Raw genomic sequence first — 72089 nt, forward strand, 5'->3', positions numbered from 1 at the left:
GACAAATATTATAATATTATATATATATTATATTTTAATATTACATATAATCTAAAGAAGTGCGAAATTAGTTTCCCGTAATACTTTATTACAGATCTACTAAGAGCAAAATAATGCGTTTCAGGCACGGACGGGGTTCGAACCCGTGATCTTCGGTTTACGAGACCGACGCCTTACCACTTGGCCACCGCGCCTGCGTCTAAACGAGCGCCGCAAACTCTACATCACTTCGTCTGTAATGCTTCGTTACGTCGCTTTCACCGAAGACTGAGCTCCGGTTCCGTATCGTTCATTAATCGGCATTATCTACCTGAGATGTATGTTTTTTCCAGTATTATTATCATGTCATTATTAAAAAACATATAGTAGTAAGTCTACTGTTAACGTTAGTTGCGTGTTGTCGCTACAACCAGCAGGGAAAAACCCGATGTACCCGGAAACACGCGGTCATTTTTTTTTCTTTTCTTAAGTGTACCGTTTAGTATAATTGATTAAAATCCAGCATGTTTGTGTGACTCGGTAATAGTAATTCTATCACTTTTTGTGGTATTTACCTATTTTAAAACCTCGCGTCTCGCGCTGGGGTTACGTCACACTGGTGTCACATATTACTTAATCGCTTCGATTCGCTTGTAGCCGGTAAATGAGGGAGCTGCTTTTCCCGCGCATTTACCTCATATACGATAATGTTTAATCCCAGTTCAATCGTTAACGGTAACTCTTAATCATTGCACGGTGTTAACTATGATTTTTCCCTAATATTGATTCTGGGAATACGCTCCCCGCACAGTATACATGAATATAATATATAACATGTACATAATAATCAGGGCATACGCGTATGTATAAACTTATAATTTATTATGGAAATATATTTAAAAAAATCTTAATTTCGCTCATTATAATTATACATATGAATTCGTTTATGTTTTGCTTGGACCTCTCAAGAACAAAATGTCCAAAACTTAGCATTTGCAATTGTAGCAATTAATTACATAATGCTATGTGCCTTAGGTGTGCTGCCATTTTTTTGTACCTCCAAAATAGTAATTATTAGATATGGCTGTACAAACTGCAAAATTAACCCCCTCCATCCAGTCCACTTTGTATAGGGCTAGGGAGATTACTTGAAGAACATTAGACATTTATATGAAATTCATTTATTTGGATCTGGAAATCTAAAACAGACTCACTACAAAGTTCACAAGAAGGGCTTTTTTAGTAATCTAAAGACATTGCTACCTACCAAATCTACAGTTGGCGCCCAAGGACTATCTGCTCAATGACATGAACCTGCGTCTTGATGAGATCACTGACGTTTCAAAGGTGGGCATCCAGTATATCCCACATTCTGAATGGGGGCAAGTGTCGCTTAGTAACATGAGGTATGTGTCCTGGAAAACATGGCCAATGTGATTACTTAAAGAACGCTTGAGGCTCCAGCCCCTGGCAATGCCCATGCTTGCATGGGATACAACACATATGGTCTAGACGCGTGATCCCTCAAGTTTTTCTGTTTCTGGATTAATAAAACTGGGGAGTTTCGTTGCCCATCACTGTCTCTCTGTATATATACTTTGGGCATCAGCAGCCTCTGTAGCCTAGGACTAAACGCAACTGCACAGTGCATGTGGGGCTGGTGGACACAATGGTGTTCCGGAATTTAGTGCGCTTTTTTAAAAATATTTTTTTTTTATAAACTGGAGTGGCTATGATTTTAATTTTTTTATAATAAAGGTTAACATTTGGCAATATTAATATTTTATGCTTGTGGTTGTGCAGTACTTTTTGCATGTTTTGCAGTGTGACTTACGATATCTTTCTTGCATGTTTTTTTTTGCTTGCGAGCCACCATATTTGTTATTTCTATAACACATAAAGGGCACATGCCTCGGCTGGCCTTGGATGAAAAGACCAATTTTATTTCCCAGTCCATCCCGGATCATATTGCACAAACACAAGGTAAACTTGGCAAAAAAGTGAAATGCGGCTTTTCCTACAATAAAAACCTTGTTCAAATTTTCTTATGATGATTTTTTTGGCAAACATGAACATTTTGTCATCGCATTGTATCATATTTATACATGAAGCAAATCCTGTTTTCAATTTGTGTTTCAGGATAAACTAATAAAATGGATTCATATTGGAAAGAAGGTAAGATGAAATGCAGCCTGTACTTTTTCAGCTGTCCAGAGACTACTTTATAAAATATATGTGAAGTCTTATATTTCCCTGTGAAGCGATAACTTTCAGTGTTGATTGATTTTCAGCCATGATATATATTCTTGTAGAATAGTTAATTTAATTAACATAAGGATTTTTTAAAGCGGAACTGCAATCCACACATTTAATTTAAAGGGACACTTTAGCCATCATAGGCACATTAGTATGTGTGGACACTCCAGCTATTATATGGAGTTTAATGCATTCTCCATAATCCCACTATTTGCCGTGCCGGAGATGTGTTCGGCTGTGCATATCTCCTAACGTGGTATACTCACTGACAATCTGTTCTAGCTTTGGCTCAGCAAACATAGCGTAGAGGGAAGTCTAAACAGACCACTGAGCGCATGTGTAGAAAGTGCTTCCATTGATTTCAATAAGAGTGCTTTTCTGCCACTAATTTGCTGGTTCAAAAAGTCAGCGTTGATAATCATCAAGCCATGATGGAGATGGGAGCTGCAGCTTCTCCCTAAGATAAATCAATTATTCTGTAACTGTTCTATAATTATTTTTGCCATTTGTTCCCCATCTAACTTCAAAAGTGTTATTGTATTTTAATGTAAAATAAGAAATCTGGAAAAATATGTATAAAAGGTGTAGTATTGAGAAAGAAAGAATATATCTGAGGGAATATAATGTGCTCTTTATTTAGAAGCATGGTCTTCACACAAGCGAGCTGCTAGTGGAGAGCTACAAATTAGTTTTACAACTCATTCTAAGGGAGAAGAGAAGTGTTAATGGGATAGAAGGAAGTGTAAATCATTCTATTACCAAACATAAGACATGGACTTAATTGTATTGTGAACGTTAAAGGGGCATTCTGGTCTCCAAACATCTATTTAAATGCACATTGGAGAAGCTTTATACAATCTCTGCTAGATTTTGCAACATACAACTACTGCATGCATTCCTTTTAACATGACTTTAAGACTTCTACTGACATGCGAAGGAGGCAGGGAATGAGGACAAATCAGACGTGTTTCATGTTTTATCTAAAACCAAAAAGTGCAAAATGCGCTGGAACCCATGCAAAATTGACTCCAACATGCTTTTTACATGTAATATTGAAATGTTTATGCAACATTTAATTCAAATGTATTTGTTTAAATGTCCAACTGGTATATTTAACATATGCTGTGCGGCATAGAGTGGTATAGTGAGCGCAGTTTGCTTCCCAGTATTCATCCCGTAGAACATTTGTGAGGTCAGGGACTGAAGTTGTATGAGAAGGCCTGGCTCTCAATCTCCGTTCTGGCTCATTCCAAAAGTGTTCGATGGGGTTGATGTCAGGGCTCTGTGTTGGCAGTCAAGTTCTTCCCCACCAAACTCATATCATTTTGTTAATTTTCCTTATATGAATGAAACAGATGTTGCAATGCCTATTTTACAGTACATGATTTGTACATGTTCAGTGGCCAGGCTTAGAGTGGGTGGGATGTAATGTGATGCCAACACTTAATATGAACAGGTTGTAACACGGCTCTCTGATGAGAATGTAGGAAAGTCTTCAATACATTTTTTTTTTTAAATGTAATTTTGTGTGTGGTGACATGGACAACTATTTGGGCACAGGAAAAGAGGGCCCCTGTATGTATAAATGCTCTAGGGCCCCACATTTTTTAATCTGTCTTTGCATACATAGCTTTCACACCCGGGGCTAAAATAATGATTATACGAGATATAGAGAATAGATATAGAGACTAGCTGAAGAGAAAGATGGTATGGTGGAAAACTCCCAACAGTTATAGTCAGTTTAGGTTGGTGAGACTGTTGTAGGTCAGTAGCTAACCTTTAAATTGTGGCGAATGAGAGGTCAGAATCAATAATGACACAAAGGCAATGACCATGTGAGGTAGGGATGATGAATGCAACATTGACATTAAGTGAAACTCTCAACGGAACGTCCACATTGAAGGGAGGGGATATAAAGTAGAGGACTGCATTGGGACGCGGGCGGTCTTGCTGGGGCTGCGGGCGGGCGGTCAGGCACTGTATCTGAGGGTCCCGGTAATCCCGCGCAGTCCCGCAAGGCTGCCTTCTCGCTGCTCCATTACAGTGTCTCTTATCTTGCTCTGCCCAGGAACAAAACGGAGTCACGTGATGGGACATCACTTCCTGTGACTCCGCCTTGTTCCTGGGCGGAGCAAGAGAAGAGACGCTGTGAGGGAGCAACTCGAGGGCAGCCTTGCGGGACTGCGCGGCAAATCAGGTAAGGAGGCGGGCGTGATTGGCCACAAATGTGGCGGGAGCAGGCGGGATTGGCCACAAATGTGGCGGGAGCGGAACACCCACATTGCGGGATTAAAAACAGCGGGATTAAAAAAGCAGTCCCGCGCAGGCTCTAATATAAAGGTTCAGAAGAGAGATTAAGTTTTCGGAACCAGTCAGACATGCTGCTTCCTAATGCAGCATAACACATGAGAAAGCTGACGGCAATAGAAGGCTGACTTTTAGATTGATCTCTCCTACATTTGAAAGCAAAAACACAGGCATAAATACTTTAATAATATGTTTTAGTTTTAAATTTAAAAAGAGAAACAAATCACACAGGAGGGAGCGTTCAAATAGAAAAAAGAGATATACAATGAGAAAGAAAAGAGAGGGCTGCTGAGGGGAGAAATAAGAGAGACAAGAGGACTGTGTGCTTTTCCCTTATTAGCCCAGTTGTTGTCAGAACTACTATGTTTCTACTCATGTGTGTGCATAGGAACTGGAAACATGCATTAAAACTCTCTTAGTACTCTTCCGGTTTGGAGCTGCATTTAGTAATAAACTCAATGGCACCCCATTCATGTCATTGGGTAAGTGTCCCCCCCCCTAGGTTTGCATGTGGCCTACAGTGTACCTCCCCTAACTATGATGAAGATACCACCTTTGAAGAGATATTGTTTTTTTCATGTATTTTTAAACTGCTTTTAAGTTTAGAAAATATTAGATTTTTTTTTATAGGAGCAATTTTTAACCGTATTCTGTTCTGCACAATACAAAATGTGGTTCCCAATTGAATATTAAACTCTAATTTATACACTATTTTCTACATAATTTAAGATGTCGCAGGAGCAGCTTGTTTAAATTAAAATCGTCTTCTTGTTTCCGTAGCAGGCAAGGAATACATTCCTTTGTGTGTGATTTTATATTCTGTCTACAGACCTTCCGAGTTTTGTGGTCATTTCATCACATTTATTGTATATTAATACATTCCACATTATTTACTTAATCTGTTCGTTTAAGATACAGTAAACGATAAAATGATTCTTATTTTTTAAAATTATTATAATTGCACATCTGCTGTTTTTCAGTTTTAAATGAGTAGAATAACATCATACCCGGTGCTGGACAAATCACTGGAGCCAGGTAGCCACTGTGTCTAGATCTTTACATTTGGCACCAACATTTCTGCGGTATTGAGTCTCTTTGCTCTTAAATTAATCTGTCTCGCTTGTGAATTCTGTATAAATTCATCCAGCCCTGTCCATCTAGCTAAGAGCTGACACACGCAGTACGAGCGCTGGTACACCAACACGTTTAGAATGCCAAAATAGAATATCAGGCGTAGCTTTTCACCAATGTAAATGGTAACACCACCAGAAGCATCAGTTGCTATAGTAGAGGCCCTGTTGGGGTCTCTTATAACCATTCCTAGGAAATGGAGGTTACAGGCTGTTGGAAATAAGGGATTCCAGGTGCTGACATCTTCGGATAAATTCTTTTTGCTCGTGTTAGTGTAGATTTTGCCAATGTCATTAATAGTTGAAGATGGGTTTATTTCAGTGAAAAAACATGCATGTCATATTCACAGGGTTACACGCACCAGGATCCAAACAAAATGTAACACCCTGTGAGAAAAACAGGGCAGTCTTAGAGATTTCACACAAGGTTAAAAAGACTTCCACACAGGCTACCTGGAGCTTTCTATTTTTTTGAGGGAGCCGCTTTAAGAGGGGTAGTCATGCACAAGGGCCAGCCTAGCTCTGGGGGTGGGTGGCTAGCCCAAAGTACCATTAAATGGGTCGATAGTGGGAGAATTGGGCAGGGAGTTGGCATACTCTCCCTGACCACTTCCTTGGAGACCCACAGAAACAATACTAAAATCAGCGACTTCCGGTCAAACGTAGAGCATTTGCTGGTATGCTGATGACCCCTTGCACACAAGCATTATGACTCTGGAAAAAATAGTGAAATTTCTACTAGGTGCAGTCTTTTACAGTGATGTACATGGCATCTCCGTTATAATTAACATTGAGCTGCATCATAAGAGAGCACTTTTTGTCTCCACCTCCCTCAAACCTTCCAACCTTATACTTTTTATACTGTTTAAACTGTTCCTGGAAGTAATACATTTTAGTTCCCAAGATTGTCAAAAAGTGTCTTTAGATAAATATTTCTTATGAGGGAAATAAGAATATGTACAAAAAATGCTAGTGATCCTAACTTTTAAAGCAGAGGATATAATAGCTCCTAGTTATAAGAGAAATATTACATTAAATCAGAGACTCCTTATGCCAACAAACTTTCCTACAGGACACATTCAAGGAAATTATCCCTAAACCTAGTTAAACAAAAACACACTGTTCGATTTCCAGCAAAATCCATTTTCTCGTTGCTTTAGCCAAATAAAGACCGATTTCATTAACTTGTGAAAGGAGCAGTCAGTTTGTACTCTGCCACTTGGAATGACAAAATTTCAAAACAGAGGCATGACACAAATCCAATGTGGGAAGCAAAGCAGCGTTTTCAAGGGTTTCTCTCGCCCTCTTCTACAAACAACTTCACGCTTTCTAAGCTGGCCATTAATGCAGTATGCATCTCGCACACCAAAACCATTTCATGGTTACATGATGACGTTTATGGACAAAGGTTCCAACACATTTGCACACAGCCAGGATTTCCTTCTCACTTGGGTATTGTGTAACAGTGTTTTGGCACCAACTTTTTTGGTCTTAAAAGTCGGGTACATTATTGCATTGTAATTATGACATCTGAAACATGGCAGCAAAAACTTAAAGGGAAACTGCAGCAAATATAGTATCTTATCTGACAAAATCATAGTCATGTATTTATACATTCATGTATGCTTATAAATGCAACCAAATTATTAACCATTTTTAGTAGTTCATTTTTTTCACTTTTAGGTCATTTACAGTACCTTTAGTAAGCTGAATCCATGAGTTCTTCAAATAAGTCTTTAAAGTGGAAACTTCATTTGCATATCGGCTTTACGTACGTGCTTTGTCTCGGATATCATAGCCCAGTTTAGTTATCATATTGCCCGATGTTAAACAATAGAATATCTTCAACCCAGTGGGACTTTGCATTTGAGAAAGCTTATTGTGGAGAGGACTTCATAGAATAAGTTAGAGTTCATTAACACAGTCATACGCAATCCGTTTAATGTGGTGTTCAAGTGGAGAATGGCACCAAAATATCATGATTACCAACAATAATTACCAGATCTACAGGTAAAGCAAGTTCCGAAAAACAAAACGTAACAGAGCCAACTCTTTTTAAGCGCTACACTACTGTATACGGCAGGACATTTATTGCTCAAAGAAATAGGTTTATTTTCCACAGGACTTGCCTTTTAAAACTCACAATTGACTACATTAATTATGCCTCTCCAGGTGTCATTACTATGGGCATAATAATGCACACTATGTGTAGTCTAGTGGTGCTTGGTCAATTATATTGCTTTTAAATATGTCATTTAATCTGTTCATTCCTCTTCTTCATTTCTTGAGAAACACTTGACCAGCTGTGATAACTCTACCTTTCACCTTCATGTTGCAGGAATTCAATCTAGGCAACATCCCTTACAAAAAAAATTACTGCAGTTTTTCTGAAGTAATACTGCAGTTTTTTGGACATGAAAAAACTGCAATACTGCACTTTTACTGCAGTATTACTTCACATTTACTGCATTTGTACTTCACTGTACTGCAGTATTACTGCACATTTACTGCATTTGTACTTCACTGTACTGCAGTATTACTGCACATTTAGTGCACTTTTTTTATATTGCAAACCTACAGTTGTACTTCAATGTACCGCAGCTTTATTGCATTTGTTAAACTGCAGTAATTTTTTTGTAAGGGATGTTGCCTACATTGAATTCCTGCAACATGAAAAACTGCAGTAATTTTTTTGTAAGGGATGTTGCCTAGATTGAATTCCTGCAACGTGAAAAACTGCAGTAATTTTTTCGTAAGGGATTTCCTCTCGGACTTCCATCACCATGGGTCCAGACTGGTTCCTAAAAAAAGGCTCGTGCAAGGACATGTAACAATCATCCATTTATTAAAATGGGTACACAGGTTCTAATGTGTTATTTAACCCATTGACGGCTACAATCTCTGTCTTCACTCAAACTGTGTTGCTTTAATTGTTCAATGTCGAGGCATTCAGCAACATCGAGATCGACAGAGGGGACCCCGTGTGGCCCCTCCCCCAGACATCAACATCCGCCCTATATTGTATGGTGACAGATGCCTCATTTAAAAGAGCTTAGGAGGTGATCAACGATTGCGACACTGAAATCCCAGGAAGCACTGTGACTGTAACAAGAGAGGGCAGAGACAGGCAGTTAGAACCAGTGGTGTATTTAGCCTCGACGTGGTCCACACCCCTTGCCCTACCATGCCGAGGGGTTCCATCTCCTCTGCTAGGCTTCCTTGTCATGCAGATTGTCAGGATATTAATTTACATCCACGTACTTTGCCTTAGCTGTCACAGAAAATACATAGAGGCCTGCACAGACCTCTACAGTATAAATGGGCCAGTTTTGAGGCAAATCTCTGATGTCACCAAAGGCCAGATGACAGCCCCTCACCCCTGATCTGCCACCCTATGCCTATGCTAGAATACACCACTGATACAACTGTGTAAACAGTATTAACCTGAACTCATGTAAAACATCTCAGGCTAGGGTAGTGCAGCCTATCAAGAGAACTACAGGCCAATGTCCTCAAAGTCAAATTAAATGTTGTTAGTGCTATATGGTAAAGTCTCTAAAACATAGTTTTAAGTTGCATGTCTTGAGAAATTCATAGCTCGTCTGTTGCAATTACAAAAACTAAAACTTATTGTCTAAAGTTAGATGTTGTAAATTTAATTTTATTGAAAAAAATTATTTATAAAAAATGATGGATGACACCATATAACATTAAGATTGTGAAAATTGTAGCCGAAGTGAATGCAGTACATAAATTGGGAACAACTCCTTGATGTGCATGACACAAATGTAAATAAACGATTAAGTGAAAATACCTTGATGCTTCACGTAGAACCATACAATATCTTAACAGGAAAATAATTTCAACCAAGACACCAGTTCAAAAAGTAATTGATATTTATTTATATATCTTTTTTTTTTTTGGAACACAAAAAATGCAGGAAAAAAAATGATGCTTCTATTTAACAATTTATCAGTAGCTACAACATTGCCACTATGTACAAAATATCCAATGATAGATGTGCTACAGATATAAAAATACAGTATGCATTACATATATACAATGTGCAAAACATATGGCATTCGAACATCATGATATGGAATCGATTGCAAGGGTGCAAACTGCAAATACAAAAGGCATCCAAACTTCTCATAGAAAGGCAATGCAAGAATTAACCCCTGAATGTATTCACGTTTGCAATCCCATTTTCTTGCCTTCTCCAATTGCATGAAGGCTAATCCTTGCAGCCTTAACAGTGAAGAAGAAGGCAACAAGCTAGTGCTATATTGTTCAGACTGATACACACTCGGGTACTTTTTTGTCCTCTTAACGCGAGATGATAATACACCATTTAACTATTAACATAACTAGAAAGAACCACTGACATCACAGCATCTGTTCTGCAAGCAATACACGAGAATGATGCGTTCGTCAAAGTCATTTTGGGTGCCAGATTGTCATAAAAATATAAAAACAACAATGGACAATCAACACCCTACTGCATAAAACTATAACCCTTTTAGAATCTTTTAAGAATATTTAATTTCCTTTCAGAGTGCCTTCTTTGGCAACGTATCTAGCAATGCGTTTGGTTGTTGGGAGAAGTATTTCCTGCTACCTTCTGTGCAGCTTGGGAGTTTCTACTGTCGCCAATAGTTTAAAAGGAATTTATCAACTCATTGCAAATTAAGTTAAAGGCCCTGCAGGAAAAAAGGATGGGATGCTTTGAAACTTAGAGTGAATTTAAAATGTGCATAAGCAGTCATGTCAGTGTAGGCATGATCACTAATGCCAATAGTTTTAGCTGCTTCCATACAGATTACAAAAGAAGAACCATAAAAGTTCTCTTAACAGTTTATCAAGGATTATATCACTTTGGCCTTGCAATCTAGTACTCAAAGCGGAAAGCAGAAAATCACATGGCAGAGTGGTGATAGATAAAGATTCAAACAGCCAAACATGCTTAAGAATAAACAGTGCCACGTCACTGTCAAGATTATCAGTACAGGTCCAAAAATAACCCTCTTGTGAGATTTTTTTTTTTTTTTTAACTTTCTTTTCAAAGATAGCTTCCCTTTAAAACTTCTCACACCTTATTTACAAACTGAGTTCGTGATCTCAAAGAAAAAAAATATTCTGGGTCATTACTGGAACATATGTGTCTTTCCAGCCAACGGAAAAGCACTTTCACCCCGACCCCTGCCTAAACGGTCTGAAATATATGCTACTACACGTTAGTACTGACACCTCCTGTAAAAAAGACACTTTAGATAAGGTGGCACTTGTACCCTACTTATTTTTTGTTTTAAATAGTCTGCTCATATTCTTAAGAAATGTCTTGAAAACTTTTTTTTCCATTTATTCTCTCCATTTCATGATTTTATATACTACCAAGAGATGACAAGCCTAGGATGACAGATGACAAAGAGCACAACTGAAGAGTAATTTTATCCCAACAAACCAGCATTAGAAGCAATGCGTAGTGACATCACAACTCAATATGAAGCTATAATTAGTCAAAACAAGCTTGCTTTATAAATGTATTTTCAGTAAACCACAGATACAGTATATGCTGCAAGTGGCTATTAGTTCTACCTTGCCCATGTCAAAATAATATGGCTGGTCGAACACTATAATTACAACTTTATTAATATATATATATATATATATATATGTATTTTTAAATTACAGTTTATCGTTTTCCTGGGGCACACAGTGCCTGCACACTGGGTTTTTTTAATTTAATATTTTCTTTATATTTCTTTATTTTTTTTAATTTGGGTATATCTTTTTCAGAAATGACATTGCTTTGTACTCAGAGATTACTAATCCAGTTTAGGTCAAGAAAATAATTGGGAGAAACTTTTCAGATGCTACTATCCAAAAATGCATGATAAAAAAAATAACCTGGGTTTAACTGATTAGAAATTGTGAAAATTTGAGGAAAGGCCAAATCATTAAAATGATCTAAATTGCACATGACCAATCCTTTTATATTATACATATATATTTACAAAACCCCTTGTTTTTACATGCACGAGGAAAAAGAGCAATAAAAGGATTTAAAAAACAGAACCCCCTGGCCATTGAAATGTACATGTTGATGCAATGTGCAAGTTCTTAAAACATAGATTTAAACTGGATAATAATCTCTTGTGTGCTGAAACATTTATAATTTGCCCATTAGCTAAGTGAACCAAATTCCTCTCCAAGTTCTGTCAGGCTACAAAAGTATTTAACAAATTTATCTACAGTGCTAAAAAAAAGTTAATCAAGACACAAAATAACTATTGTTAACCCAATCCCTAAAGTCAAAATGAAACCGGTGACAATTTTGGTTCCACACGAGCCTGTGAAACATTAAAGCTGACGCTTGGTATTTAAGAAACTGTTTAAATTGGAAAGTCTTGCCTCACAGTCTCCCGCTGGTTTTAAGTTTACGGAGACATTCCCGTATAATACAAATGGCTTTATATTAGTAATCAACATTAAAGACGGTACAGAAAACCTAGATTTCGGCAATTGTTGATGACTTGATCATCCTCACTTGGGTGAAGATGATGGAAGTTACAGCCCCTGGATAGGTTTCCTAAAGCCGCATTAAAGCAGTACTTTGTTAATGGATTAGGTGAACAAAGCAGGGTTGAATAGCAGAGCCTGGTGTAAAAAGGATCAAGTATATATATGAATAGTTATGTTTCTAGCATATGAATAAACACATTTTAATGGCTGGCTCTCCAGTGGGATAACCTGAACATCTGTGAGCGAAAGCACTGAATTCTCTGACGCCTAGAGAACATTATAGACGTGCACAGCCCATAACTGCTAGTTATATTTATATTTTATCTATAAATCTGCTAGTAACCTGGCTAGAAACAAAGAATTGGTGAAACTTGCTCTACAAAATGTGCCACCTTATCAGAAATTTAAAAAAAGGAATTATTTTTATTTAGTTTAAATAATTTTTTTGACTAAAGGATTAGCCAATCAGACAAATAGGCATGGCTATGAAAACCTGACTTCAAAATTATATTTTAGGGTCTATTTCAAGAGCAGACATCATAGAATCTTCTTAGTATTAGTGGTATGTGTTTTACCTATTTACATTACTTGGAGTACTGCTGTCGCGTAGCTTCTCTCAGGGGTGTCTACATTTTTTTTTGTTGTTTTGCAAAATGTTTTTAGAAATTTTTTTTAAAACTTATGTTCAGTTCTATTACCAAGTTGTGGTTCAATAATATGATTTCAATGGGGGGAAAAAATCTTTGTTTTGGTGTGTTCATGCATTGGGTTTACAGAGTTAAAAAAGTCCCCCTTATAAACAAATGTAATCATTTTTTTACAATATATTACAGCACGGACTGGGGAGATTGCTGTGAGAATTCTTTAGTGGCATTTGTTCCAGAAACAAAAGAAAAAAACAAAAACCAATGCACTTCTGTTTCTAAAAATTAAAACAATCAGTGAAAACAATACTTTTAAAGATATTGCCTGCTATCACTTAAAGATCTACAATATAATTGCCAAGTATAACACATGCTCTGAGCTGCGTGCTAGTGAATTTTTATACCAAGTTTAAGTCTACACTGAACCAGTCAGCGATGTTTGTCATGAATTGCAGAATGCACATTGGCTCAGCCTGTTCACAGGAACAGTCAAGTGCAGTTTTGTCAAAAAAATGTACAAAAAACGAAAAAAAATAAAAACTTAAAAAGGTCTATTCCCTTCCCTATATTTCAGAACAGGTATTCTCCAAATTGTCTGTACAAATAATACACTCACTAATCCCGTTGCCCATTCACTTTTTTAGATGATCTGTCATTTCATTTTCCTGATTTCTAACATGTCATCAGTTACCTGTTTTGATATACAATGTAGTGTCTCTCTCCAGGAGCCCAAAGATTTGGAAATCCAATGCAGTGAAATAGCTGCAGACCTATCTCTTTTATGTTCTATGGTGTAATTAGTTAAATTACAACCATACTTCCAGCCTAGGTTATTATAATGAAGCTCCATTGTCAAAGCTTACTCCCACTGCAAATCATTAGAGTCCAAAAAGTCAGTTGAAAACATACTTGGGAGAGTAGAGCTTAGAGGGGTAAGAGAAGATGCAGAGTTGGGCATAGTGATATCCAGCCATTCCATGTTGTCCAGACTTGTGTCATGAATATCTAGCGATAAGCAACTGGTTGCTGTAAAGGGTGTTTCAGTGGTATCCATGGGTGTAGAGTCCTGATCCAGTATGCTATGGTGTTGAAGGAGATCATTGTTTAGGTCATCAATTAGAGAAAAAGTATCTCTGTCATCACCTTGGCTTTCCAGATGAGGAATGTTGTTTCCTGCTGGTAATGTTCCATCCAAAAATGCTTCTAATTGACTTTCTAAGCTTACCGACAAGCTATATGTTGGTTCCAAACACAGAGGCGGCGCTACGTGTACCTGCGGCGGTGGCCTTGACACAGCAGTGTTCACCGGCATGGTGGTAACATTGGCAGTAACGGGTCTCCGCTTTGATATAGGAGAAGGTTCTTCTTTTATCAGCGGGGAGATTTCTGAATAACAAAGAATATTCAAACATGTAAAACATCAATATTACTAATAAATTGACCGTTAATTAGTGAATTCCTGTCTTTATGTCTTGTATGTCTCATACACAGTCACCAGTCTGGTAGTTTTTCAATGACAGGCAACATAAACAATATAGATTTTTTATGTTAAGACTGGAGTTTTCATTAGCCAATGCATGCAATGCATCAGAATCAAACCTGCACTCTAAAAATTAAACATTGTTACAAGGAAGCAGGTATTCTACTGGTTTCTACTAAGCTGACAAAACTCCTTCCACAGCTGACTTGACAAATCTGAGTTAAATATAAAACGTAAACCAATGTACCTGTTGGCCTAATTTGTGCCCATTTCCTATTTCCCATTTCACATAATTTAATTTAAAGCAACCTGGAAAGTTACCAAAGTCACCATGTTTTTTAGATTTCCTGCAAACATCTTTGAAATGTTCTGCAAAATCTTTCCTTACTTTACAGAAAAAAAAACAAATATGGCACCAAATATAAGGTAAACCCATGTAAGCCAAATACAAGGTCTTTGCACAGTGGCAAGAAAGATAATAAACATAATCAATGCATTCTTAAAAAGCATATGTATAGAAGGCATTTTAAATGCTCATTAAGGTTCCAAACACATAGTAATAGGTTCTACAGTATTGCATTTCATGAATAACTTATATGAATTACATTATTTTTAATTATAAAGGAATTTATGACAAAGTAAAACACATGTTTGCCACTTTATCTATCTATCTATCTATATATATAGTGGCAAAAGGATTCAAGAGACATTTGCCTCTTACTTTTTCATTAAAGATGATCTGTTATATATATATATATATATATATAATCTTTAAAGAATGTCTCTTGAATCCTAATTGGGTTTTTGCCAGCGAGTGGAGCTGTATAACTTCTATGGTTGATGGACATTTGGAAGGAGGGAATCATCTTGTTTACCTCTTCTAATGGCCAAATGAGCACAACACGATAACATCGATAATAAAAAGACGACAACATTTAGAGTCAACTCTCGTTCTCCTAAATGAGCCGCCATCTTTGCAAAAAATTAAATATAACGGAAAAATGTTTCAATAAAGCTTGACTCAATGAAGCTGTTTTGCGCACCTCTTAGATCACGTATTTATTATGGTAATGCTGTCTCGATGTCTGATATTTATTACATTTTACAGTTACAAGTGTTTGAAGTTTGATCATTTCTCTTTAGCTGTGGTTATTTTCTCCGTGACTTTATTTTGAAAGTCAAAAACATGTAATACTAAAGGATGTGGTTGAAACTCAAACTCGGCAGCCAGCTATGAAATGTTTAAATCTTAACACTGTCATTAACGTCATTATTCTTTGACAGCAAAATGAAACAGAGCCCTGACCATCTGCCATAAAACTAATCAGCCTGTACTTTCCCTACCAAGTATTCTGATGGGTGTTCTTGATGCAGGTCTTACGTGTTTTTTTATGAATGATTTTAATCAAAATTTCATAAAATATTTTTTATTAACAGATGGCAAACTTTAGCCGATCATTGCATTATTTCTGGTGATGCTGGATATAAAGCTAGGCAACAGTTGCTCCAGCCACACCTGGACAGTAACACCTGTAAAGCTTCGGTTTCTTTACAAAATATTTTATAAACCTTTTATACAGGTTAAGGTTATTCTCGGCATTGTAGCTTTGCATATTCATTTATTGGTTTTGTAATGTTTATCATAGGTAGTGGTGTAGCCTGTGTCATTTTTTTTAATGCATCGTATTGTCATGTCCAAACCAGAACTCAATGTAGGTATTCACCAAATATTGTAATTTTAGAGGAATGAACTGTTTTTATCATACAAACTGTAAACTGACACTGTCATTAAGGGGTTAAACCTAAAAGGACAAAGCCCGTACATGCACGGGCTCAAAATGCATTGTTTTTAATGGGTTTACGGACCACCCATTGTCCTTAAGGGGTTAACATGTCCTAGTCGTAGAAAAATAAATATTACCGATTTAGAAAATCTGATTAAAATAAGTATAACATTCCTGTTCACATGTGTATTAAACCTTTTTAAAAAACAAACAAAACATTTTTATCTTTAAAGTAAAAAGGAAAGTCAGAAATCCCACATTAGACCTTCTGAGGCAAATACTTTTTTTATTTACTCTACTATAAACTAGAGTTAAGGTGCATAAAATATGTTGTAGGCCTCTAAAAATAAAGAAAAGGGTTAACAAGAGAGTTATAATGATCGGGTTTATACATAGGAGAGAAGGCTGCGCTTGCCTACTCAATTCATGGTTTAATTTTCCTTCAGCTGTTGTTTATTTAAATTTGGCTTTGGACTCCTAGTCAGCGGCCAAATGCCTGTAACATAAGTCTGTCATTCTCCTATCAACAATGTTACTTCATGAGAATGATTGCAGAGAAGTAAAGGTTCCAGGCTTTCACTATGCATTTTCTTCACTGCATAGTAAGGAATAGTCAGCTCTGCACAAACGCAGTTCAAGCAAAAGTTCATTTATTGTTTGAGAATAAACTCAAAGTATCGGTGAAAAAAAGATCCGACTGAGATCAGCTAGAAAATCAGAATGTAACGGTGGGATGAGAGATGCTGTGCACATTCATCCAGAGAGTGGCTTATTACTACCGTAACATTATCTGATAACTGCACCATTTACATTATATAGTCTCAAATACAAGTAATTCAAGTGAAATTGGTATAAATAAAAAGTGAAAGAGTTGTCTCTGAAAGTCTGCAGGTTATGACACAGCACAATTTTGAGCTAAGTAACTTTGGTGGATTTACCAACAGCCAGTGTGGGGACAATATAAAATATAGGTATAGATAATGGCATTAAGTTTAGGTTCAGTTGCTGGCTCATGTGAGGTTTCCAGGGAGTCTAATAAGACCCCCCCCCCCCCATGTCCTAGCACAGAAAGCACCCCCACTGATTTCAGGGAGTCCTTCTAGCAGCTACAAGGGGTGCAGAGGAAGAATACTTTGCAATAGGTAAGCTTTTGTTGTTTATATCAAACATGCTTTAACATATATTCATTGTGGATGCTGCTGACTGGGGCAATATAGTCTCCCTTTAAATACCACCAAAATAAATATACTGAGCAAACAACGAAAAGCACAAGGTATCCCTGATCTTAATTAAGGAGTTCATTTATATAAAAAGCTGTGTATTTCATGCCTATTCACAAAAGAAATTAAAGATGATCACAATAATAAATGTGAAATATTCCTTAAGTCACAAAGGAAAAACAAACAAAAACAAATCTTACCTCCACTTTTAATTAGGATATCAAACAGATCATCCATCTGCTGGCTGTGTGCATTGGGAACCTAAAGAGATGTAAAAACAATTACCTTATAGAAGATTTGGCACAGACAATAGTACCGCTGCTCATAACCTGCTGATGATGACCAGCTTTATATTTAACAGAGTTAAGTCATTGCTTGATAAATGAAATACAAAAATACTATGTATGTAAAATTGATTTATATTTTAACAGCTCTAAAGCACTATGATAGACAAAGAAAATGTAGAGCTACTAGAGAAGAATGGCAGAGAGGTCGAGAACTGCGCTTACAGTTACATTGATAGATTGTGTAAATCTTAAAACAAAACAAAAAAAAAGAAACCTGTGCATTTCCATTTATAAAATATGGTGGTAAATACTTGTGTTTTCCTTGAAATATCGTCCTTTCACACATTTTTGAAGACCATCAGCCAAGATAAACCACACAGATGCTGGTGGGCTATCTTTCTGAAGCTCTTCAGAGCGAAAGCCACATTCTGCCCTGTTGGGAATCTCTGTGTGAAGGCAAAGGCAGACTTCACCTAGTAGCTTTACAGAATAGCACTGACTCGAATGATCTAACACTTAACAAGACCTAGTGTGTACTGCCGCTACGCCAGGCTAGGCTTTAAGTGTTTATGACTGCTTTCCTTTTATAGACCACACAGGCCCCCAGCCAAATAAATGGTTATATAGAGCTAACAACAGGATGGTGGACATCATCCCGCTGCTCTTGGTGGCTTTTTGAGCATCTTGGAAATTCACAGTCATGTTACCGCAAAGAGAGCTAGTATTTGCTCTGGCATGTTCGTGGTCTGTAAATCAACTTTTTTTTTTTTTTTTTTTTTTTTTAAGTTTCTCCATCCCACTGGCACTCAGTGTGTTTAAATGCCAACGTTACTACATGTAGGGGCTATGAAAACTATTTTATTAAGCTGTTTGCTTCACTAAAATTTCCTCCTTTTTTAGTCTAATAACAGAAAAGATTTCTCTGTCGCTGATCAGGCAGTTAGCTTAAGCTTCTGTAAGATACAAAAGACTCATTTTACAAATATTAAAAGTGTCTTTAATAGGTTACTTTTAGTTGCAAATCCCTGTTCCTCCCCTTTTCTAGGACCTCAGACTCTATGCTTGGTATGAGTGAATCACTATGTTCTTCAGCCTTAAAAGTCACAATACTACTTATAGAAATAGCGGAAACTGCATTTACAAACTCATCCTGCTTATTTGCTATTCAGGGTCACTGTCATACACGCTCCTCACTGATTCTATGATATAAATGTTTGAATTTCATCATTAAAAAAAAAAACAACCCAAGGTGGAAAGTAATTGATTAAAATAGTCTAGAAACCACTATATTCTGAAGACATGCTTCTGAAATCTTTACATAAGGGAAATAAAGCATTAAATAATAAGTGTCCATATAACATAATAGACGGTTACAAGCAATGACAACAGTCCTAATCCTAGTAAGGTCCTAAGCAGTATTCTCATAAATCTATCGTACCCTTTATAATATATGCTCTCACAAGTTAAGTGGATGGACCCATTCCATTTTGTTGAGCAAGGTCTTGTGTGTACAAGCACCCGTAAATATTTACTCTCCAAAGCACCTATCACCTGATGGCTGGTACAGCTGGCTCAGTCTGGCTCGTCAGCGGAGTGTTACTGTATGGTGGTAGAGTGTGCAATACTTAGTAGATGTTGTACGCATGTGTATTTGTGAGCATAGTTGTGTTTGAGCATATGGTATTAGCGTGTGTGAGTATATGCAGTCAAAATGTCTGCGTCGGCATATGGAGTTAAGGGTGTGTATGTATGTTAGTATATAATGTTGGCATGAGTGTGCATGTGCTTGTGTTTGGAATGGGCGTGTGTTAGCATTTGGTGTTTGTGTATGGTGTTAGCATGAGTATGTGTGTAAGTATCTTGTGTCAGTGTGGGTGCTAGTGTATGCTACTAGCATGAGCCAGCATCAGGGGTGAAACTAGTGTTAGTGGTGCAAGGGAAGGGAAGGAGAGGGATAGTGTGTGTATATGTGTAAACCTGTGTTGTTATGTGTGTGTTTTAGTTGCAGGGATGCTAATCTTACCCCCTGACTGCAACACTCCCATTTCTGTCACAATGACTTAATAGAAAATAACTGGCGCAACATTCTACGGCATCCATGCTTATTCCTTGGTGAGGATATGACCACAGTATCTACTTGGTGGAACAGAACATTAGTATGAATGAGCGCACGCACAAGGATCCCATTTGGCAATTATAAAAAAAAAATAAATGCATAATTTGTTTCCATCGTGGCACCATTAAAACCCCTCATTTACAAAAATACTCTATAATGTGGAAAGTAAAACCCACCTCGCTATTGGATCCCTGGATGTTACGGGCTTGTTTTATGGCCTCTTCATACCGCGGAGGATCTTTAGCTTTGGTTGTGGAGTTGTTGAACAATGGTTGCCGTACAATATATGTTTGGGGAGGGGAGGACGCGTTGGACTGCTGAAAAGAGAAAAAGAGTGTTTTTGGTGCACAGTTTGTTGGTTACGGTTTTGTGTGTTCACTATAAGTGCAACGCAACGCCATCAAATAACATCGACAGGAAAATATTTTTTTGGCTTATCTTTGGTTCTCTTGGTTCAAATAATGTAACATGGAGTAAAAATACAGTTTAACAAGTGGGTTTCTGTATAGCCCCCGGCCTGTCTACAAAACATATAAAACATATACTGTATTAGTTAATTTGGTATCTGGCCCATCCCAGCCTATGCCTCCCGGCGTGTTGTTACTTTTACATAAGGCCCTGCCGTTATATGGAACAATGCCTGGTATTTGCACACAAATGGCCAATGACAACTAAATCCCCTTCAGGAAACAAAGCATTCCTAATCATTTCCAAAGGGAAAAAAAAACATTTCTTTTACAATAAATCCTTAGAAAATATGGAATCTGGCTGCCCTTTAACGTTAATGTAGCTTCTCTAAACCACCAAATTGCCAGCAAGGGATAGAGCCTTGCTCTCTAATAAATTTTGTTGTAATGTTTTCCTTAACAAATGTTTCATGCTTTAAATTGAAAAAAAAGAACGGAAAATAAAGAAAAGTATTGAAATATAACACACACTCAGCAGAAAGAAAGACATTGCAAAAAATATTTAATAAACATTGCAATCGATGTGCCTCAACACCCCGAGAGATGGGGTGCTGGTGCTATAAGCAGATCCCAGGGACCCAGGGGCCCGTTACAGGTTGACCAAAGGACGCTTGTATAAAAGCGATACAGAATCCTTTAAAGTAACATCTATGTAATTTAGTTTTATAAAAAAAAAAAAATTACATTTGTTGTCAGAAATATTGTCTATTATATAATTATTATTATTTTTACTTCCTATATTATAGATGGGGCCCAGTAAAATTGTATTGGCCTAGGGCCTCCAAATACCTCAAAGGCAAGTAATCTTCAGACATGCAGGTATTTGTCTTTAATGTATATGCTAACATTCAGGCTTGGCTATTAGTATAAAAAAGACAAGATATTTACAGTAAAGTCATGAATGCCGTATAGCCCTTTCTAGGACTCCAGGCAATACAATACTATTTTACAAGAAAAAAAGTCTGACCTCCGGCAAAGCAGCGGGTCCATTCTGCACTGGGGCAGACTGCTTCGTTCTTGGTTGCTGGGAACTAGGTGATGCAGCGTTGCTGAATGGTTGGGGAGCAGCAGTGACTGGGGTTTGTGGGTAGGAAAAAATATTGTTTGATGTAGCAGGATGGCAAACCTGTGAAACATAGATCAGGAACAATTTCACATATATACATAGAGGGATAACATTAGATTTTTACACATATATATAATATTCTCATGTATGTATAGGTCTGTGTATTCATTATGTGAATCAAACACAAACATAAAAATAATGTAACCATTACATGTAGTGCAACAATTACACACACACACAATATTCTCATTTAAAAAACGAAATATACTTTGAATTCCAATGATCAATGCAAAGTTAAATACACCATCGCCCTCTACTGGCCAAATTATTACATTACAGCACTCTGGAGGTGGCTGTTTCTGTGGGACCTGAAGGGCTTGTTAGTATTCTGATTTACAGTTCCTTCTTTTCTGTCAAGAGGTGTAGCAGATAACACAGTCGCCCACAAGATTAAATATCAGGATCTCTTGTGTGTTATGCAAGTGTATAAATTTAACTGGCCATAAATTAGACTGGACATTTACAGTGATTTTTCCACTATTATATGTAATTGTATGACAATACATACAGGTGTAAACACACCTGAAAGCCTTACTCACAAAATAATGTGTATGTTTCCTTCTGGCAAGTTGTTAATGTTAAACCAGAATATAAGACCGTATGGAAAGCATCATTGGGTTTAGCCCATCTTTAAGAATTATTACCCATTTCAGGAACCTCCAATACTTCACTGAATGAATACTAAGAATGTTGTGGTGGTGGCCGTTTTAATTTGCAATCGTTGCACCCTAAAATATACATTATAGAGGGACTAAGCGTAGCTTCACAAAGCACATGGTTTTATCTACACATAAAGCTTGCCAAAAATGAAAAATGTCAACATATTCCAGGTTAACCTTTCCACGGAAAGTATATTTGGATATTTATAAATAATAGCTATATTTTAAATGAAAAAATACATATTTTTTATCTGTTTGAATAAAAAAAAAATCAAAACAAAACAAAAAAGAAAGGATGGCAACCCAGAAGATCATCATGACACCAGAGTTACTCACCATTACCAACAGGATGCCAAGTCTACCTGATTCAGGATATCCAGAAACCAAAATAACGGAGGAGTGTATGCGAGATTCAAAGACGAAATTGTTTATAATGTGAACAATGAGCACGGCCGATTTATGCAAAAATTATGTTACTCAAAATCACTTTACATACAAATACAAGTATATCCAGCTTTTCAAATTACAAACCTTTCTCGTTTGCTGGTTTTGGTTCAGTGTCTGTGTTGTAAATATGTCTTGTTTCAATGAAACTGGCTGCTTCTGAACAGTTGGAGCCTGGACGACAGCTGACGAAACTGCAGAGACCTGTGTCTTTGCAGGACTAGGTGCAGCTGCTGTAGCCTTAATGTACATAAATACACACAATCAACCAACATTTTCCATCAGTGGAAGAAACAGTAGATATGCACGAGTAAATTAGTCTAAAATATATAATAGTATGTATATATAAGTGTGTGTGTGTGTGTATGTGTGATTATGGATGTTTTATGTATAAGTATGTAAGGATGAATGTGTATGTGGTTTGAGTGTGTGTTAGCACAGGTGGTGTGAGAGGGAGTATGTGTTAGGATGAGTGTGTGCCTGAGTGCTAGAGTATGAGTAAGTGTGTGATTCCATGTGTCAATTTGTGTAAGTGTGCTTACATATGTATGCCACAGTGTGTCGGAGGGGGGCAAGGGTGACACAATCTGTTTGGGGGCAAAGATTGCACTGATAAGCTGTTTGGGGGGCACTGACAAGCTAAGAGCAAAGATTGGAGAGGCAGGCTATTTGGGGGTTAGCATGGCACCAATACATTGCTGGCCTGTGTTATAAAGGATGCTTCAGTTTTATTTACGGTCTCTATGTTATGTGGTCAAGGAGACTTTTCCTACAACCCATATAGAGTAGAGAGGTGTTTGATACATGACACCCGCTATATTCCATATCTGCTGGTGAACACTGGATTAAACCAAGCTCATATATGTATTTTTCCCATTTTTGATTCACGAATATGATTATATGGACTAAGGTAACTCTGATTCTGCACACATTCATTGTGTATGCGTAGTAAGGATGCTGAACTGTACAATGTAAGACATGCAAAAGTAGGAGTTCTACCGCTATATGCTCATAGTTTTTAGACTGATATAACATTACACACCTGAACCATAGACAGTTGCATCCCATTGGTAGTTTTGATTGAAACTGGGAGCAGGATCTGAGCTGTTGATGTGGTTAGCAATGCCTGCGACTGGGCCATCACCGCAGTTTGAGACTGCCTCGGAGAGGCAACATAAAACTGTTGGATAATGTTCTGATGCTCAGGTTTGGCTAAAGGTACTTCTTGCTTGATGACTACAGCATTATTGGCAATGATGCTTGGGCCACTGGAAGATACGGTCGTATGTCCCAGTAGATGACCACTTGTTACAACTGATGGTTTAGAATTCTGACAGTCTAGCACATTGTTCTCTTGTTTAATATTAGCAGTAAAATTCTTCTGATCCACATTCAGCATAAGATTAGAACAAGATTGTCCTCGTTTCTCCACCTCCAGCTGCATCTTAAGCACTTCAACAAGTTTTTGCTCCTGTTCTAACTTTCTCTTCAGCTCTTCAATTTGCTTTTCCTTTTCCTGGAGCTTACGGTCTTTTTCAGCAGAATCTAAATCCATGCTTGCTGTAGTTCCACTTTCCTCATTTACACCAACTTTAATGGGGGATGTATTCATAAACTGGGATGGTGACATCATGGTCATGATTTCTGCAAAGGTGTCTGTCATATTAGTGTCTTCTGTGCTAAAGTTGGATTGTTCTGAAGGGGCAGGCGACATGGGCAATGGAGAGTTCATGCCATCCGTGTGTGCTTGGGTACTACCAGCTGTGGTGGAAGAAACATCAGGAGAGAAACTGGATGTTGTGCTGACGGAGTTACTTAATGTAGTCGTAACCTCTTCTGTAGTACTAGTGACAGCAGTGGTGATGGAGGCCACAGTTATATTGTTTGTTACCACTCCATTGTTGTTAAAATCCTGATATGGTTTCAGACGCTCAATAAGATCGGTTTTTGTTCCAGATACTGGTAAACCTCTCAGCTTCAATTCCATTTTAAGTTCTGCAACCTGCAAAGTTCAGTTAAACATAATGAGTATACAAAGCTATGAGTGTATTTGGTTATTTCCAATAATCATGTATCATTTTTATATTAAAATATATTATATTAAAATATATTATCTTTCATACAGTGAAAAGATGTCAACGGGAGATGGAAAAGAAAGGATGCATCTCCGAATGCATCGCCTGTAGGGCACTTAAATGGGGAGGGGAAAGGGGCAAATGCATTTGGGGGATTCTCTAGAATCCCCCCATATATTTGCAAAACGGACCATGCGAAAATTTAAAGGGACCACACACATATCATATGCATTAAAGTCCATATGATAGTTGGAGTGTCCCTTCAAGTGAATAAAGCCTACAAATTGATTTTAACTGGCTAAACAGAGATTAAGATATAAACTACAGATTAAAATATTGAAGTGTTAAAACATTATAACAGAACATATCTACAAACTTTAAAAAGAACGGTTCAGGGACTGAGAAACCAACTAATGAAAAGGGACACATTACATTTCTACAAAAAATAAGAAAAGGTATAATAGTATAATACAAGGTGAGGAATTACCGGGAATGAAACCTAGAATATCAACTTTTTTACCCCAAGTCTACTCCTCTTAAATATAGCTTATTCACAAGCAATAGAAACAGCAAAAACAACAACATACCTGGAGTGATCATTTGCTTCTATGCTGCGCTTTCTTAAAGCGGTAACCACAACAGTAATAGGAAGGTAAACTATTACTCTTATCTCACCTTCATATCATCCAAGTTAGACGGCAACGGACCCGCTTTTTTAAATGGGATACTGTTCTGTCTGTTCATGATGGGGGTAACTGAGGTCACGCTGTTATTCATATTGTTGGTGATTGCACTGCTGCTGGTTTGCTTGTCATTACGCGACCTTAAAAATGGAATAAAAAATACAACATAACTAATCAGCATTTATATTATTATATAAAAGGGAAACCTCCAAATGTCAATGTGTATTTAGAAATAGAGAAATATATACTTAAGTCAAACCAAACCAATAGAGAAAAATATTACTGTGAATTAAATGGTATTAAGTACAGAGAGAGATTGATTAAATATTTATGCGGCAATAGTAGTTTTAATGTAAAAGGTAACTAAGGGGAATGTGTGTCTAAACTAAATATCAATTTTTCTTCTAATTATTTCGTAATATTTGAAGAATTTAATGTTAATTTAATGTTGCCGAAAGTCACCACTAATACCTTCAATGTCTTTTGTAAAAATGTTTTTGGAAACAGAGTATGTAACTAAATGTGTATGGCACATGAATAAACAAAAAGGCGACATTCCACATCCCATAAAGAGGTCCTTTTCTATGCAAACTGAAGGTGGCATAACTGGCCCTACCCCATAGGTAATCTAGACAGGCATAGGATGTTGCTACCCGTAGCCCGTTCCAATTAAAAAACATGCAAACAAACATTAAACTATGTTAAGAAGTCAAAGAGCACAGGGGAGGGAGTATAATTTAACATGCACCTGAAAAGAATGGTTAGGAAAAGGTTGGAGCTAATCATTTGACCACACAAATTTACATGAGGTGCCCAAATATCCTGCACCCAGGCTTCCATGACCCTAAACTAACCCTTGATTAGTATCTATTGTGTCCATATTTTATTGGCGAGCTATGACTCCTTTAATTTCTGTACACAGTGATATGTGTCTGCATCTTCGTACAAGAATGTTCCAGGAAAACACAAAAAACACAGCTCCATGTCTCGAAGTTGGCTATGCCTTATGATGGTGAACCCTATTCTAGAAATGCATAAAAGACTGCAGTCAGCACAAATCATGACGTACTTGAGCGGTGCAGGCAGGATCGTATGGTAGTTGTAGTGTTGTTGCTGTTGGCTCAGGATCTGCAGCTGAAGGAATAGTTGCTGTTGTTGCAGGAGACGGGCATAATTGGAGTCCATCTCTGGCTCGATCTTCTCTCCTTTCTGGTCTGGTGGTATATACTGGTGGTATTTTAACTTTTTTACCCGTGGTTTTGGTTCTTTGGACTTTTTACGAGGCTTGTCGCTTGTACTCTTCGGCTGGCTTTGCTATTTAGAGAGAGGACAAAAACCCCAAAAGGTATATAAAGGGTTTCCATTTATGGCCAAGCAATGTTTGTAGAACCCTCAGATTTATAAACCAACAAATATAAACGCACAGGTGGCATGTACTCCACTAAGGTCCATGGGTTCCCATTTAGAATATGGATGATTTTGGCAAGCATATGTTTGGCACAATAGTTAAGGCAGGTACAGGTTTCTGTTCCCATCAGATGCTGCAGGTCACATGTAAGCTTAGAAGTGAAATCTAGCTCAATAAATCCAGTTTATTATTACGAAATTCATTGTTTTCACACCAGACTTGCTTTATTGGTGTACAAAGTGCTCAACCTTATCTCAGCCCAATCCCGTATGCATTTAATGCTAATATAAAAAGGTGAGGTTCCTCTTCCGATTTCCAGATTCAAACCTCTAGTTTATAAGGCCATCTGATAGATTCCAGTTACCGTTTTAACCAAAAGCAACAAAAATTATAACTTCAAAACATAAATCCTTATGTAATGCTTCTTTACATTTAGAAGACCAGGTTCCCTATTAACATGAATACAGTGCCAACTGGAAATAAGAGATCTTGCTTTTTTGCAAGCTCACCTGGGCATACATCTGGAATAATCAATGTTTAGTTGAGCCAACATATCCAATTTCCCCCCAAAAAAGAAAACACTATTGTTTTAATGACTAAACATTTTTATCTGCTTAATCCAAAATGCTGGGGATAGAATAAATATATACTTCCCATTCTAATCATACGTTTGTTCTGCTGAAATGCTGCTACTTCCTGTCTAGCACAAAGTCAGCTTTTACTTCTGTTCTCTGTAATTTAAATTCAAGGACATTTTCAAAAGCACAGGAAGTAGCATGGAGCTCAGCAGACACGTCTTCATCCACCAAGTCTATAACAATAGCCATTCCAAACTACTTGCGAAAATATAATAAAAGGTATGAAGGACTGCTGTGGCGTCCATTTCCAGGACCGATCCTGACGATCATGTTTAACACAATAAACGGCAGAGGAGGCCTTTCATGGTTAAACTACTCTATTATATTTGCAATCATAGAGCTGCCTACATATCCACGGAAATGATACATTTGACAAAATACAGAAGCCAGTTTGATTCATAAAACCCATTCGCCCCATCTGAAAACCCATCCTTTAATGCTTAACTATTTCCAGAATCACCACTTTACTAGACTTCTTTACTTCTGCCCATGCACCACCCAAGCACAATACTTATATTTTCACCGATACGAACCAGCGTTACGGCAAAAGCCGTGACGACTCCTCTTAACAGCTCAACATTTTTTTGGCATGTTTTTTCACCGCCATAACCCATTAATTACAGCTTAACACAGTGCCTGACCTTTTTAACCAAGCCGAGATGTTGCTTTCCAGTAATTTGAAACATGCTACACAGTCATGTAATCTGCGCCACGGGGTGGCATATTAATATAATAAAAAACACACACTTTACATTTACATGTGAGCTGCGAACCTGTATAAATTAATTGCGATGATAGGGTTGTGTTAACGAACAGATGTTTTGAACAACTTTGCTCACAATTTATTTAAAATAAATCAATAAAGCAAAATGATCAAGCCTTACAGGCACATGAAAGTGTTAAAGCAACCATGATGATCCAATCATATCATTTATTGTACCCTCATACATTCTTTTAAGAGGGTCTTTCCAGACTATAACTGATTCTATAGAGGAAGCGCTAAAAAGCCCCCTCAGTTCATATAGTGACGATAATACACGGTTAATCTCCCCCATCAACAGCAACTAAGAGAGCGCGGGTTGTTAACATTTTACTGTTAGGAAATAATAAGAACAGCGTCTCTGACAGCGACTACTCTAATACGAACGGGCCAGTAATATAATATATTTACATAACATGAAAAATAAATGACTCTCCTTCAATGCTCTATGAAGATTAAGACCCCCCAACTAGTCCTACCATCTATAATGTTCCATCTCTATAATGTATCTTTTAAACACATGTTAAGCTTTGTATTGCATCAGGTTACACACACACACACATACACACACACGTCAGTAATGGCCCCACTAAACCTTTTTGTTGAGGGCTCCAAAAACCAATCCTGCCTGGCTGACTAAATGTTCTCCACACTGCAACATCACACGGCTCTACAAACAAAGCGTGAACACAAGAAGCCCGGTGGCGTGATTGTGTATTTACCTTTACCAGAGTCGGCCCCGGCTTTGGGAATGTGGTGGTAACCGGTGAACGAAGACAAAGTTCAGGAGCGGGAGTTGGTGGTGGTTTAAAGAACTCCGGGAGAGGCGAGTGAACTGTTTGGCACTGCAAAGAACAACGCGACATTCACAATGAGAATGCAACAATAATAATAATGATGAAAAATAACACACACTTATGCACATTATTTTATAACCATGACCCCCAACCTCCCTTGTAGTCACTTAGAGGACCCAGATTGGTGTATCTCGTGTAATTTCAGTATGCCTGTCCTGATAAATGCAGGTATTAAAAGAAATCGGCAGATACAAGAAATGGGTTTCTACAGCAAGTGCTCCAAATACAGCACTTTGCCCCAGTATGGCTCCAGTTTCACTGTAATAACCGGGGCGGGAGATTCAATAAACAAAATGGCTGGCTGACCCCTCCAGGATGCTTTTTGTTTATAAATTAAAGTGGTAATTCTAGTGACACTAAGTTTAGTAACACCTCCATGTCTCGCATCTGAGGACTGATGAAGTCAGACAGGAGACACTAGGGGCATACCCTGAAATTACACATTTAGGTGAAGAGAAATCAAACATATAAAAAAATATACTTGAAACGTATATATGAAATAGCTGATTGCAACTAACGCCTGGCATTTGATGTACATCTTTAACACACACAGCTCTTCCAGTTTAAGATCAATACACGCAGTGGATAAATTTCAAGTATTCATTGTACGATAAAATTGCTTACGGCATCACATTTGACCACAGAAGCGGTAAGCATATAGGCAACGCATATTCACATATGTTAGCTGTGGCAGGGATATGGAACAGATAGGTTTAACAGTCGTCAGTGTAGAGCATTAATTAAGACCACATCTTTTTAATGTTCCTGCACTAATCCTCAAATGAAAACAAAAGGATCTGGTATCAGGTTGTCAACGCAGTGTTCCAAGCATGAAAAGAGATCTTTTGGAAGCACCAGGGGGTTCTAGAAGCTGGAAGAATAAACTCTCCTGGCGAACTGGCTGCAGGCCATCTTTTTGTTGAAGGAAAGTCGGAATCTTTGCCAGAAATTCACAGAACTAATGGAGGTCTGCCAGGAGCGTGCGCTGCAGCAAGACGCACATGATAGGAACATCACAGTCTCCTCTGAATGCACAGAACCATGCCTTGTACGTTTACGTCACTGGGCATCTTGTGCCAGTCACTTGTCATTCATCCATCAATCACCACACCTTGGTTTTTACATTTTAAGACATGGTATATTGGCTTTGGACAAAATGGCTGCCTGTTTGGACAGAGTACTGTTAACCCATTCCTGTCTTGCAATCCTCAGTCTTATGCACAGGATTAAATAAAGTATTTTTGTGCTTCTTATCACCATTATTGAAAAAAAAGGACACTGCCCAAGTTAGACTAGGAGACAGATAAACGCGACTACTTTGTATTGTATCTGCTCACGTCCACTTAATTTGTAGAAATGTCTGCATCCAGATACAGAATTCAAATGAAATAAAAACATTTGTTATTGGCTTATTTTACTCAAAACAAAAAGGGGGCCTTCCGGCGGCTACTTTACTAGCTCAAGGAGTCGTGACCCATTGCTTTTGCGTGTTTTGCCATACACTCATCTCTATTGTTTGCGGTCGCTGGGGTGAGATACTGGGATAAATAGAGTTGTGCTGTAAATGCAGAGTTTATTTTAAAGACATTCCAAAATATAATTACAGATTAGGCTGTATTGCTTCATTACTTTCGTAATTAATCCCTCAGAGCTCACCGCTACCTATTAATTTCTAAAGGCAAGGAAAGCACAAAAAGTGGCTTGTTGAAGATTCCCTCGTTGATTGAAGATTCCCTTAAAGTAAGCACAGATGATTTTAAGTATTTGTTAATGTAATTGGCTGTGATGGGAAAATGAAAGACTCCTAATCGCAGGCTGGCGATCGTTTAGTAACAGGGCTAGCTTCCCGCGACACGATCACTGACTGCAACATGAAAGCAATGAAGCACATGGCTGCCATTACTAGACGTAAGAACGTTCAGATGTTCAGAACTGCAGTTAATGTTATATTCTAAGTTGTGATAACACGGAGAATGTGCCTACTCTGTGTACGCAGGAAAGCGGGGGAGGGCTGGTAAAACACTTGAAAAACAGCAGACACTCGAAAGAAGATGAGTAGTCGCAACTATGACGTCTTGATCGCTTCATACAGCGTTAAAAAAAAGGCTTAATCTTTCCAAGGAAAAACAAGGTCAATTGTTTTAAGTTATGAATGGTAAGCTAGCGCTTTCAATCAATGCTCTTTCCTGGAACTCTTTGTGTATCCATATAAGTATTGGTATTTGGAGTTGTATACTTATTAATGTGTCTGGAGTTTTTCTTGTCCTCTGTCTCAGCAATATAAGAGTGCTAAAAGGTATGCTATTATATTTCTTCTTTGTCAACCCAGCAAACGCATTGTTTTAATTACATTAGGGGGGGGGGGGTTATAATATCTATAAGCAGTAGTTTAGTACGGGTCATATTAACAAGAATGTGATGAGGTAACTCGGATGTTCACAGTCTTTCCAGAAGTGTTAAGTGCTACCCTGCCTGCTTTATTACTAACTTGCTGCCAGGAGAGACTTTTTACAGTATCCAAAGAAAAAAACATGCGTAACACACTTAAATGCTACACTTTTATACCATAAGACTGTTCCTTAATACTATATCTCCTTCAATGTGAGGTTTGACTTAATGCAGTTATTGTCTCTGCCTGTATGCAAAGGAAAATGTCACCACTGACTGCATGGGGAGGAATAAGAGTCCCATTTTGGGATTGAATGTATATCTGGTGCTGTTTTGCCTCACAGAGTCTCTTACTTACTCACAAACTGTCCTGTGATATTATTTTATTCCAGGCATGATGATTCCAATTTGTTTAACCCTAACTCTTCTAAATCCTTTGGAATATCATTTGCCATCCGTATTATAAGATAAAAAACACTTCCGTGCCCCCAATGTGTACCTGAATGGTAGTGTTCGACATCGGAGAAGAGGAGTCACTGGCTTTAATCTCTCCTGGAGATGCTGCGGAGCTTTGAGATTCTTGGCTTGCCGGCTGCTCTGGGGATAACGCATCGCTGCTGTCTTCATCAAATGAGAACGCATCCGGAGTTTCTGGGTACGTTTCATCTGAGGACAAGAGGGCAAAAGAAGTCAGGCTGACATATAGAGGGCCACCCCTTCCATAAAGCGGAATTAATGTATTTCCTTAAATCCCAAGCTATATGATTCACTATAGATATGGAGGGGGCTCCAAATCACAATTGGCTAACAACACGTTATCTGGCTTTGTAAATGTAGACCAACATAGTGCACCACATTGAAAAGGTTTGTATCTGAATGAAACAATCCCCTGTCTCAACTATTACTACCATCTCTGAAGAGCTATTAGTTATTAGTTCATCGGGATAACATTATGCAGATTCCCAGCACTTTCAATGCACTTCATGCTTTTAACATAAAGCTACTGGTGTAGTTGTCACTTGGCAAAGAATTGGGAGGCACAGCAGCCTGATCTTATTCTTATGCACGTCTGCAATACGTATTTTCTATATGCTTAAAGGAGGCGCACAGCCACCATACTGTAGGATCTACATTTTTTTCACCGTCCAGCAACATCCTTCAAACCATAACCCCTTTGTTCACAATCCCTGCAGATCAGAGTTCAAATGAATATCGTACAAATCTCATTTGCCTTAAGCCATGTGAAATCTGATGCACTTGCCTGTAATGGCTTCTTTAACACTCGAATCAACTGGAAGGATGTTCTTTTGTACCAGCTCCATCGGACCAGGCCTCTGGGCGATCTTTTCATTGAGGTCATCTGCTAGTCTCGCTCGCTTAAGTTTCATCTGTGTAGCCTGCAAAGAGGGCTCAGCCAATGTCTCTGCAGAGAAGGAGGAAAAAACTCAGCACCAAAAACATGGAAGTTTTATTATCATATGCCATCATATAAACTTGTGCAAATGGACCAAAAATGATTGACAATTGTCCACTGACAGTTTCCTTTTTGGTCCATTCTTTCTCGGGCTACGGAATTTATTTCCTAGTGTTTCTGTTTGGACGAAAATCGGAGGGCATTTTACATTCGGAAACGATATTCATTGTCACTCAGCCGGTGGGCGCCTGTGCGATGGATGCAGACAACCTCCGCTACTGCCCTCCACTTCCGCTGGGGTGTCTATGATGGAGCGCCGGCGTCACATGACCTTCTGGTGCTCAGTGCTCTCCAGCAGCAGAGGTTTGTCTACGCGCATCAAGCAGACGTCCACCGGCTGCCCCCACTAGACACAGGGAGTCTGGAGGATGGGGGGGGGGCACAGTGGCATATCAGGGGGGCATGTGGCATACCTGGGGTATAAGGCATATAATAGGGCACAGTGGCATTTAGGGAGATATAAGGCATTTAGGGGGATATAGAGGCATATCTGAGAAAGGGCAGCAGAGTGGCATACAGGGGGTATAAGGCATTTATGGCAGGGAAGAGTGGCAAGCCTGGTTTTTTTTATTCTGCTGTTTTTAACACCCAGTTTGTTAATTCAATTTTTTTAAATCTGATTAATCGAAAAAATAATCAGCCAATTAATCGATTATGAAAATAATAGTCAGGTGCAGCCCTAGTTGGGGCCACATGAGACATGAAATTTCACAATCTGCAAGATTAAAACCAAAGAAGGTTTACGAGTGGATGTGATAAAGACAAATCCTTTCTGACAGCGTCAGACCATGAGGTTATGCAAGATACTGTGTTGGGATCATTGGGTTTGCAGATATCGCTCATTCAACCCCAGATTATTCAGACTAAAAATGCGTTAGACACTATAGAGGGTAGAGAATATTTAATAACGTCAACCAACTAACCTATATATAGACATATACTATCTCTATATTTTATTGGTGAGATCAACGCCTTTGACACACATTTGTTAAAACTAAAACATGCTGTATTTGCAATCTGAATTAACAATGCTCCATAGTGTTTCGGGCTGTCAAACAACAATTTGGCAATTTTGTGTATGGCGTTATTGTTGTAGCATCTGTAATTTTTGTACCGAACTCATCTGACCTGATATTCTGGTTCATGAGAAATGTGCGTTATACCACTCGACACAACATGAAATAACCGAGGGCCAGGGATATAATTAATGGCGCGTTTTCTCCCATGCTGTAATGCTAGAAACTTTGTAATGAATATGTCCGCTCAAATATTGTACGATTTTGTAAACTCAGATTTAAAAAAAAAATCAACATATTCCAAGATCTGAGACAAAATTTATTTTTCCCATTCATTTCTAAGCTGAGGTAAACCATTTTTTTAGGTCTTTTTGAGTAAATGTAACAGTTTTTCACCTACTCCTTTCCTTAAGGCGGTATGCGACATACCATGAACGATATTTGGAGTTAATGAAATTATGAAGTATTTGTCAAAAACAAAGTTGGCAAAAAGGGCTGAAAAAACATTACTATTTTCAAACTGAGATTGAGGAAGTTTGGCTTCTCTGCACTTCCTGTAAAGCAAATAAACTTCCTGTGTATTTATCGTCAAGAGGCCAGCGTGCAATGGAAAATGCGCCTCATCGCCAGCTAAAAAATGGCGCGTTCTATTTTGAGTACCTGTCAGGGTGTTTACAATTGCATACAATGATACAAAAACGGTAAGTATGAATATTTACAAGTTTTCCCCACAAACTCTCTACTATGTTATGCATCTGAACGTTTATAGACACTTTGACAAAGCTTTTTCAGTAACGACCTATCAGTGCCTGCTGTTGTGTCACATGACAATTAAGTGTTCCTGGCAAATACTTACGTTTGCAGTATTGCATTCAGTTACAAAATGGCTAAATTCAGAAGGTTAGGTGCAAAAGCACCTGTTTCTGTAATCTGTTATAAAGTTATTCTTCATGGTTAGTTACGTTCTAAGTGCACATTGAACTTACCATTCCTGGCATTAATCAATTAAAAAAAAAACCCAACAAAACACTGAAATAGAAAAAAATGGCTGTTTTGCAGGCGGAATTCACTCGCGTTCCAGGAACGAATTATAGGATTAATAGTTAAAACACTCATGTTCCTGCTAACCCCATTACTTCTATACAATATATACAAACTGAAAAAAAAAAGCTTTCTGTACAAGAATTTCACAAAAAAAGAGTAGGTGAAAAAAAACATTGAAGAAACATTAATTTCAGTCTGGTTGGTTATTATTATTATTAAATGTTCTTGTCAAGCATTATAAACGAGGCAAACTTTTCCACGGTTAACCGATTATTTGCAGGAAGGGATTGGGCATTTAACAGTACTGCTGCATCCATCTCTTATTCACTCTCATTCAGAAGTTTAAAGATGTCCAGACTACTCTTGGATTAAAATAATTCAGAGCAGGTAGATCAGCAAAATGAATGAGCTGTGTTAAGGGTATACTCTGTCACTTCACAGCTGGACAAAAGTAGGTTTAGATTATAGCTACAGGTGGGACTCTTCAATTAGACACCACATGCTTGCTTTAAAAGCACGAAAATACTTGCTTTTTACATAATATAATCTCTTTGCATAATGCATTCACACAATATCGACAGCGCTGCTTACCTTCTAAAATATGCATCCTTACAAGCTCTGAGCGTTCTGGCCGACTGCGAATCTTGTGTTTCAGGAAATTTTCAGTCTATAGAAAAACAAAATAATTATAATGTGCTAATATTTGCCTGGGTAACATTTATATATATATATATATATATATATATATATATGCATATAAAAAGGGGACGTATCTATGTCAACATTAAGCTTGTTCTGACTGCTGGTATCTGTAATATATTAGAAGTATTTTGTGCTTATAGACAATGCATTCCAGTTTATGTATTTTTTGTATTTTTGTTGTACCAGATGCATTCTTCCCTTACCCTGGCACGCTCCAAGCTTTTAATCTGCTCGTGAAATGCAGCAGGGCTTTTTAATGCTGAAAATAAAGAAACAATACAGTTAATTTCCAGAACATTTTACATTTACAGATGGCAATTCCAATGACATCATCAATTAAAGTTTGTACTGAAGACTCAAATCCATAAATATTGTATACTTTATCCGTGTCTCTTCAAGCACCATGTATGGCGGTAGAAAACAATCTGCCTGCTATCTTTTCAGACAGAAGTGTGACCCTTTAAAAATAATCACTGATTGCTTGGGTAAAGCGATACACAATTCATATGCACTAAGCTTCAAAGGAAAAAATGGGGGTTATTCAGTGAACTTTGAGCTGTGATTCAGCATGCATTATGAATGGCCTAACTCTGGAGAGATTACCTGCAGTACCATGGGAGCTGGTACGACATAATACCTATGAGATATGCATTCTACAGAGACAGCGCTGCCCTTTTCACAGGAATGCTCTTGATGATGTGTGATATATATATATATATAGATATATATATATATATATGAATGATGAAATGTTTCACATCATCTCAACTCATAGTTTAGAGCGTGAACCCTGCTGCTGCCCCAAAAAAGTAGAAACAATCAACAACTGAACTAAAATATGGAAATATATATATATATATCGTGTGTAATCTCAGGAACTATCATGGCTAATGCGTTTGCACCTTTTGGGTCCATACAGATGAAAGGGGCACAGAGTTTTTTGTCTTGCTTTCCCTAAAATATCATGATGAAAAGCTGAGTTTTTGAGGTCACTAGAAGTCATATTTTCCACATGGAATGCGTATAACGTGCTTCACTAATTCAGCGTGTTGGAAAGGTCACAATTAGGTATCAACAAAAGCCTGTCTAGTCATGAATGGTGGATTGGAATGTCTAGACATTTTAGAACAAAGGCCTGTAATTGATTCAGAAGAATACATCTAGATTATGCAAAATTAACAAATAAAAGGTGGAACAAACCAATGCTTTTTATATTTACAGACTTGGCCCTGATTTGCATGACAAACTGCGGATTCATCACTCATCGCTCATCAATTGTCTTTCTCTAGAACTTCCATTACGATTCACAGAATTAAAAGAGCGTGTGTGTTTAAATAGGAAAATACACATTTTAGTGTTTGTCACCAATATATTTCACTTCACCTGTAAGACCAGCAGGGAACCATTTCAGTGACTTCACCAAAGTGAAAAGGCTGTAAAGCCAAATTAGAACTTTTGTTTTAAAATAGGGACTGTTCCTCCAAATTTCAATAAATAATAAAGCAACCATCCAAATGGTAGAGCCATGCGTAGACGGGTTTGAGTGACTTACGTGGCATGATGCCTTGATCCACAAGTTGTTCTCTTGTGCGCCTCTGCTGCAGACGTAGCTGAAGTACTAAAGGAGGAAGAGAAAAACAGATATTATAAACAGTTTGCCGTACAGCCATTCTGTAATTTAGAAATGCATTACTGAAGATATAGAACGCCACATGTTTTCAACACACAGTGAAACAATACGTTTTGAGAACCGCAAGGAGAGAGAACATCACCAACATCTCACAAAAGCTTTCCCGTCATCTCCTAGTAACACCAGATGGATTGTTACACCTTTATCAAACGTAAAAGGTATCAAAGGGGACACGATCCATGTGGCACTCATGGTATCACATCCTAGTCCACATCCAGTCTGCTGATCTGATCTTTAATTACATGGTGGGGTTTACCAAGCACCAAAATATCATTAAACACAAGAATAAAACAGTTGAGTTTATTCATCAAGGCTATGGACAAAAGACTTAGTTTAAAGGAACAGTCACTGAAATAAAACTATACCTGAATCCTGCATGAAAATCTGTAACAACACTTTGTTATTTTTATGTTTAACATCCTATTTTTAAGTTTAGACAACTAATTTGTTTTCTTTTTTCAGGAATAGAGATCGTTTTCTCTTCTCCTTGTAATGTGCACCTCTATAGGGGCTTAGATTTCCCAGAATGTCACTTCATTCAAAAGCTGGCAACGACAGAATTAAGATACAAACTGAGCTCTGTGCTGTTGGAGGTTATTGAGGGGTGAGGTTTACAATATTTCCATGGATACGACTTGTGAAGGTTTATAACCAATATAAAGGAGAGAAAAAACAGACATCACTGAGAAGAACCCCTAGATAGGGTCTATCTGCAGTGAAAATACATACACTAGAATACACCATAGAGAGGATGTATCTCCATGGTAACCCGACAATGACATTCCTACAGGACACAAGCCGTGGGATGCCTTGGCCTGCCAGTCAGCGTGTCTCTGATATTGGGAGGCAAAAGATGATTAAGAGTTTCATGAACTGCTAGAACTATTAGACTGTATGTTCATTGGGTACACTAAAAGTATTTTACCATTTAACATCTAGTATTACTCTGTAAACCACAACACAGCCATATTGATTTCCCTTACCGGACATACTGAAAGAACCTAACCTAATATTCCTACTGCCAAAATAAATGAATGAATATAATATATTTATTTCAGAGTGAAATATATGACATGATGGAGTACCGCAAAACGAATTAGAACACGAGCGTGAAGTAATAGTGGAATCAAAACAAATACTAGCAGAAGGTGATTAGCATACCTGGGAACTTTTGTGCTCCAGCTAGCCTTCCCCTGCGGGACGCGGCCAGGACTGCCCACTGACGCCGGGGGCGTTCCTGCTGATGTCAGCGGGAAAACCTCTAATTTAAAGGGAAAATGGGCGGGGAGCAGTGCGTGTCAAGACCCTGCTCCCGCGACCCGGGGATTTGGGTCTTGACCCGGAGAACCTGTGCTTCACCTGGCAATCTCTGATTTGACCCAGGTATGGAGATTAGATAGGTAATCACTGCAATGTTTTGCTTGGAATTGCCATTTGTCAAGTTTTTCATTAATCTTGTCTTCAGACTATGCATTATCCGGCATTGTACTTCTATGTAGTTTAGGAATACTACATATTATATGATTTGTCTGTTATGGTGATCAAGATATTTCCTCTGTGATGGCATAAATACGCTAAAATGTGAGATCTTCCCAAGAGGGTATTCACCAGAGGGCAGGTCACATAAGTGCTGAGGTAGACTGATCTCTTTGTGTATCTGTAGATACTCACATCTTCTGGGCTTATGTCCCGGTTAATGCCCAGAGATTCTTGAGACTCCTACATAGGTAGCATGTGCAAAGCCCAATTCAAACATTGTACATCCCGAGACAGGGCATCCTTTAGGTGGAATCTCTCAATATTTCCAAAAGGTTAAGGAAAAAGTGCCAAATGAGTAGGCCAGTTAGGAAGATGAGATCAGGTGTGTGGTTGGAAACGGTATGTTCTAACCTTGAGGCAGGTAATGGGGCCAACCTGTTTTAACAAATATATTGAAAACAGCTGAATCACTTTATCAGGTGTTTACACAATATATCACCTGTGTTTTTGTTCAACAGATTAAATGCCGCAGAGATGACACATACTCCTCCTATCCAACGCCATGTCTTAAAAAAAAATTTAAAAAAATCTATTGCACAGCACCTGGCATATTTAGTTACCACGGTGATACCGGTCATTACTTCATTAACCATGATTCATCGACTCATCATTCAGTATGTCATTATTACTTAACATACATTACTAGCACAAAACCTCTTATAGGCCACTGATGGAAAATTATATTTTGTAGATCCCAAATAATAAAAATGAGAATGACAGACCTACACTGCATTTAAAATCATTTAAACTGTAAAGTACCCCGGTGGGTGTTGTGTATTTGGCAGCCTTTACAGCTTGTAGTGTATGGTTGTTGGATCATGTACACAACAAGTGACACCAACGCAAACAAGGCCTCATAATTCATCATGATCAACAGATGTATATTTATCTTTTACTACAGGAAAACAACCATGAGATATCCTAAAAAGCTGCCATTTGCTCTGGTGGGATACTTTGATGCTTCAGCATACCTCCCAACACTTGAAATTGTCTAAATGGGATGTTTTGTTTTTACAGGCTCTCTGAGGCATGACTAGTGAGCAGAGCTTTCACAAGGCCTTTTATGTGACTTTGTGGCATTTTGATAGCTGGGTAACAGAGGAAGCTACTTAGAAGAATATATTTTTATCTACGTAACTTCATTTCTAAGCACATTTTCTGCTGTTTACATTATAGTGACGTTTAGGGCTGTAGAACACTGGGATGCAAACATTCTGAGCTAGAAAAGAGGGACATCAGGGGGGAAAGACAAAAGCTTTTGGGCCTCATATTATCTTTCTAAATCTACATATCTAGTTTAACATTATTTATGAGGTTAACAATTTTCTTTAAAAAAACTAAATTAATATCAAAAAGTAAATATTTCACTGTGCAGACGAGATTGCACCATCACTGAAATGCCTGCAGTTGGAGAATCCTTAAATCCATGTATTTGTGTTTGCTTTCTCTTATATTTACTGTCTGTCTGTACACTTTACTGGAATTGCTTCCTTACGCAGAGTCACTTGAGCGACATCCTGGTTTCGCAGAGCGCAGCCTCCTCTCCGACTCCTTGGGAGAGATGAAAAGAAAGGGAGGCCTGACACAAGAATGTGCTAAGTGGGAGGGAGGAAGGAAGGAAAAGTGTCACCGCTATAGGGAACACAGAAGGATTTCTTTTACCCAATTGTTTTTTTCCTAATTATTGTGCATTTAGTTCCTGGCAAATATGTTGTTAATGTGAAACAGGAAGTGCAAAACAAGAGGATTGTTTTTAAAAAAAATCATATGAGCGTTTGTGTGTGTGTGTGTGTGTGTGTGTGTACATGTAAATATGTACAGTGCATAAGAAAATCAAAAAGTTGCATACCTTGTGTCTATATCTGCATGTCCCTGCCAGGAATCCTTAAAGTGCCCTGCAAACTTTGCACTTGGTTGCATTCTTAGCATGGTTGTTTTTAGACACCCGTATTGACTCAAGTGCTTGATATGTCTGCCCCTCTGTTCTGCTTCACAGCAGTTAGCATAACTAAAACGCATTTAATAACAAACTACTACCAAAAACGTGCTTTTTTCTGGTCGAGGCATGGCAAAATGTGGCATAACCAGCATTTAATTTTCCTGTGGCTATGTCCTCTGCTTACAATAGCTGTTCCCACACAATACAACATGATAGATAGATGGATAGTGTCTTGCAAAAGTATTCAGGCCTCTACCTGAATGAGGAAAATGAGGACCACAGAGCATTCTTCAGAAGTTATAGTTAAAGGAATACAAATAATATTCATGTGTTTTGATGACTAGCATGCCTAATTAATAATCAGTGGTGTCATTTGGGAAATATTTTTGTGGTCACATGAGACCAGGTCAGAGTTTACTGACCAAAAGTTAAAGCGCGGCACCAACCAGCACTGCCCATGCCTCAGCACCCCACCTCTACAGGGAAGCGTGGTGGTGGTAGCATCATGCCGTAGGGGTGCTTCTCATCTGCAAAGCCTGAAGGCCTGGACAAAACTAGTCCCATAGACATTATTCCCACCCACAAGTCTAAAGCAAGACTGGAGTAGCTCAAGATCAAAAGCGTTGTGTCCTGGACACCTGTCCAGCTACACGTCCAACATTAAGAACCTGGAGCAAATCTGCTGAAGGGAACTGGACAAAATCACCCCGACAATGCATATATTACTGGTATTTTTAAACATGAGTTTAAGATTTAACATAAAACAAACAGAATTAAATTATAATGTGCCATTTTGTATTCAGTAATATAAGGGAATTGGGGTCTGAATAGTTTTGCAATGCTACTATTTAAACTACAGTGTATACTCATGGTATCCTTTTTGCAAACATGTTGTCGCTTCTAAAGGAATAAAAAAAAAAAAAAAAACGTTCTTTGATTCTCTTTCAGATCTCTAAATCTATTTGAAGGACAGCGGGAATAAACCTACTCGCTTCTATTTCAACAATACCGAGATAAACAGGAAGTACTGCCTGAAAACAGGAAGCGCGGCGGCCCAGGTGAGTCACCACATGCCGAAAAACAATCGTACGTTTCGCAACCAACCCCTTCCTCGGAGTCCCTCTGAGCCCTTTATCCATTAGATCATAAGCTGTAGATAAATTGATGCAAAATGAAACACAGAATCTGACCGCAGATCAGAACCACTTGGCCATCTCATCTGCCCATTTTCCTGACGTAAACACTCGGCTGGCCTTCGATTCCGGATAGCTTTATACCCATGCCATGCATGTTTAAATACTCCCAGCATAAGTGGAATAGGCCGACCACGGGGAGATCTCTAATGTAAGTAGGGCTGACTGACCAGCATTGTGTATAGTAAACGGACTAGATCATCTTACATATAAACTACACAGGGTCAACTTGGTTATTCCCACAGGAGGAACTCGCTAGTCAATGATAATCTCACTTCAATTCATGTTTTAGCGAGTGAAGGCCATGTGAAATGTTAGCATTGTAAGACTGCAATAAAAACTGCCATTGGTCTACCTACATATTGATAATTAATCAATTCATTAACTGGAGAAATGTAAAGAAAATTAATGTCTACTTTGCTATTCACATTCAAGAGGTATCACAAGTATTACCTCGTAAACAGGAGCAGCAAGAATTCCCAAGAAAAAGTGAACGTACATGAAATAGAAGGCATTTCTTTGAGGGCTAAAAAACAGATGTTACTCCCTTGTAACTTTGCTGAAAATGCCTTTTTTATGCACCCGATTTGCAGGGTCAGCATTTTTTTAACAGTGGCTCAGTTTTTGAGCACTTGGCAATCGTTCGATAGGTGCTGTAAGCCAACAGAGGTTGCAGTATGATTTAGCTAAGGTTACTTGGGGTTCAGCACGAGTGTAAAATAATGGATTTTAAGAGATTTAACTAATAATGATGTTGACGGGTGCAGCGAAGGAGCAGAGCTAGGGGTAGGGGAGAGGATGTCCTGATTCCTGTGATTTTCGCCTTTGCCATGGAAACATTTCTGCGGATAACCACGTGTAACAAACTGTGATTGTGTGTTCAGAAAATGGAATGGTGGATTGTACTCGCTGCCGGTTCTGCTCAGTGTCAAATGCAGGGACAATGCTATCTGAACAGATTGGAGATACAATACTTTTCAACATGATTTCCTGCCTGGAATGAAACCAGAACATGGCAAACTTTGGCACAGTACAGCACATCCAGTAACAATGGTTGCACTCAGCACACAGGATCTAAACATTCTGGGCTAACAATAAGAAATACTGGCCAACTTCATGATCCAACATAAAGCGTACACAGCTCTCGCTGTTATAGTACGCATTCAATCTCAATGTTAGAGCCGGTTTTGGCTCCAATTGCTGAGAGAATGTGAAGCGTATTTTAGCATTTAAAAAGAAAATTAAACATTATGGCATCTCCGCTCTCTAGCATAGTTCAAATACCCACTTAAAGAAATCCAACACTATGTTGTCATGGAGAGCATGAAATAAAATAAAAAAAGATGACTTACAATATAAGACTGCAATGGCCAGATGTCCAATTCGTGAAATTATATATTTATCATAAATACGTATGCATATGTGCTATAAACGTAATTGTGATAAAGGTCACAAGGAAGGAGAAGATACAATGGGAGATATAAGACAATTAAAAAAATTATTATCACTCCAAATTACCCCTCTTTTCTGCTCAAACCATCTACCTGTCAACTCAGTCTGGACTATTCTTGAGAGAACAGAATAGACCACAAGAAGCTATGAACACCGTATTGGCAACACAGCTTAGGGGAAATCGGCTTTGATACAGTACTGAGAGGTCCACAGAGAGTGGAGTACAAAAAAATAATGACTGTTTGAGCAATACCATGTGGGACTGGCTACGTAGGTGATAAGAGAGAAAAACTTATTACATTTTACTTATACAGCACTATTGCAATCGGGGAAAATACAAGAATTACCAGCATCGATAAACATGGGCGGCTAAGGTAGATACATTGAATAGCTTCCAGCAGATGAGGTAGGAGGCTGTTAAGTATGTAGAGATGGAATTTACCTAGAACAAAACTGGCTTTTTCACCTCTTCTTGTTAGAACTCCAAAGTGAGCACTGACTGGCGCAACATGGGCCAGTTCCCACGTGTCGCGATACCACTAATGAGCATTTCATATATAAAAGGATTTCCCAGCACTTCTGGTGGATGCAAATATCACTTTCAGATGGACAAAAAAAAGTGTTATACTGTTTTTATACCAGGTACGAAAAGGCTGTCGCGGTCTACGACAAACGTGCACACGGCAGCAGATCACCGGCCGACTATTGTCTCAACATAACGGGAATTTCTTCAAATCTGAAGTATTGTAATATAAAACATGAGTTCATGCATTCCACTGTACAACCCGTACTTCATGTAGGAGAATCATAGCCACACTAATTGTGTTCTACCCCAAACCACTAAACAATTCTCAGTGTTCAGGATAAAGGACATAGCTCCTGGCAGCAGACAATGGCATCGCTCTTACCCGTTTCCAGATTATGGCTGTTACTGACTTTACTGCATTTTCTAAGCACAAGAACACGGTCTGAGTTGCCCGGTATAAAGTCCTGCAATGTCACTATGTGCCAGTATTTTAATAGGGATCATCGGTGTTCGCACAGAACCACTAAACAGATAATATGACTGCATTGTACATAGCAATTAGTATCACCCACCATGCCGCAGACAAGCGCGTGTCCTCACACTCGGACCACACCATGGTCACCCTGGTTGGCTAGCTCCATGAATCAAGTACCAACGTAGGTCTGCGCAGTTTGTAAAGGCATGGCACTGCCCGATAAATGGAATCTCTAAACCTACAACACTGCGGTAATAATACGTTATGGCCTTGAATTAAGCTTAATAATACACCACATATTGAAAATAAAAAGGAGGACCCACATTCTTTTTAACCCTCTCAGTGCAACATCAATGCACATTATTTTATACACCTCACAGCTTTAGCGTTATGAGTTAATACGCTGCAGCAAACTTCCATATATTGTAAAATAAAACAATACACCCTTATAAACCCAAAGAGTCGCAGACAGAGCAAAATGTAAAGGTGCGATAAACTGAAATATGAGATTTAAGTAGAATTGTTTTATTGTCTCTTCCGCTGCAGGCAAAAGGTAATGATTTACGCTTTAAACCTTGAGCCGCAGTATGTGTGAGATCATACATTCCCGTCGGCACAAGACAAATTGAAGATGATGTAATCCAGGAGTATTGTTTAGTAAAAAGGATGGGGTGCATGCGCTTCTTTCTCAAATTCTTATGGAAAATATCCCTACTTAATCAGAATATTTAAATTCCCCCGAGACGTGCTATAGAATTAACCCTTAGAACATGACACACAAGTGGGTTAAGTTCCTGTTTCCTTCTTGTTAACGATAGGCAGTGCTTGCATATGTATATACAAATAATAGCAAATTAATCTGGGTACATTACGTCTATTCTTTATTAAATCGCGCGGACACGATACATTTTAAAGAGATGGCCACGTTTCGACACATTGTTTTGCTTGGCGTACCTGGGAGCTACAAATTGAAACTAATGAAAGAGTGCTGAAGTTGGTGAATGTAAAATGCTGATGAGGGGAAGCTTTCCTTTGTCAGCGGCAGAAAAGGCTGTGTCTGAGACTAACGGAGGGGCTGGCGCTGGGAGCAGCAACAGCATGGCCAAAATGCGAATCAATTCAAACTCCTTGTGCATCCATTACAACACATCAAAGGAAAATCCTTAATCATCTTAAGTACGCATGCTATTTCTCTGGGTGTGTGCAGGTCCTGTGATACTGTACAGCGACAGGAGGCCGGAGATATATGCACAGACGGGCCGGTCAATTTAACACGCTTAATGCAGAAAACAGATGTACGGTGTTGTGAATGCAGATACTGCAGACACATTGGGACTGCACTCATCTGAACATGCTGAGATCATGTCTGCATCGCAACGCATTTCCCCCACACCGCAAGCCTACTGACCTTCCTTCAGACTTTTCTGGTTGTTTGGATCGAGACATTCCTTGTCTTTCAGCGGATCAAAATCCCCGGCAGGTATAATCTCAGCAAAGCACTGCTGCTGTTTCTTGCTGCTATCAATCATGGTGAGATTCCTTTACAAATATCCAACACGGACAAAAGGTTTTGGGAGGCAAACGAACAGCAAGAAGCCCGGCACAAATCCTTCTCCGGTACACCGACAATTACACATCTGAGCCGGTGAGAAAAGCCATGATGAGCGCTCCCTTTCAAATCAGGCTTGTTCATACACTAGATTCCCCCAGACAGGGAAGCAGATCCAGCCGAGCCGAAGCCAACCCCTTTCTACAGCAGATCTCCACCCACCCGCAGCCCTGACTTCCTTTGAGTTTTGTGTTACTGTGTTCACAGAATAATGATCACATCTGACCAGCACGGACTCCCGAGTTAATCAGAAGCCCAGCAGCCTCCGCTGGGTCTAAACACATAGGAAGTGCTGCTTGCGGTATGATTAGCAAAGCGACAAACATGTTGCATTATATCGCTAAACACAACTTCCTGTGTAATAAAAATAAAAGCCCAACATGTTAACTCTTACACAGAACACACCCGCAATATGCAGCGCTTAAAGAAAAAAAAAAAAGATAAAAAATATTAAAATCTCTACATCTAACGCACTTCCAAAAATGCATTAACATGAATATTTATTTTTATTCTTCTTCAGTGCATTTATTCAAAGTATAATTTGGAATTAAAAGCATGTATTAAAAAGGTATGGAATCATTTAGAAATACTGATAGCTAAAACAATGCATTTTGTTTCCTTCAAGATTCTATTCAAAGCTTAAAGGGACAGTTTAATGTACCTGAACCCCTGCTATAGAAGAATACATATTAAAGCACCCCATGCACTGATGTATGAATATACGTGGAATATAGCAAATGCATATGTGGGGATTCTGCATAATGTTTTATTTGCAAAACACAAAACATTTAAAGGGCTCGCACAGTACTAAGGTGCCTGTGATGGCTACAGTGTCCCTTTAAGTGCATCTCATGTCATTTTAAGGCACATGGAGATAAAGTGTCTGGCCTAAAGTTACAAAAATAGAACACCGGAATCAAACTAGATTTACCTGCTTTGGCCTAGCAGTGACGGCTAGTGGAATCTCAGCCACTACCTATGCAAGAATTTAACATTATACATAATTATATCTATATAAAAAGAATGCACAAAATGATACAAAGCAGCTGTGCGTGAAATTTTGGCCCCAAATCACCAATTTATCTAGTTAGCAATCTTGGCAGAAAAAGGAATAAATGGCTACTTCTGATCATCTAGATCCTATCTATGAAATCCTTCAACCAGAACGAAATCCATACATTAGTTTTATTCTGTAAGTGAAGACGGGCTGCTTGCAACACAGCAAATTCACAGACAATGCATAAACTCAACACAACGTGTACGTTAAAAAATCACTTAGTATTTAAATTGACAAGTAAGTACTTTGGGTGTTTTGCATCATGGAATCCAGTTACGAAGCGTCCCTCTGCGATTATCTTGTCCTCGAGGAATATTAAAAGGACCGTCTACTGCCCCAAAGAGCCTTGCCAGCAATGAATGGCTGCTACAGAACTTAGTAAATATATTATTTCTTAGCTCGGGGAGAGGCCAACCTACCCCTCCGCCGTTTGCAATCGCCCCCAAGCAATTTCACTGAAATAAATAAGAACTTGAGCAGGCTGGCAGAGAGTACTTGCGCATGTACACTGCTAAGTCCAAGATACATTTAATGGAATGTATCTCCTGCAAAGCAAATAGTAGAAGGATTTTCTTGAATCCTTCTATGCATTTACACACAAAAAACACCTTTAAAGGGATACTCCAGCCATCATACGCAATTTAATGCATGGGGGGGGTATTCTGCAGAACTTCACATATGCTTTTGCCCCTTTGCCAACCCCCAGCTATCTGTACTGCAGGAGATGTGTTCAGCTGAACGATTTACCGACTCCCAGCCCTGGCTCCGGGCACGGATCTGTCCAGTACTCACAGAGAGCTTTCATATGTATTCTCCTGCGGAGGGAGTGTCACTCAGACATCATATACATTAAAGTGCTCGACTGCACCTTTAACGCAAAGCATTCAAACTCTTTTTTTTCCTGTAACTTTTCAGTGAAAACTTTTTAAACATACATTTAGACAATTTATGCAATATACAGAAGTTTGTGTATAGAGAGCAAACCTACAGTACGACGGTGCACCACTACACACAGGCACATATTATATTATATATATAGCGCCATCATACTCCGCAGTGCTGTACAATGGGTACACATATGTATTACCTGCCAATATAACCCAGGGAAACAAAGGTAACACCCGGATCAAAGTCTTACAAATAAATTGCAAGTGTAAACAAAAGTAAAACAGAACAACAAATTTGACACAAATTAGGTGAAAAAAGAAACATCATGTACGCTGAGCACTTACCGCACACGACAGGAAGACAAAAAAAAAGAAGCTGATGCAGAGACATCAACTAATCATGAAAGTGTTTTGGCAGCACAGTCTTGCGTAAAACTTTACAGAAAGGAAGTGTATTGCAACATACGCCCCTTTAGAATGAATTAAACAGAAGAACCGAGCCTCCACTGTCAAATTCTGAAACCCCCCAGAACTCCTATTAATTAACCATTTGAATGCAAGGAGCCATCTGCATCACACAGCTACTAAAGGGTTAATAAATATAGGGCCTTAATAAGCAAGCTTCTTAAAAACTGTGACTCAAGAGGGCCACGCCAAGGTTAGCAGTTGTTAAAACAAATAAAACGTCGGTCTAACACAGATTTCAGTTGTTGATTCCAAATAAAAAGTCTTTTATGTTCCCCATCTGAGTTCTACGACATCAGGAAGAGGTTCCTCTCAGAAAAGGTACATCAAATAGAAACACCAGTGTCTTCAGAATGAAAGGGTTATTTTGTAACATTTAGAAATGCACCACGGTTCACACGCAGGCAGAACGTATGATGTGTTGATGAGCTGTGTGTTTACAAAAGGCTGTTTTCTTTGCTTGCGTCCATGCTTGTTGTATCTTCCTAAAGAAGCCTCAGCCCTATTTTTATATTAAATGTTTATTAGAGACCATAGCACATCGACTCCGGTGCATCCTTTTGCATGCACATAGACGCCAGCACTCTTTAGTTATTCTGTCTCGTTTAACTCCTCCCCCAATTGCCGCTACTGAAAGCAGGGAGCATACTGCAGTATGCTTCTTGCACATGCTCAGTGGAACTCCCATTCTTGTCAATGGGATAAGCAGAGGAGAAGCCTATCACATGTATTCTAGATAAACAGTGATGTTTTGCTAGCATAATTGTCATTGGCTACTGCGCCAGTGACTTCAACGTGAGTTCTACTGAGCATGTGCACGATACTAATGCTTCCAGGTTTCAATAGAGGAAGCCAGGTGAAGACTAACGAGATATCTCATTATTAATAACAAGAATGATCATTGCACTGATCTGCATTAAACAAAAATACAATCTCTGGGACTAAACTGTTCCTTTAAGAGAGGGAACTCCATGACGCCCAAATACAGTCAAAATGGGAGTACATTATCTGAGTTGCCATTATCATTTGTTTTTATTATTGTTGTATATTTGGCTTCATTGTTATGTAAAAGTCTTATGCTTTTGTTTATTTACATTGGGAGACACCACAGGCTTAACACGACCCACTGAAACAGATACCGGGCTTCTCCCAGACCTTGTGAGAAATTAGCTTTGCCAACATTTTTATCTACTAAAGGTTTATTGCTAAACAAAGATCACCATGAATTCCACTTTACTTTCCACCGTCAATTAGCTTATTTTAACATAGTGACTCATGGTGAGGTCGTAAATACGGGCAAAAACAAATTCAAAACTCTCTCATAAACATACACCCATTATATATATATATTACACACACATACATATATATATATACAGACACACACACATATATATATATATATATATACTGTATATACACACACTCGCTGTAAGCGGACTGTGACAGAGTCCCTTTAAGAGTCTATAAGGGCATAATATACAACTTCCTGTTGTAAGAGGATATGAGGGAGGATGATAACGTAAAACTATATGAGATAGAAACACAGAATTTGGTTGGGGATAAGAACCATCAAGTCCCCCCTTTTTTTTCCTGCAAACCTTCATCAGTCCCCCGTCTTGTCTTACATTGCCTATGCAATGAATGTCTACATTGGTTATCTGTATTAGCATCTACCACTTCTACAGTGGAGCTGTTCCACTTAAATACCACCTTCTCAGTAACCCAAAACTTCCTTACATTACATTTAAGCTTCTGACGCTCTAGTTTTAGGTTATGATCACCGTGGGTAAAAAATGGGCACCATTTTCCTTAGTACCGGTCCAGGTTTATTTATTTTTTGATGGAAGGATGGATGACAGTAAATGGACAGGACAGGCTGATAACGCCCAAGTTCTCAGTACATATCTGGTGATGGATGTTCCAAGAGGGTACGATCATGGAACAGTCTGCTACTGTTATTATAAACGGTTTTATCTGATGCGTTTCTTTTTTTCTACTCGTTTGCTTATACACACCCCCACATTCTCTTCTTCGTGGGAAAATATTTTCTAAGATGGGAAATAAAATTAAAAAAAAAACCCAGAATGAATAATACAAAAACCTGAAGAAGATTATGTAACATTACAGAGAGGCTAATACAGTATTTTGGGTGATTATACGTGTTATTCTGTAATGTTACACACGGGCGCTGATGGATCGGCAAGTCTTTTTTTGTGTCCGAAATGAATGGACTCAGGACTCACCTTTCATCCTATTTTATATTGTATATATAAATATATAAATGTGGATATAATCTTAAATCTTGATTACCTGGGACACTTTATGTATGTATGTATATATATATATATATATATATATATATATATATACACACACACACATATACATACATACATACACACACATATACACACACATATTCAGGAGAAGGAACAAATACTGGAAATATAACTCGCCCGAGTATTGCTTTAGCATTGATAAAGGGACACATCAGTGGCTATAATGAAATAGGCATCAATAGTGATACAGAATGGACACCTTATATGTCTTGGTTTCAGTTGAGGCAACCAGGGAAGTCCCTAAACCAGAGAAAAATCAAATTTTTTATGAAAATATATATATATTTTTAAATGCATGCACCAGGTTGATACCAGGTAAAAATACACTGGAGTGCAAAATGGACGCCAACTTGCATTAAAAAAAAAAAAAGACAAATTTTCATTAAAATAAATTATATAAAAAACAAAACAAATAAAACGTTCTCCCTAAAATGTGGACCCGGCCTCAGTTACAGTACACAGTCCTGTTAATGTGGGTGTTTTCGTTATATCGCTGTTACTCTATTATCTTTGTTTTGTTCAGGATATTGATATGTTTTTAAGTTATTTGGTATTCATCTAGTTGGTTATACTTATAATGTTAGTTCCCTGTTTTGAGATTATTATCAGGACTGCAATATATTGAGTTGTAGTATAAATACTTTTTTTGTTCCTAAAATAGGGGTCCAGGATCAGGTACAATTGGGCACCCATCCAAATAAAACATTGTTTTATTCACCTTATTTATACATTTAAGCCATCATTTAGTATAAAAAATATTGTAAGAAAAGGAGATCAAAACAAATGATATATACATACACAGAATATAGTAGAGATAAAGATCAGACCGGAACCAGAACCCCGCCGTTTACAAGACGTCCCATGATGTCAGAAGGATGTAATGCAACATGAAACGAATGACAGCACAAAGCATCCTGATGTGTCCGAACGGGTTTAATCAAATATCTCTACGTGAACTACGCTGGCTGCAAAACAAAAAGCACCTGGTGCGGTATCCGGTTCCTACATCCGCGGTACCGAGCAGGAGCCTCTGTGCTTTCTGTCCGCCTATCGCCGGAACCCATAATATAACTTACTGTACTGCTCTACAGAATCAGCTGGTGCTATATGAGTAAAAGTATAGACGGTAGCCTGGAAATAACGGCTAATTATGAAAGTAACATTTCAAGGCGTATATATCCATAACATAATACTATGGCTTCCAGGCCACCGCGCTGCAGGGAAGGGCTGCAATGTTTACATTCACAGACCCTGGTGTTCCTTTTCACAAAGTCTCCAGCATTGCCACAAGTGACAATTATCAGCGCAAGGCATCTAAGACTTTGGGTAATTAAAACATCTAAACAAAGCACGGCCCTTCTGCAAGTCTCTGCAGCCCGGGAATGCGAAGCATGTTCCCTTATCAATGCTGTCAGCAGGAGCCCAAATCTAAGGAACAACAAGGAATCACGCTTTAAACTGAAAGGCAATTGTAAACACATGCGCACAATGCTTCTTACAGATGGCACATTCATGTACGCAACATACAAATAAAAAAATGAAACGTTCTGCGGAAAAGCACATGTTGAAAAAATCAAGTTGGGAAAAAACAAGATACAAGTCCTATATATATACATAACAAGAATAAACAGACACACATACTTATATACAAGTATAACATACATACGAAAATGCAAACCTTTGAGAAAGGTGATCTGGGTATAAGGATAAGACATAACAACAAAAACAAGCACTGTCAACGCATACTTCAAATATCTGAGCAAAAAAACCCAGTTTTCTGAAAATATAGAACGCAGATTACTTAAAAAGTTAAATATTTACAGGAACAAAGTGGTTCACGAAAAAAACAAAACAAACTAAAGTATTTAAGAAATGTGGATGATATATATATATATATATAACACATAGGCTGTTCCCTTGCCGGCGGGTGCACAGCGATCTCCCTTTCGCGTAACGTGCCTACATTTAAATGGATTTACTATACTTGTAGGTGTGTTCTCACGAACGTTCTGTGGCTGAAGGCATGTATAAAAAGTAAGATCTTACTGTACATATAGTCCGTGTCTCCCTCTATGCAGCAAAGACGACTTCTTTCATTTCCCATAGCACTTCAGTCTAAATCCAAACAAACACTGCTCGATCTTACTAGCCCCAGACAGCTCGTGGAGCGAGAACCCCAAGCAGTCCCGCCTACTGTAGGGTAAAAACTATGCCTGAGGATACACAATTCTTGAACGCTCAAACCATGTGAAACAGGCACAGTTTATCACAACAGGCTGTTCTTTACAAGACTTCATAACTTTATTGTGAGTTTAGTCTTGGATCTAGCGTTTTAAACATTTGTGACACACGTTAAATTCACATACACACTATAACCTACAAGAGAATCAAAGCGCTGATGGGGGTATTGATGTAAGATTCCCTCTTTTCTTAGCCCCGGCACTTTATGGAATGGGCCACCAGCATTCAGCTCTAACATCAAACAACTTTACAGAAGTGGTACGAGCATATAATGGAAGGGTCCCAGGCAGATAATGGGGCGGAAAATGGCAAAGCTTGCGAACAGTGGGCAATGCTAATGTCTAGACCCTCTTTTTACACCTCAGCAACCCCAAAGAACCACTGAGCCTTGGGCACATACCTAGTTTGTCGGGCCCTGATTTTTTGGGGCACTTTCACAAGGAGGGCTGTAGGGATTGTGGGCTGGTTGGGGAGATCAGAGTATCTCCTCTGATGACTCTTTAGCGAGTACCTGAATTGCGTATGGGTCACCTGCGCCCGGTAATGGGGGGCACAAAACTGTAAGTAAAGACTGCCCAGGCAAACAGGAGCCGCATGACAGATGGGATTAATAATTCATTGATGTGGCCATATGGCACTTTTTATAACGCAGATACATCTGTAGTAAACTATGTGTACATGAAAGAGATAAATGCACATGCTAAGGGAAAAATTAAAAATAACTTTTAGAAAATAAATAGGACATTCCTGGAAATCCCAACTCCTTCAATTAAGGGATTATTGTGATCTGTAGCCGGAAGGGTAACTTTAGAATATATCGTATATGTGCAGATCATATATACTGTATACATCACACCGCCTTGCCCCTTTTATCTTTCTGTTACCATAATTACACATAATCCGACGGTACCTATGCAAGTGTATAAATGATAATATGCCCATCATCATCAGACGCTGCATTCTCTGTAAGGCAGGTGTATTCAGCACTTCTATTCTAGGACCACTATGGATGACAGAGGGTGAAGGGTCTGTTGATGCCCCCCGTCTTGTATATGTTCCCACAGCTTCCGCCAATTTCCTTCTATTTTTAGGGGAGAAGAGGCGGAAGTCACTAGTCTTATGCTGCCTGTGATGTAAATCCAGCCCTGTCCATAATAATTCTACCCAATTATTAAGTCAGACTTTTCCTTTTACAAGAGGAAAAAATAAGAGGTGGGATGGGATACACATATGCAAACAGTTAACAAAATACAAAAGCTTACTTAACAGGAACAGAAGTACAAGAACAAGAAGACTTATTTAAACTTGAAGGGAATGGACTCTCGGCGCTGGTGATAGAAGACAATAGTTGTTATAGAGCTGTAGAGTACCGCTCCCTCCTCTCTAACCCAGAAGCAGGTAATCACTGAAAATGAAATCAACGGAACACCAACCGTACATCCACAGGGGCTCTCGTAAGACCACCTGGAATTCTGGTTTGATCCAGTGCTGGTGGTGAGAATGTATGAATGTGCTCTTCGGAGCAGGACAGGCGTCTGATGAATCACGACGACTGCAAGGCAAATAGCTGAAGGGTAAGGAAACCGAGCAAACGTGCAGAGAGGATTACTTATTGTTTTATATAGCGGCGGCATCGTATTCTGCAGCGCTGTACAATGGGATTCTGATGAATTTGTCTGCATCTGGAAGAACAAATTATAAGGCGACACTGTGCTAACATACGGATTAATAAAATTGACATTAAATACTTCTGCACATAGGTAACATAGCCATTTACTCGCTATTAACAATAAAGGAGTCGGTGTGGCAGAGGAGCGAGCGCGGATCGTCCTGGGTAGCGCACGGAGCGCAGACATCATATACTGGCGTTCAGCATGTCCTGGAAGCAAGCTGGACTCTGGAGAGTATCATTGTGTGTCCACTCATGAAAACAGCCCACTAGATCACAAGAATAAACGCTGGGACAAATTTGTGCAATAAATATTCATGCAAAAGTTAATTTTTTTTATACGATCGGCCCGGGTGCCAAATACTCTGGGCACGTCCCCGCTGTGCTAAGGAGAGCGTGAGATCGCTGAAGTATTGCAGTCAAAACAGCCCCAGATGGGTTTACTAGAGCAGTGAAAATGACCGGCATAGGAACACAATGCGTATTGAGTTTATATAGAAAAATACCAGCCACCTGCCCTAAAAATCAGGCAACAAAGAAAGCTGCCGGCACGTGTTGGCGTTACTGATCTTTTCCATGGCACCCCAGACAGGATCTACTGTGCCAGAACAGCAACTAAGGTACGAGCTTCTCCCATCCGCATGATAGGCGAGCAAAACCTGGTGGGGGGCTCACAAATAACCGTAGTGTCAATGTCATGTAGAGCAACTTACAGAGGAAAAGGGGGAAGAGAAAAAAAAAAAAAAAGACTTTAAATTTTGTGGTTGCAGAGCGGAGAAAGTTTTTTGAGCGTTGACTTATGTGCCCGGCTTGTATGTTGACATTCCATGTCGAAGCTGCCACATATTACTGTGGTGATCCGAGCCGAGCTTTCACGGCAACGTCAAAAACCCCAGTAAAGTTATGGAACTAACGATCTTTTGAAGGCAGACACCCTAAACCCTGTTTGAGTGCTGCACCCCTGTCAGACTATCGCTAGCATTCACTTTCTGATCCAAATCGTGTTCTTGACTCCTGCAGTTTTCAAAGTTTTTTGTGTCCCTAGGCAACCGCTACATAAAAATACACAAGGCTCATACAAGTAAATACATTTAGGGTGGTGGCACATAGGATCCCCTATTCTGAAAGAAACGCACACACGGCTAAACTTTTTTCAAATTAAAAAGTTATGACTTATTTGAGGAACCGAAAATCAGATGTTTAATCGGGAAGCAAACAATCTGCTGAAGAACTGCAGTAAAAGACTTTAACGACCAGACGTGAAATACAAGTCATAACCCATCCTGCAGTAGGCTGAAGTGTCACTAATAAAACCCCCAATGACTTGGCCTTTCCACTTCCCATACCTTATTATCTATACAATCTCGATATTTTGCTTAACCCCTTAAGGACAATGGGGATGTCCCTAAACCCATTGAAAACAATGCATTTTGAGCCCGTACAAAGGGGTTAAAAAATGCAATATATGTATAAGGCTGCTGGGAATATATTTCCAACCAAACAGCAAAAGGGTTGATAGAGAATGCTGCGTGTTATCTGTGTATTTGCAACATTAATCGCTTACAATGTAAGTACCGGCGCGGTACATAACATTATGCAGACTAGACACATACGATAGACGTTATATTCCTAATTATTCTAAACAACACAAATCAACCCATCGTGCGCACCCACACTTTGCGAGTTATGACTCCAAGGGCAATAGTCATCTCTCTCGCTGAGAGATATAGATATATTTGAATCTTTTTTTTTTAAATAAATTGGGTTCTTTGGTACAGGAGAAGCCGATCAGCCACCAACATCATTAGTAGCATTATCCCTTCCACCCCGGTCCCTAGCCATTTGATCAAACACAAGGCTTCTTATAAGTATGTATTACAAGACTACTTGCTAGCCCCGAGCCAAAAGAAAGTTATTTTTTTTCCCAGAAAGTTTTTATTACAGGTTTATGGAACAAACGGAGGAGACTATGAAAACAGGATTGCAAGCAAAGGCATCATAACGAGTAAAGGTTTATAGAATAACCGCTCCCTCCTATATATATCTTCAGGCACATTCCTGATTGAAGCAAATTCATTTACATCCGCATCTACATGGTTTCTGTTTCAAATATACTTGTGTGATGTATTTCTTTACATCTGTCAACGCTTCACACACTACCAAGACAACAGAGTAAATTTAAACTTATACAGAATAATAAATACACAGCATATAAAAACTATTTGGAATTTTCACAGAAATAGGTCACAGCAACATTGTTTCTCGATAAATTCCTTCACTTTGGAAGGCATCAGAAACATTCGGAGCATTCTGCATGTGTGTAGGTTTATTGATCTAAAGAAAACAAGCTAAAGAAAAACACATTCTGAATGCTTAACATTCATTAAAACTGAAAGACAGGGTTGATCAGAAGGAGGTTTGTAGACCCCATGCGTTGCCTACGCCCCCTGGCTGCTTCATAGAGGCACAGGCTCACCTATACACCAATGCTTTACATACATACATATTCTATAATATGACAGTTCACTCAGTAACTAAACAGCAGTGCGGAGTTGTGAATAAGTTACAGAAGGGTATATTAAAAAAACAACATTGCATGTGTTCATAAGGGCAGGGCAGCTATAAGTAGTTTGAAAAAAATAACCGACAAGCCAAAAGCAAACAACCCTTTTGTTAACCCTGACGGTACTATTTTTTTTTTAAATACTCAATGAAAAATGGAGAAAAAAAAGCTAAATTAAACATCAAAGCTATGGCAGATTACATGAATGCAGAATAGACGAACGCGTCGGTACCCCTTCTCAACAGAGTTTGGAGGAGGGGACATTGCTTTTATGTTACGCAAGCGATCATATGGCCAATGTTTGCTTAAAACTAGACTCATATGTGTTTTACCCAAGTGATAAAAGGACTTGGACAAGTCTAACAGCGATTGTATAGGTTAGCTTCACTCTAAACCCATCAGTTGGTACATAATCTTCATCCCACTCATTGCAAGTCTACATAAACAGTGCTTAACAGCACCTATAGTGTAGTCTACAATATAACACACGTATAGATTGGAGTGAGTGCACAATATTTAACATGCATTTAGTTTCCAATGACAGCACATTCATACAAAATATTATGCTTTATTCTTTCCAATTAACAAAATAGTTAAAAAAAGCTAAATTAATGGATGTCACGTCATCTATACACTTGCTAGTTAAATATATATTTCAGGTGTGACTATATGGCTTTGACAATGTAATATTTCACGATTTCTTCAGACCTCCCCAGGTTCACCAGTGATATCACTGAACACTATTGTTCAGTGCTATAAATCGGGGTGGAAACAAAAACCTGTCGAGAAGGATCAAGAAGATGAGAAGAGCAACGCAGAGACGTAAAATAAAAGTTTTGCCTAAATCTAAGAAGTTACACAATGATATAAAGTAACAGCTTAGATGACACTTTGTCTTATTCTATGAATGCGTTCGCTCGCTTATGTATCTTTGGTTTCTCAATTTTAAAAACTAACATCAATGGTTTTACTTTGCAAAAAGGGTGGAGAAGGTAGAAGTGTCCAGTAAAAAGGGAAAAAAAATACACATAATTAATGGAAGTTGAGTTGTTTTGAAGCACGTCGCCAGCAAACTAAGCCTCCGGACTGCATAGGAAAACTTCATGGAGGCCTCTGCTGCCATCTCAGCACCAAGAAGACATCTAGTGCTTATATAGTGGAGGCAGCCTTGCTAAAACCTTATTTATAGTTTCTAGTAATCATTTGTGTGTCAGGCCAGATAGTGGGACCTTTGCATATTACGGCTGGGGTTTCCTATGGATTACTCTCTTCTTTCTCAGGGAAAGAGGGTGGTGTTTTCCCCTCTACTTCCACCCAAAGTAATGCTCTCTGGTGGTTGTCCTTGTCACAGCTAGCCCTGTCCCCTTGCCCAATTAACCATTCCTCACACATTTAGCCCTGTCCCCTTGTCCAGTTAACCATTCCTCACATGCTTAGCCCTGTCCGCTTGCAAAGCTGCCCCCTTCATAAGAGCCAGAGCTCCGACCAGCATTACCAGGTCTGTTGACACCTCATTCAGCAATGGTGGAGTGAACTGTTGATGGATGACAAGAATGGCTGTTTAAATGATCCTAAAAATGGTGGTCCATAACACAGTAACTTAAGTTGGAAAAAACCTGACTCAATTCCTTCAAGGTTCAACCCAGCCAGTAAGTAGTTGGCAAACATATTAATGACCCGATACTGGGGAACAGACGTTAAAACCTTTTGGCTCCTGACACCTTAGTGCCTTGTTTTAACAAAAAATGCTTTTCTTATACTTGCTGTTATCAAACATTCTAGCTCAAAAGTCAAGTATGCAATCCTTGGACATAAATCAGAACTAATTACCACCAGTTCACAGGCCTCAGAAATCATTAGGCTTTCAAGACAAAAATCTGTAAGCAAGATATTTTTCCCCAAAGTAGAAATAAATAACTCCAATCTGCAAATGAGAGCTGATTTATTTTCCTCCGAGGCAAACAATGGTGCATAAGCCCATTAAGTGAAATTAAAGTGTTTGAAGATATTAAATTAAATCTATTTGCCAAAAGGCTTTTGCCTGGAGTTCAGTACACAGTTGTGTCACTTAGAATGTTACTCCAGGCCCTCCAAACACAGCAGATGTTTCCTCCCACGTGCCCTCACAAGAAACTTGTCTGGGAACAATCAGTTTTAAGAACTTCGAAGACGTAAGGGATCAAATGATGGGAATCCTTTAGTTAACATGACCTTGCCTTAAGTTCCCAGATGAAGTCAGGACTGGGTGATTTTTTCCCAGCCAATATGACATTAGTTTGCAAAACAGACGCAAAATAAGACATCTGGGCGTATCAACACCACGGAATCTTTGGTCTAACTAAATGGTAGTTCTGTGGGGCGGCCATGTTTATGTCACCTTTATCTCTTTAGTTTGGCCTAAATATGGGCTCCGAAAATATTTCCTCCAACCAGCTGCCTTAAAATATTTTAAAAAAACAATCGAAAGACCAAAAATAGGCTATAAATGTATCCACTTCTAAGTAATAAAACATCGTGTCTAAACCTCACCTCGGCACATGGTGGTCTGTGTTTCCCACTACAGAGAAATGCCTGACAACGCAGGCAGTCCATGGGGGACTGAACTTTATCCTCCGATCACATGATCATGTGATGACCAATCGAGTTCACATGACAAATCCATTGTTTACAAACACTAGCTTTGTCTGCTGCTCTGACCATCTCTATGTCTTACACGGACGGACCGTGGAGCAGGGAGGAACACAGAAAGACAGCTTTTCATAGCGGTCAGCCTTGTCGCTACATTTTTATTTGGGATTTGATGTTTAATCATTTAGTGGAATAACCGGGGTTGTTCTGTTTTTTTGTTTTGGTTTTTTTTTTCTTTCCTCTTTCTACCGAAAGAAAGGAAAACAACCAAAAATCAAATATACAAAAATGTAACAATTCAAAATAATTCCATTTTTTTATGTTAGTTATAGTATTTTTGGGCAGGTTAGTGTTTGTTTCATGCATGGAACCGAGGATGGCTTTGTGGGTTTTAGTGCTAAGTAATGCATCAAATTTGTATTTTAGAGAAAAGAAAAACATATTAAACTGTGGAGATTTCCAAATCTATATATTACTATATAAATGTATTTATATTGCGGTATCTATCTGCTTTCGGTGGCTACAAGCAATACTGTAAAACGTTTTTATATTTTTTCCCATTATTTAGATTTTTATTCATACTAAATAAGGTGGGACATTTAGCGTACAGGTAAACATCAGCATTTACAATGTAGCAGGTTTCAACTCCCGAGATACCTTGCGGCACCTGGGGCAACCGCTCCCTCTTGTCCCGCAAAAATTACGTCCCTTGCTTTTGTTTTAACATTTTACATACTAAGAGTTCTATATATCATAAACATACTGTATTATATTTTACAAAACCACGGGTTCCACTGGGTAGCGTTTTACTTTAAATATTTACTGTGCTTCTATAACTAGCACCGTGTTTTTTCCAATAACCAGTTTTCTGATGAACAAGCCCCAGCATTTACACATAAATATTTGCTGGCACTGAAAGACACATGCAGATGCATTCACGGTCCCCCCCCTCCCCCCCTTGTTTCGTGAACATGCTTGCCCCGACATTTTTACCTTTAATGTTTGATTTCCCCAAACTCACGCATACATGTTGCACCGGGAAAACAAAACTATCCTAAAATCTACTTCCACCGGTTGATATATAACACTAAAATTAATGACGCATTGCAACACAGTTGGAATGATTTGGAAACTCATCCGTAAAAAAAAAAAATACCAAAGAAATATGCGACAAAGGAATACCTGTCACTGCTTGTTTCAATATATCATGTGCACTCGGCGATATTGCAAAATAAAAGTATAGAGAATACGCCAGTGTGTTCTTTCTTTCCTTCCAACATGCTAAATGCACAATATGAATTGTAACTCGGCCATGAAACATGAGATGGGACTCGCCAAACTTGGGGTACCTTGACGTAGTGTCGGGCTAAGCAATATATGGCTATAGAGTGTGATGGAATCCACAATATTTATGCTTTTGAATGGTAATTGCACCGTTATGTACATTCATAATAACAAAAGATGGTATTTACATGAAGCCAATAGCAACTATAAAATAATGGATTTAATATTGAAATCTTACAAACTTTCTCTGCAATAAATATTGGTTATAAAAACCATTAAGAATTTCCATTAATGTTCATGTGTGTGAAAATCGATTGTGTAAGTACAATAACAACTACTGATAGGATAATATATGTATATTAGACACCCTAGCAGGTAATAGATAATAATGTAGATGTTTTTTGTACATTCAATGCATCATCTTAGATTAAAGGGGAATTAGCACATTCCATATCATCAACACAATGTTTTTCCCATTGACATGTATTTTTCTGTTGTTTGTGATTGGTGCAATCTTGCTGCTACATCATACATTTTTCACTGTCCCCTGGCCAGAAGAGGTCAAAGAGCTGTAGAGAGGAACATCAAGTCCATAAACAACCTTCAGCACTAGAGGACCAAACATTGTCTACTAGAAATATTTATTCTTCCAGACAGATAAACAAAAAACGTTGGTGTTTATACTCAACGCTCATCTCAGGGGGTTATTTCCCATAATGCTGCATTTTTACAACCTAACTAGATCACAGAACACGTTTAAAGTGATAACATTTTATGATACGACTCCCCAACGCATTTGCTATTCTATCTTCTGGCTTTCACCTGATGGCTGATGAGTTTAAAATCCTGGTGTATCCCTCCTTCTCTTTATTATACCCCTGACAATGCCCCAGGAGCTCAGGAGATGTCATCTGACCTTTTGAGTTCCAATACTCAGATTCAACTACTAAGGGCTGTCATTGGCGCTGGCACGGAACTTAATTCCCATAAGTATCCCAAAATATATGCACAAAGACAAGCGCATAAACTAAAACGTATAGTTGCAAGGCAAGTAACTATAAATGAATGTTTTTTTTCTTGCTGACTTGCTTCAGATCGCTATGTTAAAACACAGATTAATGTTAATAAAAAAGTTTTTATTTTACAAAATACTATATTCATAACATATATCATTGTATAATATAAGCATTTATTTGTATAACTAGAAAATAAATGACCCTGCAAATCCTAGGTGTATTTTTTAGCTAAGGGAAAAAAAAAAAAACAAGAGTCAATTGATTTTTTTTTTTTGCAGAAATCTTTCATTTTGAAGGGTGGGAAAGCTCAGAGAATTCCAGCAGAAGGCTGTACTTTGTAAAGCAATGAATAAATCACGCAGTCATAGAAGGTTCCTTTAAAGAAGCCGTTATGGGTATTTTTAATTTATTTTATTTATTTTTTATTACCGGTATTATTTTTTTAAATAAAAATAACTAGGGCTGCAACAACTAATCGATAAAATCGATAATAATCGATAATGAAAATCGTTGCCAACGAATTTCATTATCGATTAGTTGAATCGATTTTTATTGATTATAAAATGAGGGTTTTTTCAGAGCAAACGCTCTGAAAAATACCCCTCATTATATAATCCGTTTAGTCTGACTCACAGCAGCAGCTCCTACTTACCAGCCCCTCCCTGTAATCACTGTGACAACTGGCCCCGCCCCCTTCCTTCTCCCAGAAGGCCAGAACCACATGGCTGTGACACTCATCTAACTGTAAGTATAAGATTAATATTTGGGCTGCTGAAAGTTAGGGGAGGTGGGGGTTAATTTAGGGGAAGTTATGGTTAATGGAGTGTTTAGGGTTAATTTAGGGGAAGTTATGGTTAATGGGGTGTTTAGGGGCAACTATGGTTAATGTGGTGTTTAGGGTTAATTTAGGAGCAGCTGTGGTTAATGGGGTGTTTGGGGTTAATTTGAGGCAGTTGTGGTTAATGGTGTATTTAGGGTAGTTGTTTTGATGGGGTATTTAGAGTTAATTTAGGGGTAGTTATGGTTAATGGGGTGTTTAGGGTTAATTCAATGATGAGGACTGAGGGTTAATTTGATTAATTTAATAAAGTTAACTTAAGGCGCAGTTAGAGGTAAAGGGGGGCAGACTAAGGGGAATCTAAATCCTGGGGGCAGTGAAGATTAACCCAGTACTTATTTATAAAAGTATGGTGTCAGTGTGCTGTGAACGGGTCTGTGACCCAGCGTGGCACGTCTGGGAGGCAGCGTGGAGTGGTATATGTGGGAGGCAGCGTGGAGTGGTATATGTGGGAGGCAGCGTGGAGTGGTATATGTGGGAGGCAGCGTGGAGTGGCATATGTGGGAGGCAGTGTGGAGTGGCATATGTGGGAGGCAGTGTGGAGTGGCATATGTGGGAGGCAGCGTGGAGTGGCATATGTGGGAGGCAGGGTGGTGTGGCATATGTGGGAGGCAGCGTGGAGTGGCATATGTGGGAGGCAGCGTGGAGTGGCATATGTGGGAGGCAGCGTGGAGTGGCATATGTGGGAGGCAGCGTGGAGTGGCATATGTGGGAGGCAGCGTGGAGTGGCATATGTGGGAGGCAGCGTGGAGTGGCATATGTGGGAGGCAGCGTGGAGTGGCATATGTGGGAGGCAGCGTGGAGTGGCATATGTGGGAGGCAGCGTGGAGTGGCATATGTGGGGGGCAGCGTGGAATGGTATATGTGGGAAGCAGCGTGGAGTGGCATATGTGGGAGACAGCGTGGAGTGGCATATGTGTAAGGCAGCGTGGAGTGGCATATGTGGGAGGCAGCGTGGAGTGGCATATGTGGGAGGCAGCGTGGAGTGGCATATGTGGGAGGCAGCGTGGAGTGGCATATGTGGGAGGCAGCGTGGAGTGGCATATGTGGGAGGCAGCATGGAGTGGCATATGTGGGAGGCAGAGTGGAGTGGCATATGTGGGAGGCAGCGTGGAGTGGCATATGTGGGAGGCAGCGTGGCATGTCTGGGAGGCAGCGTGGCATGTCTGGGAGGCAGCGTGGCATGTCTGGGAGGCAGCGTGGCAAGCCTGGGCTCAAATGTGCATCAATTGGGGGGGCTGGTTGGGAAATAAAGACAAGAAATGCATTTTATCAAAGTTTTTTTTATTCTGCTGTTTTTATTTAACATCATTTGTTTATTAAATTATTTTAAATAAATGAAAAATGTACATTCTTTTTTTTTATCCGATTAATCGATTAATCGACAAAATAATCGGCCAACTAATCGATTATGAAAATAATCGTTAGTTGCAGCCCTAAAAATAACATATTGAAAACGCCTATGACATTTGGTAAAACGCTGATCCTCTTATTCACAGAGCTCATAGAGCCTTGGGAAACTATTTAGGTGTTATTGCCCCTTTCACCAACCCTTAAAAGATCCAAGCACCTTTTTTTTCCCTTTAACATCAGGAATGTTTTCCTTTTCTTTAATGATCAAACTAACAATTCACAGAGAACTTTTACAGCATCTGCAACCACTTTGTTGTACATCTGCACGTCTTTATCATACACAGCGAGAAAGGGGTATCTGAGTGAACATCGGCGTCACTTAAACCCCATTACCGCGTTCAAAGGGGAACTGGATTTCAATATATCGTAAACCACACGTTATACTAGGTACTATTATCCCTAACATATAACATTTGCCAAACATTGACTCATCTACTACCTAGGCCAATATTTTATTTACAGTATTTCATTTGGGAATGCGTGGCTCCTGTTTCATTTAAATTCATGGAACATTTCACTTCCAAATTTTCATGGAATTGGCAAATGTTGGCTGTTCTGATCGCTGATCTCTCTAAATTTTTAACTTATTAACACTACGGAGGACTGTGTCGAGCACACTTAAAAGGTGGCGCACTGGGGTATTACGTCATATCTCATTACTCCGTCTTTTAAAGGTGCTCGGCACAGTCCTCCAAAGCGTTAATAAGCCAGTAAAGATGGCGGCTGGTGGTGTTCCCCTAAGTTAGGCGATAAATATGGCAAGAGCGCAGAGTTGACAGATACAATGTAACAGCCTTGGTGTGCAATAATGTTACAATGAGGGTATTTGAATTATGGACGTTTGTGGTGTAACAGAACGTATTTGGCAGTATGGCAGAGTGCCTCCTATTGGATCCTCTGGTGATGCCCATCTTTTTTCCTTTTATCGGGAAAGCAGGACGGCAGAGCCCACCTTCCATATTAATACGTGGAGACAGGGAGATCAGAATGAAACAAAGGGGGATGTTTCTCACTGTTTGAACAAAACATTTAGAAAGTCAATAAATAAAAACTGCACTCCTACCCAGCATGTCCTGAACTATAGTTACGTTAGTACACTAAATGAGAAAGAGAAATTGGGGGTGAAGAAAGACGTAGCTTAACCCCAGAAAGCGCGCCAGTCTTGAAAGTGCCGTCAACAATATTGTCCCTAAAGGTATCAAAGTATAAAGAACACTGGATATTTAAGAGCTCTTTAACTCTTTAAGATATCTACCCGCTCTATTAAAGCACATTTAGATTTCACAATAACTTAGCTTGGGATAAAATTGCTATACCAGGCCGTTGATTAGTTTAGGGAGAGAATAACATCAGGCCAAGTACATTTTGTCCACAGAAAACATGGAAAAACGTGCCTTCTGTGCCCTCAGGGATTCATAAAACCCATCGAGTACAGTAATACTTATACTATTCTATATAGCTGTTCCCAGCACCATCTACAAACATCCAGATTTTTATTTTTTTTAAATTGCATATATCACTGAAATCAAGATTAATCACGTTGTATCCTGCACGTGTCTTGACTAAACTAGCCTAAGCCAGACACGTTAGACAGAAAAAGCAGCTTCTACATCGCTATCCAGCTGCTTATAGAAGATTCTATAATTACCCAGATAGGTACCTAATGTACTGCTGGGAGACACGGCGGAGGTTCATTAGCACCGCTCATGTCTATATAGTTGAATTTTCATGTATCAAACATGAATTATCTTTTGTTAAAATCTATTCACATTAAAATGCTGCAAATTTCATGTGGGTTCCACGTTGCTCTACTAGTTTAGAGCAAGTGAAAACAAAACATGAACATGCCATTGACAGAAATCTGTCAAAGGAAAGTCTTCCTATCTTGAGAAGGCATATTCGAGGCGGGGAAACTCATTATACATGCGGGAAAGAGCTTAAAATAACCAAATAGGGAACGCTTGTAGAAAAAATGTTTTTTTTTTGCGTGTGAATGAAATACAGTAAATACAGTAAAACTTTAGCAAACATATTTTCGCAAATGCTAATTTGAGTGACTTTCCCTGCTCACCACACAAGTTGATTCTTTATGGCAATGCTAATGAAGTCCTATTTATCTAATAAAGTCCTTTCCTCCATAGACCTCCATTTGTCTTCGTTAGTAACGAACACTGAGACATTATATCGTTTACCAAAAGGCTGTAAGATACGTAATCAAGTTGTTTGTCAACTTGGCATCATTGTTTTCCCTCCATTACACCACAGTATTTTCAAAGTTTACTGGGATGACCACATTGACCCCGTTTATGACCATAAGGCAACGTAAAACAAAACAAAAATAAAGGAACTTGGAGAAAGTTCTTAAGGACATGTGTCATGGAGTGACCTCATTTAATAACAGATCAGGAAGTTCCGTCTGTGTGAGGACCACCAGCTGTTTAGAGCTGCAATGGTTGTCGTCTCATTGAGGTACAAAGGATGGATCTATTTTATATCGCTAAGTTACTGAAACGCAAACCAGCATTTTGCAAACATGCACGCATAGCTGCCAGCAGTCCTACTTTTTCCAGTACCGTCCTAAAATAAGGCCGCGGCTGCAAGCAGTCTTAACAATCATTGGGAGCGCTAGCACTGCTCACGTGGAACGCCCCAGTCGGCCGCTGAACACGCACTGAATCACATCAACCTTCCGATAATAATGGATTGTACCGTACCATCAGCGGCTATGCGTAAAACCTGTAATGCTTCATTTGTTGATTATTCTTCAGTGTGGGGAATCCAGCCATGGCCAATCCATATTTATATTACATTCTATGCTCATCACAATGGCCTTACATTCAAAACACTAACAAAGATACCACCAGCAACTAAACTTACCATTTGACATAATGAAACCCAGGTTTCTTAATTATTTTCCAGACGAGTCAAACTTACCCCAATAGCTACTCATCCTCATCAAACACCACTGAAGTCTGAAAGTCATTCAGTATCCTTTGGCTGTTTGGAAGTAGCTCATGGGATAGATCGAACGACAATAAAAACGAAATCTGAAAAAAGTGCCTTTTTAAAGTGGCTATTTTTACACAAACCAGGAAAAAAAAAATAGCCGAAAGGAAAAACATACAAGGACCTGGACATTTAATCGGGACAGAAAATGGCATCAAGCTGTGACAGCAGACAGGATCAGTCCTTTTCAGAATTCCCCCAAAGTTCTCGCGAAAATGTCAGCGCATGGTCCACCGCAGAGGTCGCAGTCCCTGGAGAGAAGGGTTTTGGCTGTAGTGCTTTTTTCACATGCTTTCCGGCTTCAAGACGGTTCCTCCTCGACACTGACTGATGCACAGGGAATTTAAAGACTGTGGGAACTGGCAGTACCAATCCCAAGCCATACATCATGGGAAATCTCTCTCACTTGATCCCTTTTAGATAACGCGGAGAACATGCTGAGGGCATATTACGTCTCTAGAACATATTTGTTTTTAGGTTTTTTTTAACCCTCTGAGCTCAAAAAAGCAACACAATCAGCTCAAAGTGTTGTCACATTCCCAGTAGCCAGATTACCACTTATGTCAACAAATGCGTCAGACCCCCTAATCAAATTATTTGAGTTATATATCAGAAAGAATTGTAGAGACGGTAAAAATAGTCAATGATCCTAGGGTACAGCTACGTTAAACCATTTATATTGCTGTTGCATTTACTTTCTCTGTAATCTTTGCGGAGTTTTTCTATAGTAAACAGTCTGAATAGTTTGGTGGCCAAGGAACTCTGCGATTATTTAGTACACTAGCATACACGCCAAGCTAGCGTGAACAGTCTGAAATTCTAGGTGAGAATGAATGGGCACTGACCCTGCGTGCGTGCGCGGGACATCCAAGATCATATAAATATTAACCAGCCTCTGGTATACGGCACAGAACTCTATTCAGGTAGCAGGCAGGAATCAGACACTAGAGCACACCTGTGTTAATGGAACTCATTTATTAAGACCTTTGCAATATTTCCAGATTAATCACCCCACGATGAACAGCACATGGCTAATTGGAAACGTGGCACTGCTTTTCATTCATAGTCATGGAATACAATCTTCTATGCCAAACCCTATATACATTGCATGTAATGAGAGTAGATAAACGGATTTATGAAGAGTAAATATCTCTGAAGTTCAGTCTGTATTGTGAGTGGGATTCTTGCCTCGTGCCCCCTGAGTTCTGTAGAGACGCACAGAGATGAACACGTGGGGGAGGACAGATAAGGCGGCTATCGCTGTGTTGAGTTATACAGTCTGCTCTGGGCCATCCATCTTTCCTCTGTCTGTTGTCCCATCACCTTAATCTGCCGATACGATTTCCCATTACGTATAAATCTTTTCAGCCGACCTTGTGTAAACGCTTCTGTTAATACGCTAAAACAAACTCACTAAAGCTAAACTCCAGCATCTGCTGGGAAATTCTATGTTTCTTCATTGAAATCTTAACTTTTTTCCCAACAAACTTTGACGTCGGTTTTTCAAAGCTTAGTAAATTCTGTTTTAGTTTTGGAAACAAAATTAGTCTCCAAAACTGTACAGCGCTGCAGAATAAGCTGGGCTTTTATCGATAAAATATAGCAATAATAAAAAATGAGCTTTGACCTAGGATTACAGCGTTAAGTCCTGGGCTATTATTTCATGACTGTAACTGCAAGACCGCAATACGAACTTTTACTTTATGTTTTATTTTTACTTTTACATACTAGTCCAAAGTACATTTCCCGCAGATCATAAAACGCGTATCTTTGGGACGTGGAGGATTTGCACTTAAGACATAACGTCCGTAAGGAGACATTTCTTATCCCGCCAAGTTCCCACAGCATATGCTCAGAAAATGTAGTTCAACAGGTTACAGGTGCAATAGTTATTTGTCTTATAGGCAGAATCTACCAGTTCCCTGACGGAATTACAACCCATAAAACCTGTGGGTTGTAATTCACTGGGAATAAGGTGAAAATGTATGATTGTGTAAGATTCTGGAGCAGATTCAATAAGAATGTACAGAATATGCTATTTGCTCCAAACCCAACCATGCAACCACTCGTCAAATCAGTTTCGTGGCAAGACGAGATGTCCATTTCTTTTTTTGAGGAACACAATCATTATTTCAGGGAGCTAAACGATTCATTGACACACTTTGGTTCTTGTTTACGTGTTAGAGCCTTCCTCAGGGTCAGAGCTGGAAATGCTAAGGTTTTCTAACCCGTGCGACGGTCCGTTCTCTCTCTCACGAGAGGTGTGCTTTCTGGTTTTACCCGGTTAAAGGCTTAGTTTTTCAGCTTGGATAAAGACAAAAAATATGAGGGAAAAACTTGTAAAACAGGAAGCAGAAGCTGTTTTGCCTTTTGGCAGTTTACGGTTCCTCTGTAAATGACTACAAATGTTAACGTGTGCGTGTGTGCTTCCTATACATGATTGACTGCTAAAGAACTTAAAGGCAGTCCCAGGCTATACTGCTCACGGACTGATGTAAACAAGCATGGCAACAAAATAAAGTCAACAAGCCTGCTCGGTCTCCATGGATAAAAGGAGATACAAAATACCACTTTTCTAATAACAGCGTACACATTACACACACAAATTACAAGCATAAGAACACGGTAAACAAAAAGGAAACTTATACCGCAAATTCCTATGCATGGAAAAACCTACCTACCGAATTCCTTAAAAACAACATCAATTCTTCTGGGTACACTTACCACACCAAATAATGATTTGATTTACATTTTTCTTCTGTTCACTCTGCATTTTGGTTAATTGATAAAAATAAACTACTGAAAGCATTCTTACTTTACAGCATTTGTTTATACCATGTATAAACCTGAAACTGCTACTCCATTGCCGAGAACGTAAACCAGAAGCACTCGTTAACCGATGGCACTCCTGCTCCTATAACGGGCAAAGTCAAAATCATTCGAAATAACCATATGAAATGTTTCTCGGATAATGATTACGTTAGATTAGAAACACATATAGCGGCCACTCGCGTAGGGTTAAGTATACAGATACTAAACGCTCGGTCAGCAGTAGACATGCTCTGCGCACACAACTAACAGGGATTTGGGAAATGGAACCCTGTTTGTCAGACGAATACAAAATGTTTTCTTCCTGCTCAGCAAATGTATCTTATGACAAACAAAAATGAAAGCATTTGGGTGGGATGCTCTCCTTATTTGATTGCATTTACTTCCGTGTTTATCATCCCCCATAATTGAGGCTCTAATAATATGTCCTTCAGCTGTTCTCCCAACAACCATGAACACATGAACACAAACAGAGAACGCAGAGCAAAAGTGTGATTGTGAGGCGAAAATAAAAGTAAAGATGTGGCGCATTGACCGGAATTGGAATTGTAACAAATCGAACACTATATCTTGATATCTATAATATATACATAATACTATAACATATACATACATATACAAATAATAAAAAATAAAGGCTAATGGAAATAGCCGCTTTCTCGTTCCTACCAGGGCAAAGCTAGAAGCTTTTTATAGCAATAACAGACATAGTACAAAAATATAAATACATGCACTCTGTCAGAGCCGACAGAAAAACATATCGAACACTAAAAATAAAGTATTACTAAGATTCAGTAGGGCCTTTGGTTTTCACAGCTACTTTTTTCATTCTATTTAAAGGAGACAGAGAGAGCAAAAGAAAGCTGGTTGTTGGGTAAAGTTATACGGGCAACTTTGTTTAATAAATATCAAAAGCTAAACTAAAAGTCATGTCATAGGTGAAGAACCATTCACAAAAATCCCTCGCCGTATAATTACAAAGGAGACGTTGGATTCTACATTGCTTTTTAGCAGATGGGCAGAAAGGTTTGTTCATCACAGTTTTGGATGAAGATACTGAACCAGCATTGAAACATAAGTTAAAACATTATAATGACTAAAATTCATGCAAGATGTTTCTGGGCCAGTTTTAGAAACGTATTACAAGAAAATAACGTATTTATCTAATGTGCCACAATGTATACATCGCTGTGCGTGTACATTCTAAACTAAAGCATTTGGCGTAGCCGTGTGTTCAATTACTGGATCTCATTAGGATTGTTGTGTCTTTTCAGACAAATACAATAAGATTTAATTTATAGCATACAGATCAAAAATAACCTAATAAATGTGCAAAAACTGGGATAAATATTCAGGAGGGGAAAGGCATGTAAATCGTTTCATTATTGGCTGCACACAACAGTGTCAACTAATCCAAAAGAAACAAAACACAAAACTATTCCTAAAACGTATGTACATTGTAGGTTCTGTATATACCTGGATATCAAAATTAACCTTCCTTCACTCAATGCTTCCCTCAACTAAGCTTGATGACAGGCACATGCCACAGAGCATGAGTTGAGTCTAGTTCCTCTTCATAGACAGAGATGGTCCTTGTACACAACCAAAATGACCCCACAATTACCGACTGCAAGAGGCTGCAAATAAAGTAAACCGTATTGGTGCTTCATGGTTAGAATGGTAGAGATCTGGGTTACTCACCATTCTTCCTTTCCTTCAGAGGGGGTAATTGCTGGACAGGCTGCAAGGATAATTCCTGAAGATCATGGGCTACTGCTTCACTTTGGGGGCTCGGAGCCAGGTTAACCAACGACCCAGACTCATCCTCCATGATGATTCAGGAAAAGGGATGTACAGCACAAGAGGACTTCAAATTCACAAAAAGATACTGAAGGGGAAAAAAAAAGGTAATTTAGACAAAGGAAAAGATGAATTCAAATATATATATACACATATATGTAA

At 38.8% G+C, this 72089-nt stretch overlaps 1 protein-coding gene and 1 non-coding gene across 2 annotated transcripts; both read right to left on the reverse strand.

The window, feature by feature from the left end:
* Positions 1–122: 122 nt before the first annotated feature.
* TRNAT-CGU (transfer RNA threonine (anticodon CGU)) lies at positions 123–194 on the reverse strand. The gene has a single exon. It is a non-coding gene; the product is annotated as a tRNA-Thr (tRNA).
* Positions 195–13697: 13503 nt separating this feature from the next.
* On the reverse strand, positions 13698–45809 carry LOC149278295 (myocardin-related transcription factor B-like). Its single transcript, XM_089502118.1, has 15 exons — positions 45689–45809; positions 37019–37084; positions 35670–35725; positions 35356–35431; positions 32486–32653; positions 31730–31896; positions 28708–28830; positions 26249–26493; positions 25172–25319; positions 23464–24423; positions 22509–22661; positions 21160–21318; positions 19902–20042; positions 17523–17583; positions 13698–14224 (listed from the first exon to the last, which is right to left on the reverse strand). The coding sequence occupies exons 1-15, from the start codon at positions 45807–45809 to the stop codon at positions 13698–13700; spliced, it is 3171 nt and encodes a 1056-aa protein (XP_089358244.1).
* Between the last annotated feature and the right edge of the window lie 26280 nt (positions 45810–72089).

The sequence above is a fragment of the Sceloporus occidentalis genome, unplaced genomic scaffold (genome assembly GCF_023333645.1).
Source record: "Sceloporus occidentalis isolate IW3139 unplaced genomic scaffold, rSceOcc1.0.p SCAF_195, whole genome shotgun sequence".
Taxonomy (NCBI): domain Eukaryota; kingdom Metazoa; phylum Chordata; class Lepidosauria; order Squamata; family Phrynosomatidae; genus Sceloporus; species Sceloporus occidentalis.

Excerpts from the sequence above, each read along its gene's own strand:
- LOC149278295 (XM_089502118.1), bottom strand. The coding sequence starts at position 45,809 with ATGATTGATAGCAGCAAGAAACAGCAGCAGTGCTTTGCTGAGATTATA. Across the intron at positions 35,726-37,018 it reads GGATCAAGGCATCATGCCAC|CATTAAAAAGCCCTGCTGCA; the intron begins GTAAGTCACTCA and ends CTTTATTTTCAG. Across the intron at positions 14,225-17,522 it reads TATCCTAATTAAAAGTGGAG|AAATCTCCCCGCTGATAAAA; the intron begins GTAAGATTTGTT and ends TTTGTTATTCAG.